The sequence below is a fragment of the Monomorium pharaonis genome, chromosome 4 (genome assembly GCF_013373865.1).
Source record: "Monomorium pharaonis isolate MP-MQ-018 chromosome 4, ASM1337386v2, whole genome shotgun sequence".
Taxonomy (NCBI): domain Eukaryota; kingdom Metazoa; phylum Arthropoda; class Insecta; order Hymenoptera; family Formicidae; genus Monomorium; species Monomorium pharaonis.
The window spans coordinates 15669110-15741198 of NC_050470.1; the positions used below are offsets into that span (position 1 = coordinate 15669110).

A 72089-nucleotide genomic window follows, 5' to 3' on the forward strand; every position below is an offset into this window, starting at 1 on the left:
CTTCTCGTAGCAAAATATTGTAAAATAAATTGAGCGTCAAAAGTTTTTGCATTATGTGTGATACGGATAGTGCGATTGAAAGAATGTAACGGTTTTGTTGCTAAGTCAACGAGTTGCTTTACAGAGTCTTGGTTGAATATATATTTGCGCAGGCCGCAATATTGACATATTTTTTACATATCATTATCATTTAAACAGTAACTACATGATTGTTGAACGCATAAACTAGGTATATGTACAAAAATTTTATTATCCCCTTTAACATGTATGTTTTAATGTGTTTCAAAGTCATAAAACAAAAATACGATTTTTGGTCAATTATCTTTAGTTTGTTTTATAGGCTGGATGTAACAAAAATGACTAAGAGGTAAAAAATCTTTACACGTTTTGCAATACAATTATTATATTGCAATTGTTCCCGTTTTTTATCTACTGAAATAAATCTTTAATGGGCTTTAAATGCTGTTGAAAACAATTATTAATTGTAAAAAGTCAAAAATATGTCAAAAATATATCTTTTACAAGATTCGTATCGAATACGAGGCTTTACAATCATCATGCATAGTAGTTACCCCATACATTAATTGTATTTTTATAAACATTTATGATCACTAATTTTAGTATATTACAAGATATACAAAAGCCGCGGCTACCTACGGCAGCGCGTAAAGGACACTGCACAATTTATATGAAAAAAAAAGTTCGGTCAATTTCCTTGACTTTTTTATATATTTTAGTACCTAATAAAAAATTACAATTTGTGCGATCTTTCTATGTCTCGAAGATAAAAATTTTTGAAAATTGTTATTTTAAAGTTTACTGCGTGCGTTTGCACTTGTCAACTTGTTCGCATATGTATATATACACATATATCTGCATGTATAAATGTTTGTGACACTCTGTGTGTGTGTGTGTGTGTGTGTGTGTGTGTGTGTGTGTGTGTGTGTGTGTGTGTGTGTGTGTGTGTGTGTGTGTGTTACAGCAGAAATTAGAATCCCACGGTTTGTCACTTTCGTAGCATTTTTTTACTCCAAACCCTCTCTGCTGTGTGTGTGTGTGTGTGTGTGTGTGTGTGTGTGTGTTACAGCAAAGATAAGCAAAATCCAACACAGCCCCACACACACACACACACACACACACACACAAACTTTTCGAGTGTCACGAACTTTTATACATGTAGATATATGTGTATATATACATATGCGAGCAAGTTGACAAGTGCAAACGCACGCAGTAAATCTTGCGACGATATTTCTTTTGACTCGTCTGCAACTTCCTCGCGATTTCACTTACATTACTCTAATTTTCTTAATTGTTGGGCGCCAGGCGCTAAAAATCGCGCCGCACAAAATTCACAAAACATTAATCATCTAATTACCCGGTAGCTCGCTCCCACACGAAATGGTAGAGGGGCGGAGTTCATATAATAAGTTGTTTTTTCTCGGAGAGTGGGAGACGAGGTTCACAATCACTGACGACTCAGTTAATAATAATATAATAAATCATATATTAATAAACTGTGTATAACAAGTAAAGGGTATAATTATAATTAGCAGCTCGAAGATTCTAATAATGTATCGGTGACCCGATTACGGCTCAACGTATTCTCAACAATTGTATCCGACTTTACAACACGATTGATGATCTACACGGTAACAATACGATTACGGTCATAGAATTAGAATAAATACAAACAACAAAATATCTCGGTATTACGCGAGCGATTAACGTGATTCTCGTCAATGCTCGGGACACGCACGCATCCTGCTCGTGATTCTACGTGCGACTTCACATGCTGCAAGAGCTCGAATGTCTACGCCGAGATATAGCCTTGCCCGAATATTCGCGAGACGGTCACTACACCTCGGTACAACGGCATCGTCCCGGGTACTCGGTATCTTGGTCCGGGAGGCGGATTTTTCGAAATCTCGTCTCGCCAATATGCCCGCCATTCGGGGCTCTTGGTAAGCTTAATCTCGGAACACGGATCTCAGAAGTTTCTTTCCATCGCGTCGTCCCGGCGTCCCACAGATTACAATTAATGGATTTATAATACGACTGTCGGTTCGGCGGCTCTCGAAAGAAGTATTACAGAAAATAGGCACTTAACTCTAAGATGGAATTCGACACGTGCCCCGGGTATGCTCGGTATCGTTGAATCGCCGCGGTATTTTCTTACGGCGCTTGACAAGTCCTTACTATCTCGCGAACCGCGGGGTGACCGTGTCGTCCCCAGCGAGAAATGATAATGAATTCGACATCAATTCGACGTCGAATCGACATCGAAATGATGATATCGATGTCGAATCGATGTCGATTCGATGTACTATTTCTCACTGGGTCTCCGTTCTTACCGCGTGATCGAAGTGGTGGCTTTACAATTATCGAGGACGTCGCTGGTGACCGTTGGTCCGCACCTTGGTCGACTCGCCGAACAGTGACGAACCGTGAGCGGTCGGGGGCGCCGCGGACACCGGTAGCGGCTTCAATCGCGCTTCGATCCGCGCACACGGATCGCTAGTCGATGGGGGGGGGGGGAGTCTGCTCGTCCTGCAAGATCTCAGCGTCCGAGGGCGCCGCGCAATTTGAAGGATGCGGATTGCATGCCTCGATGGCCTTGCTCGCCGTTCTGTCTTTTGCTGGACGGCTTGGAGGTGATCAGGCCCCGTCCGGCTTATTCCTCGAGGCCGTGACGACCGTTCCTGCTGGGGTTTCCTCCAAACTGGCCGACGGGCGTAAGGGCACACGCTATTTCCCTGGCGTCGTCTCTGGCTGCACCTGGTTGCTGCTCCTTTTCTACAACAAGACATAGCGGCAGTGCCCGCCCCATGACTTTTCTTACGTATCTCGGTATTAACCTAGATACCTAACCTGATTTGCTGTCCTTCGGCTGTCCAGGGGCCGGCCGCTCGGTTGTCTAGGCTTCCCATCGACAATCCCTCGACGACTGCTCCATAAATTACAAAATAAGTCATCTTGGCACACCACTCCACCCGCTCGCTGTTAGTATCTAAACTCTAAAGTAAATTAGTCAGAAAAGGAAGAGGCCGCCGCCCCCCTCGAGGTAAGGCGCGGCCTTAAATGACCTTTTGCGGCCGGACCATTCCGACCTTTGTGACGGACGAAAAACGTCACGTCACAATTTTAAAATAGCAATTTTCTTCTCAGAGATAAAAAAAAATTTTTATCTGTGAGACATAGAAAGATCGCACAAATTGTAATTTTTCATTAGGGCTATAATTAGTATAATATATAAAAAATTCAAGGAAATTGACCGAATTTTTTTTTAATATAAATTGTGCGAGATCCTTTAAAATAGGTTCAAAATGCTGTTTTCTACGATAATATAGAAAACGTTGTGTGTGTGTGTGTGTGTGTTATTATTAAATAAATTCATTACATATGTGGAGTGCTAGATAATTAGCTTACATAAGAGAGGTTCCTCCGCGGTGGAGTAATTTAGTCGCTCTGAAAAAGATGGTTTCTCCGTTGAGAAGAGAAAGGTAGCGTCTCTCCGAATAGCTTTTGGTAGCACCTCTTGACATTCGGATGGGTATTCCGGGATTTCCTCTTAGGTACCCTTGGTGTTAGTGGTTTCTTGAGCGGACTGCTAAGCCAGGAAGCGTCGGAGCTCGTTGGAGATCTCATCTGAGTACTGGCGTCTGTCTTCGGCCTGGTAAGTAGGTGTAATCTGTGTTCCCACGATGCACTGCAGGAGGCGTGGTGTTCTATTTCGTTGCAGCAAAGGAAGATCCCAAGGAAGGAGTTTCCACCGTCGGAAGGTTATTCGCTGGTCGAGATGTGCCCTCATTGTGACCGACCCGTTTCGGGCCTGCGGCCGCTCGGATGGTGGAGCTGACCGGTGAGACTTCCTCATCTTTAGCAGTGTCTTGCCGGCAGAGTTCCGACGAGCACACTGCGGTTGGGAGGCTCGTCGTCGAGTACGCTCTGTAGTAGAAGCCCGTATGATAAAAAGAGTACGCTCGGAAAGATCCTAGAGTTTCCCCTAAGATACCCTCGTTACAAAAAAGAATCTGATTTTAGATTGATTTTCTGCGCTGCGTGTGGTCCTTATATAGCGCGACCGTTGCACCTTACTTCGAAGTGCCCCGGCCAACACGGTCGGTGGCACCGCGCACTACTCGGTTGGCAAGCGCGCAGCGGCCTAGTCGATGAGTGCGCAGCAGCGTAGACGCGCTGGCTGGTGTGGCAGAAGACCGCCACACATAATTCGTACCGTCATATAAAGTTTCTCCAACGTAACCCAATGTTTCAATCATCTTCATATACGACGATAGCTATATCAAATCCCGCTAAATATTTTTGAAAATGTTCTAATTTTATCATTATTCCATATATTCATTGGCCTGTATATGTACTTTTGCATTTCTCACAAGTTCGAGAGCCTTCTCTTTTTGTAGTCTATCACGAGCTAAGTATATAGACATCCAATGCCCGTGTAATTCACCCGAGCGAATTTCACCGCGTTCCGCATACGCTCATGTGGCTAATGAACGTGGTAAGCAAAGATTATCAGAATTTGTTATTGTTAATATCGATCGTTTCGTCGCATTATTCTCAATTTTCTACGGGAACCACCATTTACGCGTATTATACATGTTGTTAATGTACAGCTGTCGTTAATATGAAAATCTGCGGGGCACTTTAAGTAACTCGACTTATTAATTACCACAAATCTATATCTTTCAAATCGCGTACATAGCGGTAAGACATCCATACAGGACCATGGGCCAGAGTATCAGCAGTAAATGTTACACCTATACAATCGTCAGGATAGCTCGAATTTGTAAGATATGTATATACTTCTGCAAATACTTTATCCAAATATCTTAGAGGATTCAAGCCTTCTGGCAGTAGTCATACAACGAATGTTATTTCATGTCCATGAATGTCCAATCGTTGAAATTAGCATCGATTCTCTCGTAAAATATTAAACGATGTCGGGTCACCCACTTTATCATCTTAATCGTGTTGCATTGCTTCTCCTTTTTTTTAATTCGTTCTATTTCTCCCACTCTTTTTTCCTCTTCTGTAGGTGTATCATATATCGAACAGCCGCCTCCCTTTCGTATTGTTAATATATCTGTAATAAAATAATAAATTATTAATTTTTTCCTTTTTAACTTTTTTAAAATTTTATTTATTTATTATTACTACTAACTTAATCCTCAAGGAATTTAAATGAATTTATGATCTCGTCCGATACATGTTTCACATGTTGTAGAGATTCTGCATTATATACATACATATATACCAATTTATATATAAAATATATGATAATAATAAAATATTAATATTTTATCATCATAATCATTATTATCGTTATTTATTGCTAATGGATCAATTATGTCCGACATTATTTACCAGTAGAGACCTTGTATTATATATATGGGGCATTCTTCGTCAAGCGGATCATTCGCCGTTCTAAAATTGTACTCAACATAGAAGAACTACCTTTCACACAAATTTAGTTACAGGCAAGAGCCTATCGAAAGCTATGTGTTGTTTTGAAAAATTCAAACTGGCGGAGCCAATATGCAATATAAGAATGCAATATGTAAATAGTTTATAGATTTACTTCAATTTTGTTTTCTAAGAGTCTTCGAGGATGCTAATTACGAAATTGCTGTCAAATTTTGGAAATTAAAATGGCGGATTTAACATGGGATCTAACAGCGGGTCCACCGGACCAATCACTTTTTTTTGTGTGTCTGTGTTATTAATAAGACTGAAAGAAAAACTTTTAAGTCAATCAGAGAGTTTTTCGATTTTTTTCACTTTGCACTTTTGTGTCCGCCATGTTAGATCCGCCATTTTAATTTCCAAAATTTGACAGCAATTTCGTAATTAGCATCCTCGAAGACTCTTAGAAATTTTTGTGTGCCTGTGTTATTAATAGGACTAGACTAGTCAATCCTTATGTATTTTGACCCGTTGAATCCGAATCCAAGGTCAGAATTGCAAAATTAGCTCGCATTTCTTAACCTCAAAAAAATTTTTTTTAATGTTGGTCCGGCGAACCAGACAAGTCTATTCTTATGTATTTTGACCCACTGAATCTAAATCCAAGGTCAGAATTGCTGAATTGGCTTATTTTTTCTTAACCTAAAAAAAAAAAAATTTTTTATAATGTTGGTCCGGCGAAACAGAATAGTCTATTCTTATGTATTTTGACCCGCTGAATCCAAATCCAAGATCGGAATTGCTGAAATGGCTCATTTTTTTCTAACCTCAAAAAACATCTTGTAAAAGCAGTTTGGATTACAAATGTATAATCCGGAACGTGCAGGCTTGCGTAACCACATTACCCGGGGAAAATTTTCTAGGAAACCACAAAAGTGAAGATTACAGAGAAAAAGTAGCGGAAATGATGGAAAACTATAGAAAACTAAGTTGCCTAATGAATCTTAAGTTGCATTTCTTAGATTCTCATATCGACTACTTCTCAGAAAATCTAGGTGATTATAGTGAAGAACATGGAGAAAGATTTCATCAGGACATCAAAGAGATGTAGTATCGATATCAAGGCAAATGGGATGTGAATATGATGGATGATTTTTGCTGGACGATTAAACGTGATGTCTCTGTGAAAAGAAAGAAACGTAAGAGAAAGCTATTGCACAGAATCTTCGAAAATAAAAGAGATATAATAGAAAAAGGGAGTTAATTTTCTACGCTATTTATAGAAGCTCAAACTTGTCATACGTATTGAATTTTCCCCGAATAATGTGGTTACGCAAGCCTGCACGTTCCGGATTATACGTTTGTGATCCAAACTACTTTTACAAGGTGTTTTTTGAGGTTAGGAAAAAATGAGCCATTTCAGCAATTCCGACCTTGCAATTGGATTCAGCGGGTCAAAATACATAAAAATAGACTAGTCTGGTTCGCCGAACCAAGATTTAAAAAAAATGTTTTTTTGAGGTTAGGAAAAAATGAGCCCATGCAACAATTTTGACATTGAATTTGGATTCAACGGATCAAAATACATAAGGATAGACTTGTCTGGTCCGCCGGACCAACATTAAAAAAAAATTTTTTTGAGGTTAGAAAATGCGAACTAACTTTGCAATTCTGACCTTGGATTCGGATTCAGCGGGTCAAAATACATAAAGATAGACTATTCTGTTTTGCCGAACCAACATTATGAAAAAATTTTTTTTTGAGGTTAGGAAAAAATGACCCAATTCAGCAATTCTGACCTTGGATTTGGATTCAGCGGGTCAAAATACATAAGGATAGACTTGTCTGGTCCGCCGGACCAACATTTCAAAAAAAATTTTCTTGTGGTTAGGAAATGCAAGCTAACTTTGCAATTCTGACCTTGGATTCGGATTCAGCGGGTCAAAATACATAAGGATTGACTAGTCTGGTCCGCCGGACCAACATTTTAAAAACAATTTTTTTTGAGGTTAGTAAATGCGAGTTAACTTTGCAATTCTGATTTTGGATTCGGATTCAGCGGGTCGAAATACATAAGGATTGATTAGTCTAGTCCGCCGGACCAACTACTTTTTTTTGTGTGTGCCTGTGTAATTCTTTTAATTGTTCTTTTCTTGATATATACACAGATTTATCTGATGCAGAGCTTGAATCAGATGAATCTGTACATACATCACGAAAAGAAGTATTGTTGTCGTCATTATTTTTCGTAGATTTCTCTCTACAAACAGCACATATCTTTGCATTGTCTGGAACGTTAGGAAATTGAATTCATAAGTTTGCGGAAAGAAGACGTAAATTTTTTCCTACGCGTCTTTTTTTACCAGGTTTTCTATAAGGATTAAAACATCTATGATTCATGATGCTTAAATTAGATATTTTAAAATATTGCAAAATAACAGTGTAAGGTATAATTCAAATGTCGCGTCTAGAATATGTCAGAAGTGAGATCGCCTAATTACGCGCGAAAAGACGATCGTAGGCAAACAGTAGCGTCACTTCTAAACAAATGAACATCTCGCGCGTCTCGTTCACGGATATAAGAATGTAGGGATACAGCTTATCTCGCGGGGTAGAAGCCATGAGGGGCAAGGCGGAGTATCCTAGAACCCTCACTAGTTGCGCACTCTTTCGGTGAAGAGAAAAATATTACCAACCGTATTCATACAAGTGTTGTTACGTGTTAATTTTACGAACATATTGTTACTTTATTCATAAAATTTTATGTTTTTGCGAATAGTTATTCTCTACATTACACTATCCCTACATTCCCATATCCGTGGTCTATCATTTTATTAGCGCTAGTCTTACCATCAGTCACGTGACATTAGACTTATGCCTTTGTTCGAGAATTAGTGAAGTTATCACTAGTTCTCGCCGCATCAGGTGGCAGCATCCATCGATCACCGAGCGCATGAATCGCGAAGCACCGACAGCGCTCGGTAGAGCTGGCGGTCACTTTCAGTTACTACTTTCTAGTGCTCATGGCCCCGGCCTAGTGTACACGTAGCTCAGAGAGGATAGTAAATCGAGTGAAACTAGTAATTGTGAGAACTCATCGAGGATTCTAGTGCTCATTTCGTTCAGCTCATCTCAGCGACGTTCGCCGAAGGAGGAAACGTAGCAGATAACTCTGGTGCATCAACAAGGGCCTTCTCATCGCTCAGCACGCGCAGCGCGCGCCGGCGCTACGTGCTCAACACGGCTCACGGGCATCATCACATTACGGTGATAGATTAATATAATTGACTCACGCAAGTGCTCATCGGACAGTAAGTTAGTATACAGGACTCAAAGTGTATTCTAGTGTGATTAAAATGACATTCTGTGATATCGCATGACGACCGCGACAGACATCTCCGCGTTTCGCTCTGTAATTTATTAGTAAAATAAATTGTATTAACACCTGACTCCACGACGCCCTTTCTCACCCTCGTGAACATCCACAGGACATAACCGCGAACTTACGCGAGTATTTCGCGAACAGCCTTACACTACACTGTTTCTCAAGTAAACAAGATTTAAGTAATAAACTATTCTACATTTTCCACTTTTAGGTTGTGACCGAATGAGACTAAATATTTAATGTAAATCCCGGTACCTTAGAGAAATAGAATTGTTAGAAAATTCACGGTCGCCAGGTCAGTTTGCCTCCAATTGCCAAAAATAGTAAGAATGGATGATGTTCTTCCCGTGGACGATGTTTCAGGTGCTGTACCCTTGGGAAAAGCAGATTCTTTCGGAAGGAAGTGTCCAGATTGTGTTGGTCAACCAGAATGCAGTGGTCGTCAGGTCGTCAATCACAGATAAGTAGGTAGGTAAGTATTGAAATAATTTTGTTGCCCCTTTTCTTTTTCTTTCAGATTCACACAGGTTTATTGTTTCCGTTACAACGGATCGAACTACGCATATTCACACCTTTGCCGCTTTCGATGCGCGCGGTCACTCGCGTGCATTATAACACGTAATCGCGTTAATATTCTAATTTTGTATCTCGTCATCACGCTGTTTTACTATACACGAACTTACTTTATTTAACGCGTCGTGACAAATAACGCGGAAGCCGTATCTTTCGAGAACTTACGAAGTCGCGTTGAATAATGGACTCGCTCGATTCTCGAAATCTCTTTGTTCGAAAATAATGATATGCACGTTTGATCTCTATGACGGCCGGATACGGACTCCTTGAATGTTGCGATCGCCCTGCCACGCTGGCGTCGCTCCCCACTCTCGGCAATCTCTGATTGGCTCCCTTAAAATCGTATCATGCCCTCGGCCTATCAGAAAATGTCGAGGTGTTGTCTTTCTCACACTCGTACATTCGCACATGCGCGTAACGACGTAATGCCCGCGTCGCGTTCACACACCTTCTTGTGCGCATTACATTAAGGCTGTTTTCCTTTTAGGGAACACAATCGACACAATTATCGTTCTATCTTTATTACTCATTGAACATAAAAAAAGATAGAACAATGCTTGTGTCGATTGTGTTCCCTAAAAAGAAAGCAGCTTAAATATACGACGCGTGTTGGTCGCTGCACATATAATTCATACGTAGATGTATGGATTTCACGTTAATTCACAACATGAAATAGTTTTCAAGCTGTTACGGAGATTACAGGATTTCTAGTAACGCGATTGGTTGATATGATTAAGGCCATTCAGCCAATCGTGTTTCACAATGTCGAAATCGCTTGCAAAAACTTTTGACAAGCGAGGTTAGGATACTCATGTGAACTCATATATTTCACAATCTACTGCTAGGAATTGATCTTGTTTTCGCGCTATGCTTAATGTTATTAGAATAAATATTGCATTGTTATAAGTACCCACACAGCACACTTTATCCCTGGGATGTCATTTTGGGATATTCAATATCGTTGGATATCCGTCTCAGATATCCAAGGGATGCACAAATGTCCACCGATTTGACATCCTGTAGATATCTCAAATGATATCCAGAGGATGTCCAAGCGATTTTCCGAGATATCATAATATACCCTAGTGGAAGAATTTGTTAGAATTTTTTAGATTTTTTTCAGGATTTCTGGTAAATATTCCGATTTTTTATAAGAATTGAAACGTTTCTCGAAAAAATTTAAAAAATAAAAAATTCTGATTAATTAAAAAAATTTTTGAATATTTCTAAGTATTTTTAGGAATTTCTAAGAATTGAAAAAAAACATGAACAAAAAATAAAAAATTCTAATTATTTCTACGGTAATTTTGTAAGAGAAGGAAGACTATACAACATGTTTCAGCCAAGCCACAGCCGTACCTGTTAAAGCATTTAATCTTTATATCTGAAAAAACGATCACCCATCCAAGGGTCAACCATCGCCGACGTTGCTTGACTTCGAAGATCGTACGCATCCTAACGCTTCGTGGTGATCCATGAACACTTTTTATTTATGCATTCATATTTGTTATAGAGCATTACAATAGATGTCAGAAGGATAAAACATGTATAGTTAATTTATATTTTTATAAATAAATATAAAGTTTTACAGTTTTTTTATTCATTTTTACATATTGCGCGCAAAATAGCATGTGGAATTACTTATTAAAAAGTCTGTTTTTGCTCTGTTCGTATAAAATCAAAAAATTTTTTTTATGTCATTTTTTATAATTTCTATAAAAATACGAGGAGTTGACGGATATAATTCTTATATATGAGGAGTGTCGTAAGAATCAAAGGCAGGCAGCTATCCTTTACGCTGAAAGATTTCCAAATAGACGACATTGCGACCACGGTTATTTTCATCGCCTTTGCGAAAGGTTAAAAAACAATGGACAATTTAATGCACCCGGGAAGCGCATCAATGTTCCACAGAGAAAACGGGAGGACATTGAGGCTGTTCAAGAAGCTCTTACGGAAAATCTACACACAAGCACAAGAGCAGTTGGCAAGGATTTAAATATTACGGTACATAAAATTATTAAACATTCTCTGGGTTGGCACCCATATAAGCAATATACAGCACAAAAACTGACACCAAATGATATGCTACGACGTTTAAATTTTTGGATTATTGAACATGTAAGTTTATTTAAACATTTATTTTCTGTTATTTTGTTGCAACGTTTTCAACATTGTTGTCCTTCATTGATATGTGTCAATTTCAAACTAAATTATACAATTCCTGCAGATGGATTTCAATGATGCTGAAAACAATTGATTTTTGAAAAATATTTTGTGGACCGATGAAGCAATTTTGGAAGTGATGGATGTATAAATAGACACAACGAACATCACTATGCAGAGCATAATCCACATTGCATAGAAGAAATAAATATACAAGGCAGGTAGACTATAAGTGTATGGTTAGGGATTATAAGAGATTACGTCATCGATCCTGAATTTATTGAAGGCAATATGAATGCACAGTATTATGCAAATTTTCTGACAAATAGGCTCGATGAGTTACTAGAAGATGTACCACTGGCGAATAGATTACAAATTATGTTTCAACAATATGGATATCCCGACTTCTTTTTTGGCGAGAACTATTTTAAATAGAAAGTTTCGCCGAAGGTGGATCGGACTTCATGGTCTTCAAGAGTGGCCACCACACTCTCCAGACTTCACGCCTCTGGATTTTTTTGTATAGGGCTACTTAAAAAAAGAAGTATATAATACCTTGTCGGAAAATGAAAGACCTTAAAAATCGAATTCGCAACGCATGTGCAAAAATCACTCCTGACGTGCTGATACAAGTGAGAAACAATTTTATGCGCAGAATTGCGCTATGTCTCGATGAAAATGGTGGTTATGTCGAACATTTACTCTAAACATGTATTATTATATTATAAAATATATAACATTACTTATTTCAATTTTTTCATTAAATATTATTTACATTATTAATCTATTAAGAATTCTTTTTCTTATTCAAATTAGTTCATTTGTACAAAAATGGTAAAAGCCGTTCTTCTTTTCTTAACGTCCCGCCGGATCTGTATTTTTAGCTTATCCCGCAAGTCTGATTAAACATGCCCCTGTCGGTAAGCAGATAGGCAACCCTACTTACTGATGTGTATGTTGCGGAAGCACCTTGTACATTATCGGTAATAATATTGTTGCACTTGAACGCTTCCGCGACACTCTCACTTTCACACGCGAGCGCGGCGGAATAAGTACACGCTTTTGGCAAACAAGGAACTTTATTAGAAACACCGAACACGTTTACAAATATTTAGAGCACGTCCGCACGAGACGACGTCTCCAGAACAACCCATTTCATTTGTTTTCAACTTTCTGGCGAAGCTGTAAATGCTGAACACAGCTGACCGAGGCGATCAATACTATTAATTTTTCTAGAGCGCAGACTAAAGCTCGCGCTCACAACGTGCGCAAGACTACGCTCGCAACACCATTCCCCTCCTTTAAAAGTTGTCGTCCCGACAACTAACGGCCAAGCTTCCTTGAGGAAAACTCGTCGGTCCTGGCTTCTCCGCGCCTCCTGCTCTACCCCGAGCTGCTGCTGCGAGTTACCGAGCGTCTTTGGTTCCTCCTTCCCGCCAGCCGTATTCCACCCTCTTCACGGAAGTGGCTAGCTCCCTGAGCGATGGACAGTACCTCGGCTTCTTGCGGTGAAGTTTTCCAACGCCCGTCTTCTTTCTCCTCTTTCTCTCAGCGCTGCACTCTCCTTTTTGAGTCTTGCGCCCTTCTTCCTTGTTCTTCGAACAAGAGGAAAGTAATTTTCCGTGGACTCCTTTGTGCCCTTAAAGGCAACCTTGTTCCCGTTTCGGCATTTGCCCTTTGTTTTACGGAAAACCACGGTCGAAAACTGTGAACGAGACAGTCTTCAATTTCTTTTTATTTCCATTCTTCCTGCTCAACAAACAAGATATGATCGCTTTCTCAGCCTTTTCCAGCTTGCGTAACGTTACAAAGTTCCCTGAAACCAAAACAAAACAAGCAACTTTTTTTTTAACAATAAAATTAAATCTCACTTTTTGCTGGGCTTCGATCATCAAGTTATTATTTTTTTTCTAATTCTGTTCTTTAAAATAAAAATATATATTTAAAATATATTATATTAATTTGAAATATATTACATATTATATTAATTTTCAGTTTTTTAATGTGCCTTTATAAACACCATGATTAAATTCTTGTTTTTCGCCTTGGAATAATTTAGATTTCAACGAAATAAAAGTAATAGAAGCATAAAGAAGGAAGATGGAAAAAAATAAATGGAGAATAGACAAATATATCAGATAACTAGCTTATACCTTTATAAAATAAAAGATTGTGTATCCAATGTGCTTTTGTAATCGTAGAGGGACTAGCTGATTCTTTTCTTGAATTAATTTTTTGTTTCAGCTTTTCAATCAATCATTTGCTTGAAGAATGTTGACAGCCGGAGAACAATCCCCTGTCGAGCCAAATTCTGTGCCTACGTTCTCGAATATACCAAAATTGCAAGCAAAACGGTTGAAATTACATTGTTACAGGATTAAGTAGATTTATCATCAACAGTGGAGCAACAGATTGATACAACAAACTGAGAAGCTTGTCGAAATTGTACCACAAAGCATATGTGCTGTCTGTACCAGCAATGTACTGACATTGTTTACACTAGAGACACTGTTGCGTTTATCGTCAATACGTCATCAATGCTTTCAACAGACCTGCTCATTGTTTATTGTCACTTTGTTATATAGTCTGCTGATCGGTGTATATCTTTTATCTTTCAGTAAAGAAAAAATGTGTATCCACATTGGTCTTTGCAAGAATGGGAGTAGCAATGGTATGCTTGTCGAGTATTAGTGTAAATTTCGTAAGTAAATTTACACTATTTAAAGTAAAATAAATTATCATAAAATGGAAAACCCATTAAGACCATGATAAATAAAAAAGTTACAAGTCTAGGAACAATAATTAAAAAAATAATAGTGTCGCGTGCTTGAGAGGGTAGAACTCGGCTCCGATTGGAGCCTCGTTTATTATGCAATATAACAGATATTCAATGCAAGGCACGATTTTTAAAAATTGTAAAGGGTGTATATGTTTTAAGTGGGAAACACACGAGGCCCATGAAAAACCCTTTCAATTAAATGACATTATAAAAGAGATTAAAGCGTCACAATCGTTTGAGATAACAAGAGAAATAAAAAATTGAATTATCTCAAAGTGAGTTAGAAACGATAAAATACAAAATAAATTATTGTGATAAAAATCTGCTTATATTATGCGTACTTATAATTTATAATTTATACTTATTAATTTATACTTATAATTTATACTTATGTCTAGATACCATCATTTATTAGATATTACATACATAACAAACGTGGAAAAATCAATAGAACGCCATAGAAAAAAAATATTGGACAGATTTTACAAATTATAAATGAATTACGTAATTGCTTAGAAAACGAAAATTGGAAGCAATTTCTAAAATAGATAAAGATTCATTTATTTTAGAATTAGTTGTTCAAGATAATACGATGAAAGCAATTCTTTTATTGACAAAAGTTTGTCAGATAAAATTATAAATGAGCAAAATGATAAAATAATTAACAATTTTTGTACATGGAACATTCGCTACTGTTCCCCAACTAAAAAATATTAATTGCCAATTGTGGACAATTGTCATTAGACACAATAATAGAGTAAGCAAAATTTAGTTCATTCTTGAAACAATTAGTTTCTTTAATCACAATTAATAGGCACTCTATATTCTATGTAAATATATTATTAAATATAAATGCTTTAAAATTTTTCAGACATTTCCAATAGTCTACGCCATAATGGAAGGTCGCACCGCAAAAAACTATATTGTTGTACTGAAAAAAATTTACAAATATTTTAAAAATAAAACCTGATACAGTAATATCTGATTTTGAAAAAGCTGAACGGAAAGCTTTAAACAGTTTTTCCTAACGCAACAATTATGGGCTGTTTATTTCATTACAGTCAGAAAAAATAACATTACACTTAATTAGTATACAATGCATGTCAATTTTTATCGTGTTTATTTCTTATTACAGGCGTTAGTACGTAATGCTGAAAACTATGGCATACTAAAAGATGATAGAAATGAAATGGGATGCTACAAAACTATTAATATCTTTGGCTTATTTACCACATACATTGATAGAAGAAGGCTTTAAATTAATATCTACAGTTATATTCCATAATTGCACGTTTTTGGAATCCTTTCTTCATTATTATCAAGAAACGTGGCTGAATAACTTTAAGCCCGATTCTTTCTGCGTATTTCAAGAAGTACACAGGACTAATAATATTTCTGAGAGACACAACCGAGAACTTCGATTAAATTTGAAAAAATACGACAACCGCTTTTAGGTATATTGAACGCCTCATTTTACAAACATTTTTTTCATACCATATTAATTATTTTTTTAATGCAATATTATTTACAGTTTACCTTTATGAACACCAAAAGCGCATTCGAAACTTCATGAGACATCCACAATTTTGGACACGAATAAAACGAAATAGTCTAAAAGGAAAAAAAAAATAGAAATCTGGAATGAAATTGAAAATAACGAAGATTTGGATCTCTTATTAATCTTATATAAATTACCTGAATTAATAGGGAAATAACAATTTATGAGTAAATAAACATTTTAATACAACGACTATTCTTTCTTTAATTATATTATTGTTCTTAGACTTGTAACTTCTTTATTTATCATGGTCCTAATGGGTTTTCCATTTTACGATAATTTATTTTACTACAAATAGTGTAAATTTACTTACGAAATAATACTCGACAAGTATTCCATTGCTACTCCCAAACCCCCATTCATGCAAAGAGACCAATGTGAATAACACATTTTCTCTTTACTGGAAGATAAAAGGTATACACTGATCAGCAGACTATATAACAAAGTGACAATAAACAATGAGCAGGTCTGTCGAAAGCATTGATGACGTATTGACGATAAACGCAACAGTGTCTCTAGTGTAAACAATGTCAGTACATTGCTGGTACAGACAGCACATATGCTTTGTGGTACAATTTCGACAAGCTTCTCAGTTTGTTGTATCAATCTGTTGCTCCACTGTTGATGATAAATCTACTTAATCTTGTAACAATGTAATTTCAATCGTTTTGCTTGCAATTTTGGTATACTCGAGAACGTAGTAGGCATAGAATTTGGCTCGGCAGGGAATTGTTCTCCGGCTGTCAACATTTTTCAAGCAAATGATTGATTGGGAAACAAAAAATTAATTCAAGAAAGGAATCAGCTAGTCCCTCTACGATTACAAAAAGCACATAGGATACACAATCTCTTATTCTATAAAGACATTAGCTACTTATGTGATATATTTGTCTAGTCTCCATTTATTTCTTTCCATCTTTCTTCTTTATGTTTCAATTAATTTTATTTCGTTGAAATCTAAATGATTCCAAGGCGAAGAACGAGAATTTAATCATGGTGTTTATAAAAGCACATTAAAGAAACTGAAAATTAATATAATATGTGGCGGCACGCCACAGTGCGACGCACGCGCGCGCGCACAGCGTCCGCGGCCGGGTCAGCGGCCCCGGCGACCGCGAGTAGTGCGCGCGGCCGTCACTAGGTGAAAGCGCGGCGCCGCAACTCGTGAGTCAAGTGATAGCGTTTGGCTTACATAAGAAGACCACCCACGACGAGAGATCAAGCTAAGCATCCACTTCCAAGCTTCATACGCTGCGTATAGCGAGCTCATTACCGGGCCTATACAAAGCAACTTTTTTGGTGAAGCTCCACAAAGGCTTTGGAATCTGATATTTGGTCCAAGCGAGCTCGTGGTCTTCCTGAGTCTCCTCCGGGAAACAACCACTATACGGCATCCTGCCGCGCTGCAAGAGGCCGGACTTTCGTGGTCCTCAAGCGCATCCGGTACACCCGGATGACAAGAACAAACCGCCCGCTGCAGAGAAGGGCTGTATCCCGTAGCGACTTTATCGGCTCGAGACCTTGCCGCAGAAGATCAAGCATCCGAGACTCCAACTACGGGATCTTCGCCGCTTCCCTCCGGTCACCAGGGCGACGCAAACGGCCGAACGTGGGAGCATCACCCGCTCGACGCAGACCGCAACCACTGGTCCTGGGATAACGGTTTCCCCGCCTACGCAAACTGCAATTACAGGGCCTCGCATCGTATCGGATATAACCTCTAGAGGCACTCAGACAACCTTAGAGGCCTCGGCAGGTTCTCCCGTCGATCCATCGACGCCACCGTCGCTACCCCGCACACCTTTCTCTCTGAGATGACAGGGAAACACCTTTCCCGTCTCATCTCAGAAAGAAAAAAAAAGGCTCTCGGACTTATTTGGAAGCGACAGCGACTCCTACTAAGGCAGACCAAACGCCCTCAGGCACCTCAGGATGCCGCCTAATCTTTCCACCACCAGAACGAGCAATCGTCGAGAAAGACAGGCCTGCGGCAGACGACGATCAAACAGACGACGGAACTACTTCGAGATTATATTAAATAAACACTTACACATTAACAATTGTATACCAAAGAGAATAAATATACGAGCACGTATTATTATGGGTGGTACTTACTTGGACACGGTGCTTTTGGACACGATATCTTGCGCACGGTTCGAATGACCACGCTGCATTTGCACACTGTGCATTTGGACACAAAAGAAATTTTATTAAAAATGTACACCAGTTTTATGCACACGTAAAATTCGACCACCGGATATTTGCACACAAAAAATGCCCACCGTTCACTTAGACACGTAAAAGTTGCACACCATTCATTTGCACACCGCTCACTTGCACACCATTCACTTGCACACCGTTCACTTGCCCACTACTCGTTTGCATACCAAGAAATGCGCACCGATCATTTGCACACGGAAAGATGCGCACTGATCATTTGCACACTGTTCATTTGGACACGGTGCTTTTGGACACCGTTTATTTGCACATCGTTCAGTTGCATACCGTTCAATTGCACACCATTTAAGTCGCAAACCCATGTGGTGCAGTGAATGCTTTACACACACACACACACACACACACACACACACACACACACACACACACACACACACACACACACACCTGTTCCGCGTATTTTATTTTACTCTAATTTATTTGCGGAACAAACAATTAACTTTTATTTTGTTGGTCGAATTCAATTATTTTATTTTTCTTTCGTGACCGATGTGACTACGCGCATGAGGCGATATGATGGGTGAGGGCGCGCGTATCGGGCGGTCGATGAGAGCAGTCAATATCGACTCGAGATATCGATGCTACGCGAGGGTCGACGATTTAGCCGAGATTTGGAAGCGCGGCGAGAGGGGATAAGAGAGGGGATAAATAGAAGATCAAGGGCCCGTTGCTCTTCACTTCTTCCGTGTACGCGACCGCGACCGCGAGTATATCTCTATCCGCGAGTGAAATCTGTGAAAACGAGAATATTCGGTCAAGAGCGCGAATTACCTCACAGGGGTTTAGAATCTTCTCACACGTGTTTTTTGTTTTCTACTTCTTTGGTCAAGTGAGCAAGGTGTTCTTATACGGGGTTTCGGCCCATTTCAGGGAATATTTCCCGACTTGTCTTCACCCGAAAATGGAAGACTACATTCGATTTATATACGAATAATTTCATATACGAACATATACGATTCGGGGCCCCGATAATCATAGTGGTACCACGATATGCAGTCTTCATGACCTATGCGATTATACGACAATACGATATGCAGTCTTCATGACCTATGCGATTACCCGATTATACGTTTCACTTAATACAACTTCCACAATTTTGTCTATTTTGGGGTTTTTATGCCGCAAGGCTTTTCCCCACGGGCCAAATAAATCTTTTAAGATATTGGCTCAAACATTCGTATTTTTATTTAACATCCATTCCTATCCGAAATCACGAGATCTCTCCACAAGGAGCGGTTTCGACCCTACAAATTGGTGCCTCCTGTGAGGTATTAGTGTGAATTCGCTACGACCACGATACGATACGTTAACGCCTATTCGAGTCAGTGAAACTACGATAATCCGTGAGGACGTTCGACGCCTGAATCATCCGGAAGGACCACACGACGGCCATTCGAGACCGAAGGCTTCCAGAAGGACGTTTCATTATCACGGCAGCCATTTTGAGATCGAAGGCTTCTAGAAGGACGTTCCATCACGTACCGACTATTCGAGACAAGCTAAGTGCCATTAACCTGCACATTGCCTCATTGCTATAAAGATTTTAGCTAATTATATAATTTTCAAGCCTATTAATCTCATTGCCAAACCACACGTTTCATAATTGTATTAATGTGCATGATCCCATAATTTCGTAATTACGTAAAATCAAAGAATTGACTCTATCTAAGGCAATAAGTATATTGTTTGATTTCAAAGATTCGAAGGGATATAGCATACTCTTAGATTCGATACATTATCATATACAAGACCGGCAACGGTCAGTGCAACGTGCGTTTCTAGAACTTGCTAGCGCGTGTCGAGACTTGTTACTCAATAAACGACGATCGTGAGTCTTCTCCCCTTTCCTTTGTCTTCTCTCTCTTTGCATCGTTCGTCGGTCCGCTTGGTGACACGAGGGAGAGAAAGGGGGGAGATCCGAGCCCTTTGTTGCTGGAACCACGCGCCGTTTGCCGAGTCGACTTGTTGACTTAGAGGGAGAAGGGGGGGCACGAGCCGAGCTCTTGTCGCCGGCACTACGCGCCGTTCACCAGGGGGGCCACCCCGATCGTTTCCGCAAGCGGTATTTTCCTTTTCTCTCTTTCTTTTCAGCACCGGTTTATTGATTTATTAGACAAGTCAAAATGAATCGTTTAAAGTTCATTAACCAGAAGCGCACGACGCTGAAGGCTCAACTGACTAACTTTGAGAAATTGATCGCAGAAGATCGGTACGACGACGCGAATATAAGACTGAGATTAAAACGTATTACCGAACTCTTTCATGCGTACGAAGAATTTCACGACGAACTCGCAATATTAGAGCCATCGGAAGATCATTCAGATGAATTCGACGAAATACAGAACCGATATTACGTAATCGCGAGTAGATTCGAGAAACCCGCGCAACCGTCGACGTCGCGTGAAGTCAATTTAAATACAACGTCCATAGCGATCGACAATAATACGCGCCGCATTAAATTACCAGTAACGGAACTACCAAAATTCGATGGTAGTTTAGATAAATGGTTATCGTTTAAAAATACGTTCGTGACGATGATCGATTCCTTACAAGACATCACGGATCTGCAAAAATTCTTATATTTGAAAGATTCGCTACGGGGCGCAGCATTAAATAAAATTTCTATGTACGACGTAAGCGAAGAAAATTATAAGAACGCGTGGAAGTTGCTTAACAAATCTTACGAAAGGAAACGGATTTTAATCGCGAGACACCTTGACGCAATTCTTGAATTGCCTACGCAAAATAAACCGGATCCACAAAATTTGACGAAACTTATTGACGACATGCAACAACATGTAAACATGCTCGCTTCATTAGGCGTACAACCGGATCAACATTTATTGATTCGAATAATCGAACGCGCACTGCCAACGGAAATCTGCGCTAAATGGGAGGAGACTCTTAGTCTTGACGTGTCACCAACGTTGGAGCAATTATACGAATTCATATCGGAAACCGCGTTTCGTATTTGTGATCCCAAACGAGATGCGCCGCGTTTTAAAAATGGGGGGAACGGGAAACGACCCCACTCACAGAAGGAGACGTCCGCGGCCAAGACACGCAAGGATGACTTCGGCGCGCGCGCTCTAGTTACCAATACCACCTCTAACTGTTCATTATGTAAAGGGGAAAAACACGCGTTGTACAAATGCCCGGAATTCATGAAACTATCGGTGTCAGGTAGATGGGACTTCATTAAGAAAACTAAATTTTGTAGAAATTGTCTCCGTACTCATATAGGCAACTGCCGATGGTCGCGTTGTAGAATTTGCAATAAACCCCACAACTCGCTTTTACACAATCCATCGTTCAAATCAACGGCCGGAACTCCCAAGATTGAAAATAATAATTCTACAGGCCAGACGTCAACCGGAACATCTAAGTCGGATTGACTAAATTCATTCGCCTTCAACGCAATGTCGCGTAGCCCGCAATCACAATTGATGATGAGCGCGATGGTTCGCGTTAAAACGCCTAACGGAAATTTCGTACGAGGCCGCGCTTTATTAGATACTTGTGCAACGGCACACTTTGTAACGAAGGATTTCACCCGAGCGTTGAAGGCGCCTATAAAACCGTGTTCTATTTCAGTCGGGGCGATTAACGATTTAAACACCATTTCAAACGGAACGGTCGAACTTGACATTTACTCGATCCATAACGACTTCAAGAAAAAACTTACGTTCTTGTTAATACCGAAAATTGCCGAACGAATTCCGAACGAAGTATTCCCACGCGAATCGATTAACATTCCCGCAAATGTAAAATTAGCTGATCCACAATTTCATATGCCACAATCAATCGACATGATTATCGGATCCGGAGCTACATTATCCTTACTATCGATCGGACAAATTAATCTTTCGCGAGATAATTGTGACTTATTTTTACAAAAAACCCAACTCGGCTGGGTCGTCGTCAGGGGGGTGGCCTCCACCAGCGGAAGGAAAATCGTTTCATGTAAATTAACGGAGTTGACAGAGCAGATCGCGAAATTCTGGTTATTAGAAGACACGACCGCGAATCGAGTTAAAATACCAGAAAATTTAGAATGCGAAACGCACTACACACAAAACACGACACGCGATAATTCCGGACGCTACACGGTGCGATTACCATTCCGTTTAACCGAAAGAGATTTCGGGAATTCACGCGCGATCGCACTACGTCGATTTTACGGATTACAGAAAAAACTCGGTACTAATCCTGCACTCAGACGCGAATACGAGAACGTGATGCGCGAATACATTGAGTTAAATCATATGACGTTAATAATAGACGATACTGAAGATGGTTATTATCTCCCTCATCATGCGGTTATAAAACCTACAAGTACCACAACCAAGGTACGAGTCGTATTCGATGCATCGGCAAAGACCAATAAAGGAATATCATTAAACGATGCCTTAATGGTCGGCCCCACGATTCAAGCCAAATTATTCGAACATCTCATTCGCCTCCGTGCGCACAAATACGTACTCATTGCCGACATCGAAAAGATGTACCGGCAAATTCAAATTCATCCTGATGACCGTCGATATCAAAAAATATTTTGGTATCACGAGAATCACATTCGCACTTTCCAATTAAATACTGTGACTTTCGGTGTATCAGCAGCTCCATTTCTCGCCATTCGAACGGTACAACAACTTGCAGAGGACGAAGCCGCGAATTTCCCAGTAGGCGCCGAAATTCTAAAACGCGATTTCTATGTCGATGATCTTTTAACCGGAGCCGATACGTTAGAACAGCTTTTACAAATTCGCGACGAGGTTATCGAGATTCTAAGACGCGGCGGTTTCAGTATGAGACAGTGGGCGTCGATTCACCCACAAGCTCTCGAGGGTTTAGACAAAAAAATTATAGATGTAGAATTTCTAACTAACGAGAATCTCATTTTAAAAACTCTAGGAATCGAATGGAATGCACACCGCGACGAATTAATTTATACGGTTAAACCTATCAAATCCGTTTCAAAGATTTCTAAACGTTACATTCTATCCGAAATAGCCAAGATTTTTGACCCGCTCGGGTTGCTCGGTCCGATCACTCTCGCGTGCAAGGTATTGATACAAGAATGCTGGAAGGCGAAAATTTCCTGGGATGAATCGGTACCCCACGCATTACATTCATCGTTAACGGAACAACTCGAACTCCTTGATCATCTCACTATTAACCGTCGACTTATTCTCGATGATCCTACCGAAATTCAATTACACGGTTTCTGCGACGCAAGCAAGATCGGTTACGGAGCTTGCGTGTACATAAGATCCCGTAACGAACAAGACGACGTACGTGTACAACTTTGTTGCGCCAAGGTACGCGTCGCCCCCCTCAAGGACGTAACAATGCCTCGACTCGAGTTATGCGGCGCGCTCACTCTCGCACGTTTATATCACGAAATCCACACCGCCCTCACATTCAAACCCGACAAGATCATTTTCTGGTCCGATTCTATGATAATCCTACACTGGTTAAAGAGATCACCCGACGCGCTCAAGGTATTTGAATCAAATCGTGTTAGGGAAATTCAAGAAATCTGTAGAGACGCCGAATGGCGACATGTTAGATCGGAAAACAACCCGGCCGATGCCCTATCACGTAGCCAACTTCCGCGAGAATTTTTGAGAAATGAATCTTGGTTTAACGGACCATCATGGCTCAGACGATCCGAAAACAGCTGGCCAACATCCCTCGAAGTTCCAATCAAAGAATTACCTGGTTTAAAGAAAGGCATATGTTTAATTTCGCAAACTTACTCAGATGACATTTTTCTAAGATTTTCATCCTACACGCGAATGATTCGAACTATCGCGTATTGCTTACGAATGTCACCATCGAAACGGGCCAAAGGCGCGCTATCAATACGGGAAATAATAGAAGCCGAAAACCGAATATTACAGATCATCCAAGGAACGCGATTCGCGGACGAAATCAAACGCATATCGAATTCGAAGGAAATAAAGGGCACAAGATTAGCGTCGTTAAATCCGATGATCGACAATGACAAATTACTTCGCGTCGGCGGCAGGCTGCAGAATGCAAACATTCCTCTTGCACAAAAACATCCGATATTGTTACCTTCACATCATCATGTAACAGATTTAATTATTCGCGAGACCCACGAGAAAAATCATCACCCGGGCATTCAATCCACCCTATATACAATTCGCCATCGGTTTTGGCTTCTCGACGGAAAAAATCAAGTGCGCAAAATCGTTCGACGTTGCGTACGCTGCATTCGATTTCGCGCAACACCCGTAGAATATAAAATGGCAAACTTACCGAAAGCCAGAGTCGAAGATAACGTCACCCCATTTCATCATACGGGCGTTGATTTTTTCGGTCCCATGTTTATCAAGGAAAAGAAATATCGAAATCGAAACCGCAGAAAAGTATACGGCTGCGTGTTTATTTGCATGTCGGTAAAAGCCGTGCACATCGAGATCGTCAGCGATCTTACAACAGAAGCGTTTCTCGCGGCGTTAAAACGATTCATAGGACGAAGAAGCATACCCGCTCACATTCATTCAGACAACGGGACTAATTTCGTAGGCGCGAACAACCAATTACGCGAATTATACGCATTATTCAAATCCGACGAGTTTAAAACACAAATTGACGAGTTTGCCACATCCAAGAAAATTTCTTGGCACTTCAATCCACCACTTTCACCTCATTTCGGAGGCATATGGGAAGCGGCAGTCAAATCGTTTAAACACCATCTAAAACGAGTAGTAGGCGATCGTTTATTTACATACGAAGAATTAAACACCTTGGCAATAGAGATTGAGGCTATATTAAATTCAAGACCTCTGTGTCCAATATCCACCGATCCAAATGATCCTATAGCATTAACACCCGCTCATCTGCTAGTAGGGCGACCCCTCACGATGCTGCCGGAGAATGATTATACGTCTGTTCCAGAAAATCGCCTAACATCCTGGCGATTAATAACCAAGGACCGCCAGGATTTTTGGAGCAGGTGGCATATTGAATACCTCAACGAGTTACAAAAACGGCAGAAATGGATTGGTTCCGACACCGGATTACAACAGGACGCGGTGGTTATCCTAATCGACAAGGACCAGCCGTGTATGCGATGGCCGCTGGGGCGTATTGTGGAAACTCACCCCGGAAATGACGGCATGATCAGAGTCGTTACCGTCAAGACGGCTCAAGGAACCTTCCAACGCAACGCTAAACTAATTTGTCCGCTGCCAAATGTCTCGTGATTCGACATTATATTCGATATTATTATATTCGATATTATTATATTCGATACTATATTACTCGATATTACTACATGCGATCACCTTGCTCACAAATTGGATATGCGCTTATTTTGATCGCTACACTCTCAAAAGGGGGAGGATGTTCCGCGTATTTTATTTTACTCTAATTTATTTGCGGAACAAACAATTAACTTTTATTTTGTTGGTCGAATTCTATTATTTTATTTTTCTTTCGTGACCGATGTGACTACGCGCATGAGGCGATATGATGGGTGAGGGCGCGCGTATCGGGCGGTCGATGAGAGCAGTCAATATCGACTCGAGATATCGATGCTACGCGAGGGTCGACGATTTAGCCGAGATTTGGAAGCGCGGCGAGAGGGGATAAGAGAGGGGATAAATAGAAGATCAAGGGCCCGTTGCTCTTCACTTCTTCCGTGTACGCGACCGCGACCGCGAGTATATCTCTATCCGCGAGTGAAATCTGTGAAAACGAGAATATTCGGTCAAGAGCGCGAATTACCTCACAGGGGTTTAGAATCTTCTCACACGTGTTTTTTGTTTTCTACTTCTTTGGTCAAGTGAGCAAGGTGTTCTTATACGGGGCTTCGGCCCATTTCAGGGAATATTTCCCGACTTGTCTTCACCCGAAAATGGAAGACCACATTCGATTTATATACGAATAATTTCATATACGAACATATACGATTCGGGGCCCCGATAATCATAGTGGTACCACGATATGCAGTCTTCATGACCTATGCGATTATACGACAATACGATATGCAGTCTTCATGACCTATGCGATTATACGACAATACGATATATGCAGTCTTCATGACCTATGCGATTACCCGATTATACGTTTCACTTAATACAACTTCCACAATTTTGTCTATTTTGGGGTTTTTATGCCGCAAGGCTTTTCCCCACGAGCCAAATAAATCTTTTAAGATATTGGCTCAAACATTCGTATTTTTATTTAACATCCATTCCTATCCGAAATCACGAGATCTCTCCACAAGGAGCGGTTTCGACCCTACACACACCCACACACACACACACACACACACACGGGAGGTGCAAGGGGGGTCTTAGGCCTCCCTCCCGCACCCACCTCGTCCAAGTCGTTAACCCATGTACCCATTGCAAACAGCCACAATGTATGAATATTTAATATGCGTTTGATTGAACGGTGTGCAACTGAACGGTGTGCAAATAAACGGTGTGCATCTTTCCGTGTACAAATGATCAGTGCGCATCTTTTCGTGCGCAAATAATCAGTGTGCATCTTTCCGTGTGCAAATGATCGGTGCGCATCTTTTCGTATGCAAATGATCAGTGCGCATTTTCCGTGTGCAAATGATCAGTGCGCATCTTTCCGTGTGCAAGTGATCGGTGCACATCTTTCCGTATGCAAATGATCGGTGCGCAATTTCTTGTTGTGCAAATGAGTGATGGGCAAGTGAATGGTGTGCATGTGAGCGGTGTGCAAATGAATGGTGTGCAACTTTTACGTGTCCAAGTGAACGGTTTTTTTTTTCGCGTGCAAATATCGGTGGTCAAATTTTACGTGTGCATATAACTGGTGTACATTTTCAATAAAATTTCTTTTGTGTCCAAATGCACAGTGTGCAAATGCATCGTGTGCAAATGCACCGTGGTCATTTGAACCGTGCGCAAGATATCGTGTCCAAAAGCACCGTGTCAAATATCCATTTGAACCGTGTACAAGTGCACCGCTCCCGTTATTATTTGAGAGGGACCTTTTGATCACTCCGACGACAAATCTAACCCCTCCACATAATATAATATAATATAAATATAATATAATACAATATAATACATTAATATATTATAAATATAATAATTAGTTCTCTCACGTATAAATATATAAAACATTTGTTCACCTCGTTCATCTCTATGCACTATATTTTTAGTTATTTGTGTAATTTTTATTCATTCATTAAATCAAATGTCATAATTCACTTATACAATATTTATTGTTTGACACATACGCGCGCTTAAAACCGACTCTGCAAGCCTTGGATTTACTCATAGACTTACTAGAATAGATTGCTTATAAAGATAGTGAGGGTATCCGTCATTGAGAAAAGGATAACTGTTGTTAAGATGAGGTTCTATCTTTTTTTAATGCAGAATAGTGGGGAAGCATAGTGACCAATAACGGTGTCAGAACGTGAGCGTGTTGTTATGGTATGCGTGTTGTCGATGGGAGGTTTATGTGAGATCGAATGATCAAAACGGATATTTTGGGGTTAGTGAGTCTAACGTGTAAATAATTTTATTTAAACAATTGTAATAATGACGTTGAGTTGCTGCGTATGCGTAGTAGAATATAAAAAGGACCTTCCTCGCTGCTATGAAGTTACACCCACTAGAAAAAAATAGCAACCTATAATAATGACAGTTATCCTTTTTCTCGGTGACGGATACCCCTACCACCGTTTTTCCACCTCATAAGCAGTCTATCCTTTTGACTATAGAAGTCTGGACTGCCAGTTGCCTATCCCAGCAAAGGTTTTTGTGTAACCGAGATAAAACGCGCCCCCAAAAGTAAAGTGGCAGAAATTGGAAATAAGCAAGATTCCGGTGGTAAAAGATGAGGAAAGAGAGAGATAGAATGAGTCATTTGCTTTTTTTATCAATTTCTAGCAAATTATCGAATATGCATTTAAAAATTTAACGCAAATAAAGGCTGAATTAGTTTCATAGATATATATTTATGCAAGTAATCCTGCTAATACATTCCTATTATAAAATTAAAAGTAATTAATTAAAAAAAATAAAATTAATACAGAATGTTAAATAATATATATACTTTATCCAATCAACTACATAAAATATATAAACTAAAAGAAATATAAAATATAAAATTAATATAAAATAAAAAAGAAGAAGCAAATGTAGTTGTAACATAGAAAACTAATAATATTATTGCCCGCTGAAATGACGTAAAATCCCGTCTTATTAACTTTTTTTGTTCGTTAATAGTAATTATAATTGTTTAACATTAATTTTTTTTTAAATTAATTACTTTTAATTTTATAATGGAAATCTGTTAGCAGGATTATTTGCACAAATATATATGTTTACGAAACTAATTCAGCCTTTATTTGCGTTAAATTTTTTATGCATATTCGGTAATTTGCTAGAAATTGATAAAAAATTGACGAATAACACATTCTATTTCCCCCTTTCCTCATCTTTTACCATCCTGATCTTGCTTAATGTGTCCAATTTCTGCCACTTTATCTTTGGTGGCGCGTTTCATATTGGTTACACAAAAACTTTTGCTGGGATAAGCAACTGGCAGTCTAGACTTCTATAATCAAAGGTCTATTCCAGTAAGTCTATGGATTTACTACTTCAACAGTGTTACTAACCTGCAGAAATTGAAACGGTATTGCCTAGGGGATTTTGTTAATACCAACATTTTTCCATCTAGTTTTCGGAAAATTGTCGTGTAACCATTAAACAATTTTCTAAATTAATCCAAATTTTTTATTTTTAAATTTTTCTGAGAAACGTTTCAATTTTTACAAAAAATTGATACATTTATCAAAAATCCTTAAAAAAATCTAAGAAATCTGACAAAAAGTGGTCATTGTTTGTTACTCCTGAGGTGAGTGGCCTTCACTTGGACACAATACAATTGAACACAGTGCAAATGAACACAAAATGATGTATACGTTTCAAATGGACACGGTTCATTTCGACACAGGAATTTTAGACACAGTAATTTTGTACACAGGAAAAATAAATCCTGGACAAATTACAATTTGGACACAATAAAAATGTACACCGTACAATTGAACACGTAAAATTTGTACACCGCTAAGTTGTACACTGCCAAGTTATACACCGTAAAGTTGTACACCGCAAAGTTGTACACAACAAACTTGTAAACATTTTGAATTTTTCAAAACCGCATATGGCTTTCGATAGCTCTTGCCTGTAACTAAATTTGCGTGAAAGGTGGTTCTTCTACGTCGAGTACAATTTTGGAACGGCGGGTGGCCCGCTTAACAAAGAATGCCCCATTATATGTATATATGTGGGACATTCCACGTGAACTGAGACAGAGTTATGCCCAAAATTTAACACAACAGAAAAAAACGTTTGAGGGCTCAAATTAATCGTATACTCATGTACTTTTGAATGCAATGTGTACTATATTTTCTTCAACTATCGGTTCATTAGTAGTAGCAGTATCAATTCCATTATTTTCAATTTTTGAACACATTCCAATAAAATAGCAGAATAGTATCTAGCATCATCTTTATCTATTAATAATTCTTGTATGGTTAATTTAAAAAATTATAGAAAATTACATATAAATCATTTATAAGTTAGATATTATATTTCTATCAGTTTTTGTTTTTATTTACCACAACGTTCATTGTATCTGGATACAATATTTTGAACATATTTAGTATTTTGTAACTTTGTTGCACAATTTCATTGTAAACAATATTAAGAATATATAATAATTACTAGCAAATAATCCTCTGTTAAAACACTTTATAATGATACGTAAACCGGAGTGACTTATTAAAAATTTAAATTTTTTCAGTAAAATTTTTCTTGAAAAATTTAGCAAACGGGCTCACCACGTATTATTACAAGCACGCCTCAGATACGGTAAATGGGATATCAAAACATGCCTTACTTTAAATATGATTTCGTAGAGATTCTTTTTTAACTCCTTCTAAAGCTCACCCTATACTAAATGTTATTAAGTGTACAACTTTGCTTCCGCCGTTTTCCAATAGATAACTGTAGCGGTAAGTGGTGGTTGAAATAAATAGATCGTGGACATCGTACAATAAGCTTAGGCATTTGTAAACATAACGCTATCGAAATATTAGTCGATTTGTGTCTGCATCATAAGGTTATTCTCGATTGAAAATGTCAGTTTACGAGCCAAATTCTTGTCATTTGCGGGAGGTTTTAATTTTTTACTTCAATATGAAGAAATCTGCGTCTGAGGCTCATCGAATGCTCTCAAATACGTATAGTGAAGCCACTATTAGTGAAAGAACGTACCGAGAGTGGTTTCAACGCTTTAAGAACAATGATTTTGACGTCGAAGACTGGCATAGCAGTGGAAGAAAGAAGGTTTTCGAAGATGCAGAATTGGAGGCATTACTTTATTAAGACTCGTGTCAAATGCAAAAAGAATTGGCAGGATTATTGGGAGTGACTCAACGAGCCATTTTAAAACGCCGTGATTCAGAAGTAAGAAAATTAAGTGCCGTACGAGTTGAAGCCGAGGGATGTTGAACGGCGTTTGTTTGCTTGTGAATAACTGCTTGCAAGGCAAAGACGGAAGAGATTTCTGCATAATATTGTGACTGGGGACAAAAAATGGGTTCATTACAATAACCCCAAGCGCAGAAAATCATGAGGACTTTCCGGCCATACTTCCACGTCGACGGCCAAACCGAATATTCACGGCTTCAAGATCATGCTCTGTATTTGGTGGAACTAGCTCGGCGTCTTGTGTATTATGAGCTATTAAAACCGACTGAAACAATCACAAGCGATCGATATTGAAAGCAATTGATGCGTTTGAGCCGAGCACTGAAAGACAAACGGCCGTAATACAACGATAAAGTGATTTTGCAGCATGACGATGCTTGACCCCTTGTCGCAAAGCCAGTCAAAACTTGAAAACGTTGAAATAGGAAGTCCTACCCCACCCGCCGTATTCTCCGGACATTGCTCCTTCTGACTATCGCTTGTTTCGATCAATGACACACGACCTGGCTGACCAGGAATGGCATCCGTTTGCCCACGTCAATATTGGCCACGGTCCCGATTGGTCACCTCAATATTGGCCACGTCAATATTGGCACCGCGTTAATATTGGATACGTCAATATTGCCCACGTCAATAATGGCCACGCGTCAATATTGGCCACGTCAATATTGACCACGCGTCATTATTGACCACGTCATTATTGGCCACGTGTCATTATTGGACACGTCAATATTGGCCACGCGTCATTATTGCCCACGCGTCACTATTGTCCAAGCGTCACTATTGGCCACGCGTCATTATTGCCCACGCGTCATTATTGCCCACGTGTCAATATTGCCAAAGTCAATATTAATCAATTTTTTTTGTTTAGCGTGGAAAGTCGCAAACCCATGTGGTGCAGAGAAATGCACACACACACGGGGGGGGCGGGGTGCAAGGGGGCTTTCGGCCCCCCGCACCTATCCCGTCCAAGTCGCAAACCCATATGCAGTAATGACGTGGCTAATATTTATCACTTTGTTTTGAAATAACCGTTTATTTTTACAAAAAATTCTTTAAAATTAAGTTTAATATTTATGGTTTATTGCACCCTTTGTTCTGTTAAATCGGAACGTAGTAGTTCATCTCATACATTTTCAGGAAGCTTTGCTGTTCGTTTTGTAATGAGCGACTGATGTGTACAATGTGTCGAAGCTTATCTAAATACACTAAGTGAGTCCCAGATGCGCACAGTGTAAAATGGACACCTCCAATCAAATTCTATAAATTTATCCTAACTTTCACTAAAACAGTAATCTGATTGATGGTGTCCGTTTTACATTGTGTGCATCTGAGACTCCCAATATACTCATTCCTACCTTTCGTAGCTAATACGATGACATCATCAGTATAAAAAAAAAGTTTATAGTTTCTAATACTAAAATATAATATCTTTTTTTAAAAGAAACCAATATATCGTAACATGTCTCAGCGCATTTCTCATTGGTTGAAAAATATATTAAATTTCCTAATAATTTGCCGACGGGACGATAAAGTTCCGAAGGCCCCTCTTGCACCCTCCCGTGTGTGTGTGTGTGTGTGTGTGTGTGTGTGTGTGTGTGTGTTTGTGTCTGTGCGTGCAAAGCATTCACTGCATTACATGGATTTGCGACTTCCCGTGTGTACATTTGGTCCGTGCGCATGTGCAGTGTGCGCATTTGGTCTGTCCGTTTCGCTCTGTACGCATTTGGTCTGTGTCCGTTTGTTACTGTGTCCGTTTCGCACTGTGTCCGTTTGTTACTGTGTCTGTTTCGCACTGTGTCCGTTTATTACTGTGTCCGTTTGTTACTGTGTCCGTTTCACTCAGCTTGCTGGGTTCGTTTATTATTGTGCGCATCTGGGACTCACTCGAATGTTTTTTTATAAATTTCTTTATAAATTAAGCTCGTTCTCCACGAATACGACGTGCCAGTTGAATATCCTTAGGCATGATAGTGACTCGCTTGGCATGAATAGCGCAGAGATTAGTATCTTCAAATAGACCAACAAGATATGCTTCGCTAGCCTCCTGCAATGCCATAACAGCAGAGCTTTGGAAACGAAGGTCAGTCTTAAAGTCTTGAGCAATTTCACGAACAAGACGTTGGAACGGCAGTACAATTTAGATTGGCTGGTTTCTTGGGTACAAATACCATCAAAAAACCTAGATTCGAATTCGCGACTCTTGAGCGCCCGTGTGTATGTATACACATTCAAATCGTTCTAGGGCGATTCAAGTCGTCCGACATAAATAGAAATGTATTCATTCATATTTGACCGCCATATTAAATCAGCCATTTTGAAATCTGTGTTTTAAATAAGACTATTGCTCTGTAAATAGTAACTTAAAAATTTACAGAATACACGATTTGGTCCAATTGCAAATAATTCTAAAATTTTAATTCACAATATATTATAGTGATATGTGATTTTTGCTATATTGAATGGTCATATTGGCGCTGCTATAGTGAATTTGAAATTCTGTCACACTGCTTCAAAAAGTACTTTTATAGACGAATAATTTGAGACTTCGAACGTCTATTTCTGTCAATTTTTGGCTACGCAGGTGATCCGATTGACATGAAATATGTATATATATCTCATATATACATGAGTGTGTCTAAATACCTGTTCAACTAAATATCGTAAACTCCGTGGTGACAGACCGAGAAAAGATTATGAATGTGTACAAGAGTATCCAAATTGACTATCTTTTTGCTACAAAAAGGTAAGTGTTAAAAAATGCTTGTTGTGCTTATGCTACATGTCATTTCCAAGGGTTCGATTATATAAAAAAGAAAAAGAGGGTATGCACTCTTCATGCACATAAAGGCAGTTTTCAAAAATCATTAATGTAAACTATTTGTCAGTAAGAGAAGGTGGGTGTATGGATGAGCACTAGATTTGGATAGATAATAAGTTTGGATAAGGGGGTGGGAGAGTGAATGGATGGATGAATAAATTCGTAAATGATTCGCTCCCATTGACCACGTTCCAATTGACAACAACTTTTCTAGATTTGGATAGATAATAAGTTTGGATAAGGGGGTGGGAGAGTGAATGGATGGATGAATAAATTCGTAAATGATTCGCTTCCATTGACCACGTTCCAATTGACAACAACTTTTCTAATTGACGATTCAGCAGAAAAACTCTAAACATTTATTGCTGTAAATGAATGTGGTCAATTGCAACGTGGTCAATCGGGGCGCTCTCGTTTCTGGATACTGCAGCCTTATCATTTTTCTATACCATATACATATTGTAACACTTCCCGCGACGCGTACTCCCTAGCACACGGCCACGCGCGAAATAAGACCAAGCGTTTCTCTTTAAGAACAAAATTTATTTAGAACACATGACTATACGTACTAGCAGCTTAACAGCTCGTGAACCAAAACGAACAATAACAAGAACCATTTCATTTCTTAGCGACGACCACAACCGTCCACTGACATCGGCGATCGATATATTGATTTTTTCTAACAAAACTCGCGTTTACAACGGAGTTCACACGCAATAATATATACATTCTCGTGAAAGGTGCACACTCCCCTCCTTTTTTATATAATCAAACCCTCGTAAATAACGTGTAGCATAAGTATAACAATAAATTTTTTTATATAACTCATGTTTTTATATAAAAGAATTAAAAGGAATGTGAAACGGGAAATCATTAAGATATAAGTTGTGTGTAATTAACACATAATATTTATTTTTACATGTTTGTAATTTCTCAATTTTTAAATCCAATGCAAGTATTTTATAATCTAATGCTTGGTCATACTGAAATCCTCCTCATATGATTTATAAATATGAACCAAAGTTGCATTCATATTTATCCGAAAAAGAGTCCAAAATATTTTTATGCATACATGGCAATCTAAAAAAGTAAAATTTTATATATGAAAATATATACAACATATTATTTTATTAAAAATGTTTAATTTAATTCCTAGAAAAAGTTTGTGCAGTTTTACATCAATTATAACGAATGTAATTTATAATACATTATCAAATTTATTTAATATATACATATATACACATAAACAGGGTGATTTAAAATAATTACTCGTCCTTTAATATATTTGTAATTGAGTTCCGACATAATTTTTTCTTTGGCAACTTGGTTTTTAAGTTATAAGTAGAAACAGCATATTATGGGTAGGATTCAGAAGGTAGGCAGAAGCAAAACAATTGACTATTACACCTTGGTGTTTGTTGTGCTTAGCTGACATACAGCACACACACTTTCTCTCTCTCTCTCCTCCTCCTCCTCCTTCTCATCTCTCGCTACGAAAATATTTGTATATCAATTTAAAAAAGTTATAACATCTTTTAAATAAGCTACTCCGAGACCGGAGGTCAGTGAGCGCCTCAAATTCAGGCGCTATCTTACGGTGGCGGGATGATGTAACAAACTCTGTAACGCGGCGAACAGCGACCGCGACCGACTCGACCAACCAACTACCGGGACGCCACACGGCATAACCCCGTCATAAATTTTCACATTCGGCCAGAACTACAACCGTTTTGGCCGCACCCGCGTTTATCCCCGACCGACATCTCGATTGTCGGGATGCTGAGCGCGGAGGGGAGCCGAGGATCACCGAAGGTCCCCGATCCGCCGTCGAGAGCGGTATAAAAGGCCTTTACTTTTCTTCAAAAAATAGCGTCACTTTTCTCGCGCTCCGGTACCCAATTGTCCCGATTCGTTGGATATCTGTGAGGAAATTCTCTCGAATGAAAACTAAAGTGGAGAATTCTCCGTCTTATTGTTAGCCGAGCGTTCTTGGCTTCACTCGACTCAGTTTCTTTTTTTAAGCCGGCGAGCAGAAGAGATAGAGCGTTCTCTATCACTTCTAAGTGTTCTCGAGATCCAATCTAACGATATTGGATCGTTCCCGAAAACCCTGCTCACCTGCGAAAACACGCAGAGATTCCGCAAACGCTGTTACCCCACGTGCACTCACCGCGGAAACATCGGGCCTAGCATGACTACCGCGCGCTTGCGCCGCGCACCCCGCGACGACCTATCGCGATTCGTAAACAGTGGAATCGAAACAAAACCACTTGTATATGCGGGTCAACCACTGTAAATATTTTAAATATAGAATGTATAAATAGCTAAACTGTCAAATATAAAAACTGCAATTAAGAGAAAAAAATCCATGTCTGCTGTCTCAGACCTGCTTGTCCTGGATTTCGACGAGTTAGATCGTGCGAGAAAACAGGTCGTTGCAATATACATACATTGGCGCAAAAAAAAAACGGAACAAAAATTTTAACCGAATTTTTAGGCAATTTTCAAAGTGACGTAACTTTACGAAAAATTATCCAAATTACATGACCTTTTCTTAATTGAAGAGCAAAGAATCTACTTTAAAAATCTCTAGGCGAAAGTTTGACTTGTTAAATGTGACTTTTTTATATCTCACGAAAATCAAACATATTTTCTTTTATTAAAAAAGTAAAAGTTTGTTATCATTTTTCACAAATTTCTCGTTAAAATCTTACTAATATTCGATACGATGTTTTTTGTTAATTATATATGAGTTTGATGTTTAATGTGCACTACGTCAAGGTTGATGGTCGGATTTTGCACATCACGTGGCACTGAAATTTATCGGTGGAAATTTACATTTACTGATCTGAATATAGCGGATAGGTGACGCGCCAATTTCAGTGAAGTCAACAAAAGATTCGCCATTTTAGCAACCTGCTCAGATCAGTGTTTGCACTGCATTTTATGTAAATGTTTATCGGTTTATATGTATGTGTGAATGTACATGTATGTGTACTTTTGTTCAAATCTTATTTGTTGTTATACTGTGATGACTGTCATCAGTCCCGGGGTCGACTACCCGCCTCACTACACGAAACTTGGCGTTTTCAGATGCCTTTCCCGAGAGCCTAATATTCCCCACGGAAAACCATTGTTCCCATCACTGGGAACATATGGGGATTGTTGTAAGCCAAGTTACAACCGATAGATTAGTATTGCGAAACGCATTATTTTTCGAAAAGACGTTGCGAGAAGCAACTTTCGTAAGCTTACAACATCGCGATATGGAACCGCTCGGAAGCAGTTCCGTATCGCCCTAGCAATAAGTAACGCTGCACAATTAAACTGCGAGGCTTATCGCGTTCCAGTCGAAAGTCTCGCGGAAGCAACCGACACACGGTCATTGGCCTCTAAAAGTCGCACTAAGCCAGCAAGTCATCTAGCTATATATGTCAATACGCGCAGTGACCGGGTGGAGAGTAACTAACAACGTCCGAGCTACGTCGGTTTACTACACGCTTATCGCGAGTGTCACCTAACACCATACGTGCAGCACAGCTGATTGTAAATTAGAGACAAGAATAAAGACCGAAAGCCGAACAAGCAAGAAGCCATCTTTTCAATCAACCTACGAATCCTCTGCCCTTCGGATCCTAACTTCTAAGGCAGGTGAACCCCAGATCTATCTCGGGAAGAACTCCCGTTCAGATCAAAACGCTCACAACAAGATTGTCGCGACAGGTATATAAGCCGGACGCAATCAAGATGAGACATCCAGTCTTGTCCCAGATCCTTTTCTGATTTCGCTGACAGAGAAGGTCCTAGTCCCTCTGTAGCCTGGTGCTAGCCAGTCTTCGGCATCCTCATATCTCGGCCAATGAAAGAGTCCTCGCTCTCACGCCGCTGGTTCTAGCCGGCATTCGGTCATCTTTGACTCTCGCAGACGGAGTAGATCCTGGCCTCTCCGCGACCTGGTGCTAGTCAGTCATCGACCTCCTGACCACCTCCGCGCTTCGCGACGCGAACCGCGATACAAGCTGCTGCGCACTCACGCGCTCCCACCCGACCGACGCAACTAGCATAATTTATAAATATTGTAAATATCGCCATAGGTTAAGTATTGCGCCTAGGTTGAGATTACAAATAGGATAAGACTTGTATGTGAAAGGACTCCAATAAAGAGTTGTTTAACTGATTTCGGTGTGCGCAAGTTGGTTTCCCCCCTTCTCCTGAATTCTGGCACCCGTCGAGCCTGTCCGAGGCGTTCGGAAAAGGCGAACCGTCACAATACAAAAAAAAAGAAAATTGCTGTTTTTTAGAAACCGAATTACTTAAGTCAAATAATTTTCAAGTCAAGGCAAATAATACGGAAAATTGTTGATAAATTTTTTATGTCTAGAAAATCACTTACTAATATTCAGGTAGCCAGTAAATAAATTTTTAAAACTTACTGTGTAGGAGTAAACTGTTTGTTTACAGTAAATTGATACGTTTTCGTATATTCGAAATACAGATTTCAAAATAATCACGTGCTAAAAAGCAGCAAGTGAATTTTAGTTCTTGAATAACAAACCGCAAAAGTTATGCTTTGTTTTGAAGAAAATTATTTCGTTTATACAGGATGTTACCGTTTTATTCGGCAGCAAATAAAATTAATGCCAATCTCCTTTGCTCGATTAACTTCGCGTATTTCCGTCAATGAAGGGAGAAAATAATTAAGTAATATTCGACAAAGACAGACTTTAATCACACAACGAATAATACAAGTATACGAGAATACAATATTTTTACGGTGAATACTGTCAAGAACTATGTGTGTTTCAGTCACGGTTCTAAAGCGGACTGATTACACAAACATCTTCCCTCGTTCGCGAAATAAGAGAGATGTTAAGGGGATTCTAAAGTCATCTGTTTTACCGACAATTTTTATCAATGCCAATCTTTTTATTGCATTTACAGAATTAAAAATTCTTTTCTACAATTAAAGTATAGACGATGTATAGTGTACGGACGTAACAATTTTATACGAAAAACCAAAAAATATTTTATAATTGTCGACGTCTGGCGTGGACTCGTAACAAAATGTGCTTGATATAAAAGTTGTGCACCTTGTACGTATAAATCAAGTCAGGTCCGTACACAAGTGAACATGAAAGAACAATACTATGCTTTTAGATTGAGCGTAGGCGTCTTAATAAAAAAGATACGCATTGGTAAACATTTCGTGTCTTAAAAGAGCAATATGAAAAGTTTTTTTTAATTTTTGGTATGAAATTTAATTCATAAGCTGATATTAATACATAAACATTAATTCTGGAAAAGGGTTTCTAAATCTATAAAATGACTCTACATTATCGACCTCGATCAAGTTTGACAAGCAGTTTAGCATCCTCTTAACGGGTGACATAGTAACAGTCAATTAACGTCGAACGCGAGGATTTGCGTTCACAACAACCGGCATAAGAAATTAGGCAAATAGTGGTGCCCATTGTCATACCGACGGTGTAAAATCCTCTTAATAATCCTCAATAACTCTTTCAATAATAATTTTTGATAGTATTCTCATTTTCAAACGGCCGAAACACAGAATTAACTTTACCAAAAATCAGATCGAACTTTTGTCTAGGAATTCTTAAAGTAGAGTCTTTGCCCTTTAATTAAAAAAAATTTAATTTAGATAATTTTTCGCTATGTTACGTCACTTTGAAGATTGCTTAAAAATTTGGTCGGAATCTTTGTCCCGTTTTTTGCGCCAGTGTATATACATATATATGTATTGTGACGTGACAGCCGCAGGCTGCTGTCCGTCACAAGGGCCTTCATGGCCCTTACGCGTTAACATCACGCGAGTCCTGCGTCCTCCCGCTCGAGAACGGACGCGAAAGTGTGTTATCTCGTATTTTTGTGTGTGTGACGTCCTGTGTCTTGTCCGTTCATTAATCGTTAATTAATCGTTCATTAATCGTTCATTAATCGATTTTTGCAAGCGCTGCATCGCGAGTGCGACGGGAATCGGTGGCCACAGCAATCTATCTTGTAATTTTCGGACGTCTCGTCTCGACGGAGAACCTTCACGGAGGTCGCAGAGTGAGCGGACATCGAGGGAATAACGGAGACCCTTTTTGAGCGGGGGTCCGTAAGTAATACCGCCCTTATCTTGCCTACAATTTCCATCTTGTGAGAATTCCGATACTGCCGCCGAATCACGCTTTCAGGATCCAGCGAAGGCACGCGAGACCGGTGTCCCGACGAGGCGACTTCAGACCCGATCCCGCATAAGTTCCGGCGGAGATCGCGACAGCTTATAATCAGTAAACGCCCTCGTCGAGGAGGAGATAATGTCCCGATGGCGGAGGATGCGCCCGGCAAGAAGAGAAGAATCTGCCGCAGAGGAAAGCGCCAAAAATTTTCGTGCACGGGGCCCAACAGTATCGACCACCGCGCTTGGATCAATCAGCAAGCGACGGCGTGCACGCTACGCGTTGCGCGAAAATCGATTTTGGAAAACCGCGGCCAATAAGAATCCGGCTTATCGGAGGCAAGGTGGGGCGCGTCGCCGAGGGAGCGTCCCAGATGCGCACAGTAATAAACGGACACAGCAGGCTGAGTGAAACGGACACAGACCAAATGCGCACAGACCAAATACGCACGGACCAGATGCACACGGACCAAATGCGCACGGACCAAATGCACAGAGACCAAACGGACACAGTAACCAACAAACTTACCACATGGGTTGCGACTTTTCGGGTACCTCTACTGAGGGGGGGAGGGGGGCGAAACCCCCCTTACACCCCTCCGTGTGTGTGTGTGTGTGTGTGTGTGTGTGTGTGTGTGTGTGTGTGTGCGTGTGCGCGCGCGCAAAGCATTCTCTGCACCACATAGGTTTGCGACTATGCGCATTTGGTCCGTGCGCATTTGATCCGTGTGTATCTGGTCCGTGCGCATTTGGTTTGTGCGCATTTGGTCTGTGTCCGTTTCATTCAGCCTGCTGTGTCCGTTTATTACTGTGCGTATCTGGGACTCACTCGTCGCCGAGCGGCCCCCGCAGGATCCAGGATCCCTCAGTCGAGCTGCGGACGTTATCTTGTCGGTGTGTGCGATCCGAGGTCCCGAGCTGTGAATCTTGTGAGGACGCAGAAGCCGGAGTACATCCCGATCCGGACAAGGCCGAGACGAAGAAACCGGCTTGGTGAGACGAGCGTCGTATTAGAATTGTAAAGCCACCGATTTCGCGATTGGGCGACTCGCGAAAGAGTCACGAGAGTATTACGATCTTGTAGTCATTTGATTAGAGTCACGAATTTATTGAATTATCGTTGCTTCGCCCGATCGCGCCCGCCCGCATGGATTCGCTCCGTGCTGTTCGTTTCGTATTACGATTACGTTGCGTATGCGTCCCGATCCGCAGCCGAGTCAATTGTAATTTCGTCTTGTAGTCGTGTCGCAAGTTATTAACCGCGCTGTGAATTGTCGCATTTATAATTTATTGTTAGTAAAATTTGATTTAATCTGTCGCATCGGCATCGCGAATTTCTGTTAATTGCGCTCTTGTCCGATTTCATCTCATTGTTTTGTACCGTCTCGTTGGCGAGCTCATAAGATCTATCGCGCATGTCATTCGCGAGATCTTGTAACGTGTGGAAGAGCACGAGTCCGTCGCGTGTCGCGCGAGCTCGGAGTTGCTGTTCGTCCCGATCGCCCTTGGCGACACTGTTATCCAAATACTGTTATCGGGATCCACCAACGTTTGGCGTCCACCAACGACGCAGGATAAAACGTAGACAAGTCGGAGAATTCCCGCATACGCAAAATAATTCGTTTCAAATCTGCCCCGCGTTTGTCAAACTTAATTCCGAGCGGTCCTCCGATTGTATCACGCGCGAATTACCATTGCCACTCAACGAAGTCTTGTAATTTTATATCACTTGTTTTCAAATATATTTGTTAATTTTTTTGTTAAACTTGTGTTGTCTCGATAGTTCTCTTGTCTTCCCGACTCCATCCACCCGCGCCGAACCTCCCCCTCTGCCATTTTAGGGCTGAGTAGCTGGATATCGGAGCCGCCGACGCCTGATCGCCTATGAGGCTTATTCTTTTCGTGACTTTGTCCATTTAAGCGCAATCTCCCGTGGATTGAGAGAAGAGTGGTACGCTCAACGTACCTGGCGCCCAATCGAATATCTTGTGGGAAAATTTACAAGAAAACGGTCGCCCCGACATCCGGACCGCGACCAGGGACGAGTTGACCGTCGCTCGCGAGCGCGGTTATGGTATATAAATATAACTATATATACGTATTAACTTGTAAGTATTTTGTACATGTGTACAAAAAAGAAAAGAAAATATAGTATTATTGCCTATTATATCGGTTTTGTCCATTAGGTATCCATTTTTGTTTTACAAAAAACTTGGTTATTGCAAAATTCATAACAAAAACCGTTACATTATACAATAGAAAATACTTCCTAGTTTGTATTTATGTTTCTAAAGTTTTTTTTTAGTTTTTCCCTGACGGAAAAACTTTTACAAAATTCTAAAAAAACTACAAAAATTTACAAAAGTGTTCCAATTCTAATATTTTTATTAGAAAAATTTTATTAGAAAAAGACATTTTTAGAATTTTGTAGAAATTTTTCCGCCAGGGTTGTTTGCAAAATTATTATAATCTGTTAATATATATCTATATACTTTGTCCAACAAAAAAACTATTTAGGAGGAGACGAGTTTTCGTAGGTTTTTTTATAGACCAATTCATGTAGGAGTAACACCCATCACACTGTCTTACGATTCATGCTGCACCAGTCTCAGCCATGGTAACGCGAGGTCTCGAAATGTTTTCTATTAGCACAACAGTAACTATTAAAATGCCCATCGAATGACTCGATTTCATATTACGAATGCCTTTTTATTCTACTTAAGTTTTATTTAATTTACTCAAAACGATAGCAAAAGATAGTAGAATATTGCCAGATGTTCAGCAGCGCATTATTATCATCTTTAAAGAAGAAGAAACAAGGCCAGGTAGAAAATAAAAAATAAATATTGTTTGCTTTTCTTTTAGGAGATATAAATTGATACATGTTACTTCACTTGAGCATAAAATGTGATGAGGGGATATAATTGGTCAATTTTTTTTGTCACGTTCAACATGGCCACGTTCGGAATGGCCACGGGATATATTGCACGAATTTCGATTTGCTCACATTTGAAACGGCCACGTCCGAAATGGTAACGTTTCAAATGGCCACGTTCGAAACGACCACGTTCGAAACGGCCACGTTCAAAATGGTCATGTATGTTTTACTTGACATGCACAGCGGTCATATCCTCATGCTTCTTGGTCACAAGCGCATGCTCTGTTTAGCACAAACCATGCAAAAATGCGTGATTATCAAATATATACATACGTATTTTAACGACTATCTTGTTTTGTGTAGAAAATCGCAAACTCATGTAGTGCAGAGAATGCTTCGCGCACGTGCACACACACACACGCACACACGCGCGTGGGGCGTGCAAGGGGCGTGTAAGAGACGTGCAAGTCTCTTGTCTACCCTGTCCAAGTCGCTAACCCATGTACATTGTATTGAAAACCTGCAAACACATGTGAACTTTACACTGTTTGCAATGTACATGGGTTAGCGTGCATTTTTTCATGGCTTGTACTAGGCAGAGCATGCGCTTGTGGCCAAGAAGCATAAGGATATGACCGCTGCGCATGCTCAAGTAAAACATACGTGGCCATTTCAAACGTGGCCGTTCCGAACGTGGCCGTTTCGAATGTGGTCGTTTCAAACGTGGGCAAATCGAACTTCGTGCAATATATCCCGTGGCCATTCCGAACGTGCCCATTTCGGACGTGGGCAAATTGAACTCCGTGCAATATTTCTCGTGACCATTCCAAACGTGGCCATTTCAAACGTGGTCAAATTTACGCGTGGCCATTTCGGACGCCAAATGTGATATACCCCGATGGTCCAACTTGACAAGAGTTGGACAACACGGACAAATAAAAAATGTATTCCAGACAAATTTTTGATTGAATAGAGATAATTAAACAAATTTTATACATCTAAACGTCCAAATATAATCCGAAATTAATATAAAATGTCTAGTACTTCGTGTAAGTTTTGTTAGAAACTGTTGCAAAAATACTGAAATTATGATCAGGTCTAGATTATTCAATATATTTGGATAAAATCCCTCTAAATTTAGTCCAATATTTAAGAAATTGGTCTCTTTTATAAAAAAATTTGTAAAATTAGTCAAACTTTAATATTAAAAATTGTAAGGTAATAATTTGTCTAGATTATAACTGTTTGTCTAAAAAACAAACGCTTACATTTGTTGAGAATGATCCATGCTCCACGTGCACGCGTTTGTAAGCATAGTTTGTAAACAGTAACAAATATAGTAATATTGTGTACTCTATGGCACGTACATGGGTTTTTATTATTGCTTAGATATCTGTGTTGATCGATGGTTAATCTTATACTCGGCGCGGTGAGTCTTGTTCCGGTCGTGCTCGCTCACACATGATACAATAAAGCTACAATGTTAATTGAGTCCGTCTCGTCTCTCTTTTCCGAGCAATTTCCAAATGTCTATCCCACTTTCCTTAACAGGTTATGGACTCAGGTGTTATGAGAGCATAAAGGAAATTGCGTGACCTGGGTGACATGATAAGATTTTTAGAATTACGCTTGCAGCACGTGCACGGTGATTTTTCGCCGCATAGCACCGGAGCTATTGCGTGAAACGAATCACCTTTGTGCCTAATCACCTGTGCCACTGCAAAGGAGAAGGACAAATTGCGATAAATTAACGCACATAAGCGTCAAATATGCTTCTCCTCATGTAGAAATTCTATGAATATAAAATTAATTCAACCGATTCTGTGGTCCCGCACGTGGAGAAAATTCAGAACATGGCCAAGCAATTGAAGAACGTTAACGAAACAGTATCCGATGTCGCCATAATAACGAAGATTCTTGGCAATCTACCATTAAAATACAATGCTTTTATCACCGCGTAGATAGTGTGAATCCTGAGATGCAAATCATTTATGTTTTGCAGGAGCGGCTAATCAAGAAAGAAATGCGACTTGCAGCTGAGAATGACACGAGTGCATTTGACAACGATTAGCAACAGGAAGGAGAAGAAGCCCGAGAATTCTGGAAAAAAACTAAAAGAACACAGAATACTTTTATTGTAAACGAAGAAACCATTACGCGCAAAATTGTCGTAAGAAAAAAACGTGATGAAAAGGATAGTTCAGACACGGACAATTGTGCTTTGTAGTTGAGAACTCCGATCGTGGAAGAAAACCAGTTTCCACACACGACAAACGACAACGGCACGCTTCTGAGTGTAGAATAGCCGACCAAAGTAGTACAGAGGTAGGTCGCTTGGCGATGGAGAATCGAGTCTTAGCGGCCGATATAAGGCTTGTGGAATTCAAGCATAACTCACACGAGATAATTTCTTTAAGAGACAACACCACTTGTGAGGTCCGCGACACGGGGACTGTGCTTATTGAAAAAAAAATGTAGACAACGTGTGGTAAGAAAGCAGGATTGAAAATGTTTTCTACGTACCGAACATCCAAAAACATCACTTCTCGGCGGAGCATGCACAACAAGGAACTATGAAGTTCACTTCAAGGATCACAAAGATACAGTTCTGGTGGACGGGCGTGCAGTTGCACATGGCGTCAAACAAAGAAATAATTTTCCAGATGCTCTTCAAAGTCAGACAGGCCAAGGAAACTAACGTGACATGTAGTGATCTCAAAGAGTGGCCTTCACTTGGACACAGTACAATTGGACACAGTGCAAATGGACACGGTGCAAATAAACACAAAATAACGTACACGTTTCAAATAACGTACACGTTTTATTTCGACACAGAAATTTTGGACACAATAATTTCATTTTTGGACAGTGTAATTTCACAGTAATTTTATTCAGCAATATTCACCTGGTATCTTGCCAATATTTGATAGAATTGCAATTTCACAAGTAATATTGTTGCTGAGTAATCCGAAGTTGAGATTGCTCTTGGTTTGATGATTCGTCGATCTTTTTGTTGATGTCTTCTTGACGGAGAGAATTCCCAGCAACCACTGTTACCGATTCTAGCTTGGAAGAGCCAGCTTGGAAGACTTATGACCAGATGTTTTAAGGTTGAAAAAGAAGAAATAAGAGGAATCAGCAGATCAATCGGTAACAGTGGTTGCTGGGAATTCTCTCCGTCAAGAGGACATCAACAAAAAGATCGACGAATCATCAAACCAAGAGCAACCTCAATTTCGGATTACTCAGCAACAATATTACTTGTGAAATCGCAATTCTATCAAATCACTGGCAAGATACCAGGTGAATATGGCTGAATGGGAAACACCATCTTCCTTCGAGGCGGTTAATTCAAAATACAATGCTGAAGAATGGCGTAAAGCAATCAAAAGGGAGTTGGAGTCTTATCGAACAGAATGAGATGTTGTCGCTTGTGCCTGCAGAAAAAAATAGAACACCTATTGATTCCAAGTGAATGTTCAAAATGCAACGCACGGCTTCCGGAGACATTAGTCGCTTCAAGGCACGACTATACGCAAGAGGGTTCCTTCAGAAACCTGGTCTCGATTATAACGAGATGTTTCTTCTGGTCGTGCGATACGACTTTCTTCGCACGTTCCTGGCACTGATCGCACATGAAGACCTCGAAATGGTACAGTTCGACGTCAAGACAGCGTTTCTTTACGGGGAACTCAAGGAGAACATCTTTATGAAGATTCCAGAGAGTCCAACGTCCCAATTGAATTGAGAGGATGTGTGTGCAAACTATGGAAATTACTCTATGGCCTTAACGTTCTGCCTACACATGGGGTTACGGTAACCCCAGTCGATTTTGAAATGCCCGCTACTTAAAAGTATTTAGCAAGGGGATGCTGGGACAAGGGGGGGGGGGTAGTTTGAACTGTACTCTACTTATTTCTCTTTAGGCGTTGTCAATGTTTTGAAAACAACAAAAGTAGGAGCATCGAAAGTGTATGTTGGAGTTACAGTTACCCCGTGTGTAGGGAACGTAACAAAAAATGGAAAAGTTCCAAATTTAAAGGATAAGTAAAAATTATTTTTTTGTTCATTACGTATCATTTACGCATACAGTACTTATATATATTATCAATGTCGCGATCACTTTGCGAAAATATGCTGCAATTGTAGCATTACAGATTAAAAAATTTTTCTAACAAAAAAAATCTTTTGTAATAAATAATTTTTGTATTAATAATTATGTGTTTGTGTATTAATAATTATATTTTTCAAATAAATATTACTATTTTCTTTTACTATTGTGTGTAAACTGCATTCATTTTTTACTAAATTTACATTATGAAATAAATATATTTTTTGAACAGAATAAAAAAACTGACAATAGATTCTTAAAGTACAACTCTTCCCCTTTCCATTGATCACCATTTTAATTACTTTATCTATTTTTTTTTAAATAAATACGGGCGTTTGAAAAAAAGGCAAATTTTTACAAAAATTTTTCGTTTTTTTCTCATTTTTTTCAAAAAATTTGTTTTCTTTTAATATCTTCAACTTTTCAGCCAAAACCATCATAATTCTGAAATTTTTTCCTTTCAATTAAAAAAAAAAAGTTAAAATTGATTAAATACATTTGGAGATATAAGTCAATGAAATTTTGGGGTTAGCGTAACCCCTGTGTGTAGGAATCGGGAGAAAAATAAGGTAGGCAGAGGGTTAAACAAGCAAAGTTCTCATTTTTTTAAACGTTTTAATTTTTGTAAAAATGAAGCAGAGAAGTGCATGTTTCGTAGCAAAATTAAAAATTGCAACGTACATCTTGCGTTGTTTGACGATGGCATCATGCCAAGTCGACAGATAACTTAGACTGCATTATTCAAGCTCTGCAAAGAGCCTACGATATTACATTAGAAGATTAAAGTGTGTTTGCGAATATGTACATAAAAAGGAATCGCGAAGGGAAATCGATATTTCCGCATCAGTGAGTGTATGTAGAAAGTGTCATAAATAAATTTGGCATGATCAATGCTGGAGCCATAAGCATCTCTGCGGATTCTCACTCTTATTTGCGACCAGCCAAAGAAAAAGGCTGTTAACTTAAAACACCGTTTAGAAAAGCCGTCAGATTGCTACGTCTGCACACTGCCAGTGGACCGATAACATGATCCTCTCATAAACAGAAACTTGTAACTCAGCACAACGAAAGCTGAGTACGTTGTTGCTGCTTCTGTGGCAAAGGAACCAATATGGCTCAAGCAGTTGCTTAATGATACCGGATATCAATGCTCTGAAACTACCGTGCTATTCATAGATAATCAAAATGCAATACGTCTCGCAAAAAATCTGAAGTTTTATAAGCGGTTAAAGCATATTGACATCCGCTATCATTTTATTAGAAAAAAAGTAGAAAGGTCGCGGGGCGAAAAATAGCACCGTTGCTAAGTGAATAGTGGAGTCCGCGCTCTGATTTTGTATAAAGAGAAGAAGAAGAAAAGGTCAGGAGACGTGAGAAAACGGAGTGCGGGTAAAAAGGAGGTGAGAAATAGACGGGCAATTAGAAGGAAGAAACAGGATAGCTGGGAAACATTCTGACGGAAGAAGGAGAAGTGGAATAGGAAGAATGGGAAAAAGAGTAGTTGACGTGGAAGAGGCTGGATGAGGATGGTAGACGTAGAAAGCGCAGAGAGGCTCAAAAAGGGCGCCGTGAGCAGGAGAGAGGATGAGAGACGGCGGAAGATATCGGTGGAAGTGCTTGGTAGAAAGCAATCGACATATTGAAGCATCGATCAAAGTTGATTCGAGGAGGAGAGAGGGAGGACAGAAGTGTAGGCGGAAGATTGGAATCGAGCCGTAAAGATTAAGGAGGAAAGTTGAGCACGAGGAAGAGAGGTCAAGAGACAGGAAAAAAAGATAGATGAGAGTTCAATCGTAGGAGTTTTGATACAATAGATAGAGAAGGAGAGATAAAGTGAAAGAGGAATAGGGAAGCATGGAGAAGATGATAGGAGAATTGAGGGAGATAAGAATATATCTGGAGGAGTTGGTGATGGCACTGAGAGAAAGGTGTATGAAAAGAGGAGGAGATAGAGATGGTGGAAAAAGAACAGAAGTGAGCTTGGAGAGGGGAAAAAAAGAGAAAGGAGGTACAAAGGAAAGTGGAGGAAGTGGCAGGAGAAGAGAAGAAGGAAAGGCGTGGCACGGAGGTGAGCAAGAGGAGGTCAGGGGTAGAAAAGAGAAAGAGGCAGGCGACAAGGAAAAGGAACAGAGAAAGAACCAGGAGGAGAAAGAGAGGAGGAACGAGGAAGGAAGAGAGGAAAAAGAAAGAAGAAGGAAGAGAAGAAAAGTGGAAAGTGAAATGCAGGGGCGGAAGTAAAAAAAAAGGAGGCAAAGGAGGAAGGGAGAAGGAAAGGAAGGGACAAGGAGAAAAAATAAGGAACTGGGCGGAAGAGGAAACGGATAAGAGGAAGGAGGAACGGAGGAGGAAGAACGGGAAGGAGCTGGAGGACAGGCGAGACGGAAGCCCACGTCCCGTTTGCCCAATATTAGCTACGGTCCCGATTGGCCACGTCAATATTGGCCACGTAAATGTTGACCACGGAGTGGATTGGCCACGTCAATATTGGCCACGTCAATAACGGCTACGCGTCAATATTGACCACGTCAATTATGGCCACGTCAATAATGGCCACGTCAATATTGGCCACGCGTCAACATTTCCCACGCGTTAATATTGCCCATGTCAATATTGCCCACGCATCATTATTGGCCACGTCACTACTGTACATGGGTTTGCGACTTGGACGGGGTGGATGCGGGAGGGGGACCAAAGGCCCTCCTTGCAACCCCCCCCCCCATGTGTGTGTGTGTGTGTGTGTGTGTGATGTGTGTGCTCGAAGCATTTTTCTGCACCACATGGGTTTGCGACTTTCCCCGCTAAACAAAAAAAATTGATTAATATTGACGTGGGCAATGTTGACGCGTGGCCAATATTGACGCGTGGGCAATATTGACGCGTGGCCAATATTGTCGCGTGGTCAATATTGACGCGTGGGCAATATTGACGCATGGCCAATATTAATTCGTGGCATAATAATAACGTGGGCAATATTGACATGGCCAATATTGACGCATGGCCAATCCACCCTGTGGTCAATCGGGATCGTGGCCAATATTGCCGTCGCCAATCGGGACCGTGGCCAATATTGATGTGGGCAAACGGATACCACTCGGCGAGACACGGAGGAGCAGAAGAGCGGGAAAACATTAGAGAAGGTAATGGAGAAAGAGACAGGCTGCAAGAATGGAAAGCAGGAAAGGGAGCAGGGGGAGAAGGAGGAGGTTGAAGAAGGAAGAGACGAGGAAGAGAAAAGAAGTAAGAAGAGAGGGAAAAGAGATTGGAATGCACAGGGGGAGAAACTGGAGAATTCAAAAAAGGAGCTAAAGGAGGAGAGGAAGCGCAAGGAGGAAAAAGACGAGGAGGCAAGAAGAGTAGGAGAAGAGTGGTGGAACATGGTAGAAGAGAATGAGGGTAAATGGGAGCAAGAGTGAAGAGGAGAAGTAGAAGAAAATTCAGAAGAAGTGTATAGGAAAGGATGAAGAGGATAAGAAGAGAGAAGATGAGAGGAGAGATCGAAAGGAGAAGAAGTTGGAAGGGGAAAGAAAAAGGGAGGGGAATCTGGTCTGGAGGAAATCGGGTCTAATTGTTAGAAGATTTAATGGACAAACAAGAAAAGAGAACGTTGTCTAATGAAGAATTATGGGTTGAGTACAGATGGTAAAGCTGGGACGAAAAGGAAAAGAAGTGGAAGGAGGAAGAGAAGGGTAAGGAGAAAAGGGAATAATGAGACATGGAGGAAAAAGGAAGGGTGATGGTGCGTTTTACTCGTTAAAAATTATACTTCCATGTACACTTGAAAGCTAAGTGAAATTTTTATATTAAATTGTTTAATAAAAGACTTTAAGCAAAAAGGTTTATGTTTTCTTATAAATAAATGAAACGGCTGCTTGTATTTTTATTATATTGAAAAACCAAATAAATAATTCAATTACTGCTATTTTCTGCATTAAAAAAATTAATTCTATATTTATTCGGAGCGGAGATAATGCTTCTTTTTTTTAAATTACTGTGACGTTTGTTAATAATATTAAAAGCTGAAATTTGAAAAACTGAGTTGTAAGGGAAGGCTAAAACTTCAATATGTTTTATTTACGGGAGCAACTGATGACAAAGTCGTTGAAACCAAATCTGAAGCCCATCTAACCCCATAATATTTTTATTTATTTGAGAAAAAACCAAAATTGGGGATAAAAGTAATTTGAATAGTAATTTGAATAGGTTAATAGGTTTATGGGTTCAGAGTTTGTAGGTTTATGGTTTATGAGTTCAGGGCTCATGTATGGGTTTATGGGTTTATGAATTCATCAGTAAACAAACAGTGTTTCAGGTTATTACGACCTGTTACTTGGTGTTTTATCCCTGATTTTGGTGTTTTTTTCTAGGATAAATAAAAAATCTGACATAATAAAGTTAAACAGGCTTCGTATTCAGTTCAACAACTTAAAATTTATAAGAAATACCTGGTTTGGTCCAAATAAACTTTTTAAAAAATTTTGTGGTTTCGTGTTATTTTTACATCATCGCAGAAATTTGAAAAAATCGACAAACCTTAAGGTCGTTATCTTCCCACTTTCCCTTATTTATAAGCATCAAGTCATAAATTATCACAAAGTGTCAGTTCGCATTTGATATTTGCGGTTAAGCAACATTGCCAGTGACTGATAAAAACACTGTTTTTCCGATTCCAGAAGTTAAATGTTATTATGGCTCGGATGACTGCACTTGCAAAATCATTTAAGAAAGTAAACAACACTTGATTTGTAAGTTTAGATGTATGAAAATAGTACAAATTTTTAAAATTTTTTTATTAGATTTGCTATCCTAAATAGAATAAATTAGACAAGTTTTAAACTGACTAAACAGCGTTTTTCGACAGTGTAGATAATATTTAAACAACAGACATTTGATTAAAAAGGGTATAAAAATGAGATTAGTGGACATGTTCTGATGTGCAAAACGCATCTATAAAACAAGTCTAATATAAGTCTAATTTTCGTCTATATTTAGTCAAATTGATCCACTCACATTGAGGGTAGTGTGTGTACGATACTTAATTTAACTTTACAAATTATTTTTAGTGTGCACAGATTGGACAACAACATAACATTTACGAAAAATTGGTATTCTTAATAAAAGAATAGCAACTTAAAATTACATAATTAAAATTTTTTTCATTTGTTCAATTTTTAATGAGCTGACATTGAGATAATAACCAAGGGCCTGGACGCACCATATATATGCCAATAAGGCGTTACGCTTTCCCCACTCTGCTCTACTTATGCGTGCTCTGAAATAGTTCTTTTGTTGGACAGTATATATATTAATATCTATCTTACCGTTGGATCATAATCATGGAAACATTTGTAATAGTCGTATGCTAACGCACATCCTTCCATTGATTTACTTACTGTAAAAATAAAAGATAAATAACAATTATATAATTATTATAATTTAATAGATAACAATTTAATAGATAAAAATTAATATGTACGAATATGTATTAATATAAAAAAGAATGCCCAAAATGGGATGTTTTTGGCCTTTAAACAGAACTGCACAAAGAAAAGAAAGACCATAAAAATAGCCCATTTGTCCATCCTTGAATTTAGACCTGGTACTAAATGATTGTTTATGATTGTTTATGAAAGCATTAATCCTCAAAAAGTTTCAAATTGAGCCAGTTTTTTATTCCCGAGATATGGAGGGTTAAAGTTGTTAATTTTACCAACTTGCGTATTCACTGTTTTAAGACATTGGAATAAAAAATTACATATGACCTTTTCGACCAGGTAAAACCGGGCTGGGTTAACCCATCAGGTTCTTTTTTTTCTAGAATTGGCCAATCACAGTTATTCCATTCTTCAGAAGACTGGCTGTGAGTGGCCTTATGATGTCATTAATCGCTCCCGAAGCGATTAATCTAAGACCGGTCGAAAACGCTGATAATAGTAGGTTTAGTAAACGTATTCATTTGGTGATGATATATATGATTTCTTCTAGATAAATATATATAATTATAGGATTTTATTTTTTAGGACGTTTTTTATTATCTTTTTCAGGATATTTTTTTCAATCAGCCTTTTTAAAGATTACAATATATGTGCGATTTCCCACGCGTGAAATCTGTTTCATCGGTCACTCGAAATGTTTTTAACTGCCTGGGCAGCAGAAGCGTTTAGCGCCATTAGCGCAGAAAAAATTGCGATCTCCAAGAACGCGGCAGAAGAAAACAATTCTCACTACAGTGCACACCGAGAAGTCTGTATCACATTTGTTTCAATAAACCAAATGTAGAATTTAGTTTAATCCATGCACGGCCATCTTTATTTTCAGGCTGTGGCACCCAATGTGGCAGCATTACATCATCTGTTAGTATCGAATGCGGCCGGCTATTTACATAGTCGATAATTACCATCTATTTGACATATTTATTGTTAAATAAATCCAATTAGGGGAGAGTGGGGTAAATACGGACGCCGGGTAAAACCGGACACCATTTTTGTATTTGTCCGCCATCTTCTTTTTCCAGTAATAGTGTACCGTGTACAAACTTGATACGCTCGATTATAAACAAATATTCACGATGATAGACTGTAAACACGTTTCAAGCTAAGTTATGACAAAGATTTATTACATATTCCTTCTAACTCTTTCTTATTATTTGACATTTAAATATCAAAAAATAAAATAAAGTCACTATTCCAATTTTCATAAATAATATTTTTAGTAAAAAAACACGTAATCACTTAAACGCCTTGAAGATACTACACGATTGTTTAGCAATTTTATATATTTTCAAGCATAAAAACTGTCTTAAAATAAGGGGTGCGTTCCGAATAAGCTTTCGCTAACTATTTTTTTAATTATAAAGTTGGTAACCTTTTAACTTTGTTTTGTTCCGTTACGAATCAGCTGATTCAGTTAAATTCATCGTATTTATTAATAAGCAAACATGAATATTGCTGTATTAAACGAAGCCTTATCAAAGTAGTTTACCTATATGAATCTGATATGCCCTTAATATATATAGAGCTATGTACAACTGCTTTCCTGCAGAAATAGGCATTCTGCCACAACTTTTTTCACCCTTTAAATCATCTCTTAATAACAATAATGGGTAATTAAAAGTCGAACGTCTCATTTTAATAATAAAAATTTTTATTATTTATTAATTTTCAATTTTTTAATAAAAATATTTTACATTCTATTACATATAATTATATACCTAAAAGATTCTCGAAATTCTTCATTGTTATACATATAAACAACAGTTTCAATAAAATTTGCAACTCTTGGTTTTTTATATATGGGTAATTAAAAGTCGAACGTCTTATTTTAATAATAAAAATTTTTATTATTTATTAATTTTCAATTTTTTAATAAAAATATTTTACATTCTATTACATATAATTATATACCTAAAAGATTCTCGAAATTCTTCATTGTTATACATATAAACAACAGTTTCAATAAAATTTTTATGTATGCAACGGTTTTTATTTTCAACCATATTAATAAAATTCATTAATTCTTTATCACTTTCATCACTTGAACTTGAACTTGAAAAGGCTTCGTTTAATACAGCAATATTCATTTTTGCTTATTAATAAATACGATAAATTAAACTAAATCAGTTGATTCATAACGGAACAAAACAAAGTTAGTTAAAGTGTTACCAACTTTGTAACTAAAAAAATAGTTAGCGAAAGCTTATTCGGAACGTACCCAAGATTTTTTACTATTCAATTCTTATCGCAATTAAAGAACTAGAAACATTTTGTAACAAAAGACTGTTTTGACATTGATCAATTTCTATTTTGTTTAAACGCAATAATTTTTTCAGTGACTATGTAGTATTAGATTAGATTTCATTTTTATAATATTACATAAAGTTAATACCATTTTGCTATCTGGTAAATCCTGTAAAAGAAATTGTTATCGTCAACGTTGTTTTTACACAAATACAATTTAGAAAGTAAAAACTTGAATAGCAATAAAATTTTATATATTTTTAATATAAACTTTAAATATCAAATAAATAAAAGTATAACAATGGAGAATAAACATGACTTTTGTATCTCTTCATTTTTTTCACAAAAATTTGCCAAATTTAATCTCATTTTGACTCATTTAAATGTGATATAAAAATGAAATAATTAATTTTTAAAAGACGGATGTTACAGTGTCATTATTTTAAATTGAAACTGTTTGATTAAAAATTTATTAAAATTAACAGCGAATACTATTCGAGAATATAAAGGTCGCTAATCACAAATCTGCAATTTGAATTTTAAAACTCAAAATGGCAGATTCAATGTGGCAGATAAAAATATAATATCAAATTAAAAAACTACATTTTTCAACGCGTTTTTTAAATCATTTTGTAACAAGAAACCGTTCACAGCTTAAACCAAGAATCCCAACGATGACAACACCCGACTCCATTTGTTTTCTCTTTTTTATTTTAAATTTTAAAATAATAATTATAAATTTAAATTATGTATAAAAGATCGTTATTAATAAAGTTTCGAAACTGAAGTACATCAAAATTTATCATTTTTATGTGCTTTTTGAATTTATCATTTTAAATTTTAGAAAGTTTGATAGTAAATTCTGATAATAGATTTGTAATCAGCGATTTCAAAGATCAAAATTTTATGGAATTTTATTTAAAAAAACATCCTCGTCCTTTATTAGTTAATAAATTATTAGTTTTGCTTACCAGTTGGATGACAATGTTTTATCGCTTCCATGACAGATGGTAAATATTCCTCCAATAACATAAGTTGAGCCATATTTATAAGAGCTTTTTCAATTATCTTGTCATTCTTCATCTAATGACAAAAAATATATATTCATCAAGGTCATATATGTTATTAAATTTTTCTTTATTGAAAACATAGTTGCTAATAATGCATAAGTTTCATGTGCAATCCCTTTAGTATTTAGTTAGTAGTTATTCGTTTATGGAGTCTAAAATTTGAAACTTAAATCCACTCAATTAAAACACGTACACACACATAGGCAATTTTATTGCTTTATTGGAAATATTTAATTAATCATATAATTATAAATAATTTTTTTGTAACTTGTTTTAATTTTCTTATACGTATAATTAAAGGAATCTAAAAAATTGTGTGTGTGTGCGCGCGCGTACGTGTGTGTGAGGAGGTATGACAAATCTTTATTTAATTCTTATGTGCACACTCGGGTACCTGAATGCCCATTTTGTCATATTTTTGCTTATAACTTGAATAAAAATTGAAATCTCAACATAAGCTCCGAATCCCTATTATTTAACTCTTTTAGAAACTAAAAACACACTGGTAATTCTTTTTAAATTTTTTGTACCTAAACTAAATGATGTTAAAGTACATGTGCTTAGCGGACACACCCGGGTATCCGGGTACCCACTAGATGAAAAATGACCTTTTGACTCAAGAATTAATTAATAACATTGATAGATATTTTATTGAGGTAACAGGGATTAATAAATAAACGATTACAATAATTTTTAAGATAAACCGGATAATATTTAAGTTATTTAGCGCAATCAATACATTTAATTATCGATATACAGTGTTCATCGCAGATAAGCTTTTTGCAAACTGTACAAAATCTTCACGTTTTTCTGCGTCCTTTGATCGTTTCTTTATAGCAAACATGGCAAGAACCTGTAATTGTTTTCCTACCAGTACTGTCTCGAAGTAGATTTTGTTCTTTTGAAACAACGGAAGGAGTAAACTGTAGTCCGATCACGCTCTCAATCGAAATTTTTGTAGTGTAGTTGCGCATTATTTGGCTATTCATAGAACAATCTTCAATAAAAAGTTTTGCCAGTTCCTCACTCAGTTGACGCATGAAAATACGTCGCTGATTAGTTTCCTTTTCAATTATTTTATTATTCTCATAATAAATTATGTATGAAGCAAGAGCGCCTACGTCTAAAATATTGAAAAACATAACAAAAGGCCATTTCTGAGTGCGCCTGTGTATGGTATATCGGGTTACCATTTGATCCATTGTATCTACACCAATTTTGTATTTATTATAATAAGTGATCATGTGAGGCTTTTTCTTTTCATCGTAGAGTATTCTTCTCTAGATTATGAGGAACCATTTGTTTTGGAATGTAAGACTTATTTTTTCTCAAAGTACCAACAATAGTTAATTTCCATGACAATAAATGTTTAGTAAGAGGTAAAGTAATAAAATAATTATTCATAATAATATTTCTTCCACTTCCTTCGAATTTTACTGCAAGTTCTTTTACAACTCTCTTTTCTTGATTTTTTTCATGAACATTTCCAGTTTTTTCTGTGTAAATAATCCCATACAAAGGGTACACATTCTCGGCATCACAAATTCACCAAATTTTGATTCCGTACTTAGCTGGCTTGGAAGGTATGTATTGCATAAAGTTTGTGTGGCCTCGGAAAGAATAAAGCTGCTCGTCAGTTGTCAAATTTGCTGTCAGCTTGTACATATTACACAAATTTGAATTAAACATTGTCCAAATATCACGTATAGAAGCAGCTTTATCCTGTTCTGTTCGTGTCTGACGTGTATCGACGTCGTCGAATCGAACAAATCGCGTGAAACAAAATCTGTTGATGCTCATTGACGCGCAATAAAGAGGGTACGAAGTACATTTCCACATTTCACTTATATGATCAACGTTTGAATCATTAACCCCAGAAGTAATTAAAATCCTAATAAACGCATACATCTCTTGTATAGTTATTGGCTTCCACGATTGCTGCGAATCCGGATTCTTCGCGTTATAATTATCACACATTTTCTTGGCTTTTTTTGTTAATATACCGAACAATAAGATCTACCATTTCGAGTATAATAATTTTTTTGAAAGTATCTCTTATTGATAAAGTTTCTGTAGATCTATGTGGGCCACTTCTTTGACGTAAAATATTGTGAGAAGGAGTTTGATGTACTTGAAACGGCGTCTTACTCCAAACGGTTTTGTCTTTCGTTACGCATTTGCATTTTCCTTCGTCTGTTGCCGATGCATTCCTCGCCACTGACGCACCTGCCGTTTGATCCTCACTCTCGCTCTCGTCAAACTCAGCATCACTCTCTCCCTTCCCTTCAGACGTCTCGCCTGCAATTCCCATATCTGATGGCGGCTGTTCGGCTAGATGTCATCCGGCAGCCAGTCCTCGTTTTCACTGTCGTCATTGAAGTCTGATTCTTCATCGTAGCTTCCTAGTAGACGTTCTAAATACTCACCTCTTTGGGCTCGATTTAATCTGGATTCAATAAAAATGAATTTTCCAATTGAAAAATATGATAAAAGTAAGAAAAAGCCAAGAAAATGTTAGGGAATAATATTTACCTTACGAATTTAGATCTTGATAGTTCTTCCTCCACGATGCGAAAATTATTTTCTGGACCAATAAACAATTATATATGCTTGCACGGTTACAGAAATGTTTAAAATCAAATGTTTGTTACACAGCGATGAATTATGAAAAGAAAAGAGGCGACGCTCTACCGACACGCTGCTGTACGCTCAACACGTGATTCCGGTTTTCTCCGCAGTACAAATCTATCTATTTTAACAAGATGATTCTGACTAACGCATAGCTGCACAGCCTCTTGCCTTGCTAAATTTTAAACAAATGCCGGCTACCGAAGATAAAACTGCGCATATAAGATAAAACGGCAGCGTTCGAAGACTCTACTTCTATTGTTTTTTATGGAAGCTGTAACGGGCTGGAGGACTTGGAAAGGGTTTAAATAGTTTCTATTGATGTTTATTTAATAAAGTAAATTGATTCCAAACGATTACGTTCACATACAAACTAAGGAATTAAGGAAAACTAGTGGTGGGCACCCGGGTACCCTGGATGTGTAACGACAAGGTAAACGCTGAGTGTGCACATAAGGATGAAAAATTACAGAAGTCTTACTTACCAAACAATTAAATAAAAAGGCAAATAAGCCACTACAGGGTTTAGTTGTTGTAATTATATTGTATCGAAATAGATAACAAATAAACCTGAGCTTATGAGCAGGTTATTATTAATATTAATTTATGACATAAAATGTAGATAGATTAATACACAATTTAAGTTTGAATTGGATTTAACATGTTATTTGGTTCTTTCGATAATCGTTAGGTAAAATGTAATCAACGGCGATTTATAAACAAAAGCGGAGTATAACGGATGTCAATATTTAAATTCGTTAATGTCGATGACGTAAGAATGAATTAAAATAGATGTACATAAGATCGAAGTTTATACCTTCTTGATAGTGATCCATTTAAAACGAAAACTTCTCATATGGAAACGATATTAAAGTTTATAGCCTATAAATGTCAAAAGCAGTAAAATTCGTCCGTTACGTATTTCATCTCTTACAATGTGAGAATGTACTGTAAATATGATCTGTTGTTACATATTACGTATTTAAGATGTTAAATTATATTATTAATAACCAAATTAGTAAATTATAAATTAGTACCTGCTTGACAGTAGTATAGTGAAGTGGTATATTTTTTAGATGAAAATCGAGAATCAAGGTTTAAGAGCGCTGTTTTTTGATATTGAAAACTCAAAGTAATGGACAATGCCACCAGATTCAGGGATTTGGCACCGAATCGCGGTTGTGAAGGGAGTAGCTTATAGTAGAAAAGGCTTAGAGTCGACACAGCTCGGTTTTAAATGTCCTTAAGCGTCTTCATGACACTAACGGCATGGATAATGCATATGTATATAGTATTGATTGCGTTCCGTGCTAGCCATATATACGAAATATTTGTGCGGTAACGTAAAATTATGCAAAATTATCTTATGATTCGATGATCGAATCGGATTTTGCACGCTATTATTCTCATCTCGCGCGCTTTAATTATCTTGCTCGCTAACAACTGTGTTATAAGACCGATACATTTATAACTCGGAAATTGTATATTTTGGAATACTTTTGTTATTTAGTGCAAATAAAAAGTATAGCTTATTTCTAAGTCTTACTCTGTGAACATTGACTACGTAGTACATGTTTATGCCGTTAATGTCATGAGGGTGCTTGAAGACATTTAAAATCGGGCTGTGTCGACTCTCAGCCTTTTGTCATTCTTATGTTTTTTTATTCTAGTAATAAATCTTCTCTTTGTTTGACCTACATAGGATGTTTTACATTCATAGCAAGATATTTTGTAAACTACATCACAATTTGAGATGACATCCAAACTGTTTTTGCCATTTTTAATTAGTTGTTTTAATTTGGAAAACACTACTTTACAATTTAGACTTTTGGCAATGGATATAAAGTCTTGAGCAATTATTTTAATAAATAAAATGATGAAGTAAGAAACTTTATCTTTGGATTCTTGTGAGTCGTTTTTACAATTATTATCCAATATGTACTTTTTGTTGCAAAGGTTTTTAAGTCTGTTATGTATTGTTTGAAAAATGAGTCTGAGAATGGATATCCATTCTCAATCAGTATATTAATAATTAGTTCAATTTTTTTTTCATAAAATATGGGATATGATAAATAAAAAGTTCTATCTACCAAGCCAATAATAATATCGTCTACATATTTGAAACAAAATGGTAATCTAAATAGAAGGTTATTAATTGCTTTAGTTTCTATATTCTGAAGAACCATTTCCGAGATGATAGGGAATAGGGAAAGCACATCGAAATGCTAAAAATTTGCTTATAATATTTATTGTTAAATGTGAAAAAACTGGAATTTAACACTAGTTGTATTCCAGTTAAGAATTCATCCATTAGGATATCCGTTTTTGAAACTATCCATTTCCATCTTTTTATAATACTCTCATTAACTAAGTTCAAAGGTATATTGGTAAACATGGAAACCACATCAACAGACATTAATTGCCAGTCATCCTCAAGAATCAGACTTTATATCCATTGCCAAAAGTCTAAATTGTAAAATAGTGTTAAAAAAAATATGTTTAAATTTCTTTAAACATATTATTTTAAGAAAAAAAATATGTTTAAGGAAATATTTATAAGAAACATAATAATACATTTAATCAAGAAATATTTATACTCAACGCTATTTTAAGTATAAAATATTCTTGAATAAAGGTACTTTTGCATTTTGTTAAGAATACATTTTTTTATATGTAATGATCCACAAAACATCCGTTAGACGTCCATTGAGATTCCATGAAGCCCCCATCAACGATCCACAAAACTTCTAATGGAAATCTTATGGACGTACGCAATGCGGAACTGTGGATTTCCAATGGCTCTGTATTGGATGTCCATGGACGTCCAGTGGAAGTTCCAAACTTCCAGGACAGACATCCAATGGACGTCCATTGAAAATTTTTTCTATGTAGGGTCCTACCAAAAAAGACTTATATCTGAGATGTTATACATCAAACGACAAAAACTCAGCTTAAATAAACAAAACGACACAAAATTTTTACCAGAATCTTACTCACAGATATCATATTTATTATTAAGTGTACAAATAAGTTTCCGCCGTTTGACAAAAGTTGGCGTCACCAGTAAGTTATGGTTATAATTGTCAGATGTAAAATTATTGTAAGGTTGGACATCTGTCAACAACATAACCTTGAAATATTAGTGAATTTTTATCAGTATAATCTATAATATATTCTTTTGTGTGCGAAAATGTCGAGTTTTGAGCCGAATAAGCATCATTTGCGGGAACTTTTGATTTACTTCTTCAATTTGAAGAAATTTGCAGCTGAGGCGCATCGATTGCTTGTAGAAGCCCAAATAGCACACGGACGTCCTTAGGACGTCCTCAGGACGTCCAGGACGGACTTCGTGGATATCCTGAGGACATCCTGATTTTATCCTGGAACGTCCTTAGGACATCCTGAGAAATAGCAAACGAGCGCCACTTTTTAGTCCTCAGGACATCCTGAGGACAGTCCATCGGACATCCTGAAGACAGTCCATCGGATGTTCTGAGGATACCATAGGATTTCCTCAGGACATCCTCAGGAATAGCAAACAATGACCATTTTTTGTCAGATTTTTTAGATTTTTTTTTTAGGATTTTTGATAAATGTATCGATTTTTTATAAGAATTGAAACGTTTCTCAGAAAAATTTAAAAAATAAAAAATTCCGATTAATTTAGAAAATTTTTTAAATATTTTTAAGTATTTTTAACAGTTTTTGAGAATTGAAAAAAAACTTTAACAAAAAATTAAAAGTTCAAATTATCTCTACGATAATTTTGTAAGAGGAAGAAGAGACTATACATGTTTCAGCGACAGTTGTACCTGTTAAAGCATGTTTAATCTCTGTACCCGAAAAAACGGTCACCCATCCAAGTATCAACCATCGCCGACGATGCTTGACTTCGAAGACCATACGCTTCCTAACGCTTCGTGATGATCCATGAGTATTTCTTGTTTATGCATACATATTTGTTATAGATCATTACAGTAGATGTTGTCAGAAGGATGAAACATATATAGTTAACTTATATTTTTATAAATAAATATAAAGTTTTACAGTTTTTTAAAATCATTTTTACATATGCGCGCGAAATAGCATGTGGAATAACTTATTAAAAAAACTGTTTTTGCGCCGTTTGTATAAAATAAAATAAAAAAATTATTTAATGTCATCTTTTATAATTTTTTAGTATTGCTAATATGCCATATTGTTTCAATAAATGTAGACATTCAATCTGACTTTGAAGTCATTTTTACACATTTGATTTTGCAATACATTCTAGAAATACGTACGATATTCAAAGATTTCTCACTTGCTATATTAATTTACCCGTCTTTTTCAAAAATTACTATACGTCCAGGCTGTCCCTGAATACTATTTTAGGATGTCCTAAGGACTTTCGTAGGATGTCCTGAGGACTCTCTTAGGACGTCGTAAGGACTTTCAGAATATCATATTCTTAGAACATTCTGGGCAATCTAAAATGTTTGGTATTTATACAGTCATTATATTTAGTTTATTTTCAGACATTTTGTAGCTAATCAAACTCTTTATACAATATTTTAAGAATAACGTTTTTAGCTAGAATACATATATCTTCAGGACATCCCAAGGATGTCCTCAAGACATGAGTAAAATTTCAATTTATATTAATACTATTACAGAATTTAACATTCTAAACTTACTTTAAAAGTCAAATTTATACATAAAATATTTACAATAATACAACTATTATATCCTGACAAGATCCCAGGACATCCCGGGACATATTCAGGATGATCCTGAGGACGTCCTGTGCTATCTGGGAGCATATGGTGAAGCTGCCTTAAGTGAGAAAAGTTGTCGTGAGTGATTTCAAAAGTTTAAGAACGGTGAATTTGACATCGAAGACAAATAATGTAGCGGAAGGCCGAAAGTGTACGAAGTCGCGGAATTGGAAGCATTATTGGATCAAGATTCGTGCCAAACGCAAGAAAAACTTGCACTTATATTAGGGATAACTCAACAAGCAATTTCATATCGGTTGAAACTATAAATGCAATTTTTGATAAAAAACGGCGGAAACTTATTTGTACACCTAATACCAAAAATATAGCTTTAATATTATATTGTTGCACTAGTTTCATTATCCGGTACTCTCTAGCCCCTCTTCTCATTTTCCCTCTTCCCTTCCTAATCTCCTTACTCTCAACTATGTTCCCATCACCAGCTCACTTGAGTTTTCGATACCAAAGAACAGCGCTGCTAAATCTTGATTCTCGATCGTTTTCACCTCAAAAATATACCACTTCACTACACTACTCTCAAGCAGATACTAATTTATAATTTACTAATTTGTTATTTAAAAATTTAAGAGCTTAAATATGTGATATGTAACAATAAATCATATTTACAGTACATTCACACATTGTTGTTATTTTTATCAGTGTAACTTCTCACTAACCTGCCACATTTGCATTAAACTTCTACATCTTTTACATGTTTTATAGTATTACTTTTTTTATGAATAAATGACATACTTTAATCAGACACAAGGGATACTTTCTAATAATGTTTGATGACATTTATAACATTTGAACTGACTTACAATCATCTTCAAGCTTATGATTTACTTGCATAATTCTTGACGAACGAGATGGTTGCAAAAAGTTTCTACGTATTAGAAAATTTAATATTACATTAAAGATTACACTTGAGAAGGACTCAAAACAAGAGTCGAAGCGTTGTGTTAACATATTGATTTAATAAAATGACCAGTCATGTCGTTCAAAATAATCAATATTGGAAATATAATGTGCGAATTTTACCGCCTTTGACATTTATAGACTCTAAACTTTGATATCGTTTCCATATGAGGAATTTTCGTTTTAAGTAGATCACTATCAAGAAGGTATAAACTCCGATTTTATGTATATTTATTTTAATTCATTCTTACGATTACAAATACTAGTACATGTTATCTATTAGTCAGTTATATTACAGTCCGTTTCTACACTGCTAGAAATGAAATACATAACGAACGAAATTTACCGTCATCGACACTAGCAAATTTAAATATTGACATCCGATATACAACTCTCGAAAGAACCAAGACACGTTAAATCCAAAATTTAAATTATGTATTAATTTAAATTATATATAATCCAAATCCGAATTTAAATTATGTATTAATCTACCTACGTTTTATGTCAAATTAATATTAATAATGACCTGCGCACAGGCTTATTTGTTATCTATTTTGATACAATATAATTACTACAGCTAAATTCTATAGTGGCTTATTTGTCTTTTTATTTGTTTGATTTTTCATTAGAGCCTTAGACAAATATATCTAATTATTTTACTTACCACTTTTGTATTCAGCATTATACATTTGTAGTAACATTGCGTTTTCCAGTCCGGTACTAAATTACCATTATTTACTTCATCAAGCACCTCTATGCATAAATCAATATTATAATCTTATTGTATTCTTTATTTCTATTACATTATTATTACTTTGTTTATCTTTTTATATCTTTTATATAAATCGCAATTTTTAAGTTGGACATCCAAATAGGAACTCAATACTAACAAATTGACTTACAAGGGAACCTCGCGAACCCGAAAATTCTGATTTTAATGAAACTTGGCATAAATGTAGAGGGGGTAAATACATGAATTTAGAAATGATAAGTTGGTGCTTATAAACGGTTTAATGGGTTGAAACCACCCTTCAGAAATTTAGAGTTTTTGCCTTTTCTCGATATATCTCGTAAACTAAACAAAGTATTAAAAAATGTTTCATACAAAAGTTTTACAGTATAAATATCTCTATTTAACTATGCTATTTATTTTTTCAAAAAAAAAAAAAAAAATTTTTTTTTAACAAATTTTTTTTCGTTGAAAAAAATATTTTTTTAGAAAAAATAAATAGCATAGTTAAATAGAGGTATTTATGCCGTAAAACTTATGTATGAAACATTTTTTAATATTTTGTTTAGTTTACGAGATATATCGAGAAAATGCAAAATGTCTCAACTTTGAAGTGTGGTTTCACCCTTTCAAACCGTTTTTGAACCAAAATAAAACATTTCTAAATTAATGTATTTACCCCCTCTACATTTGTGCCAAGTTTCATTAAAATCAGAAAATTTTCCGTTTGGGTTTATAAACGATTTGAAGGAGTGAAATTACCGTTCAAAGATTGAGATATTTTTACCTTTTCTCGCTGTATCTTGTAAACTAAACAAAATATAAGAAAATGTTTTATACAAAAGTTTTACAGCATAAATATTTTCATTTAACTACGTTGTTCATTTTTCAACAAAATTTTTTTTTATTAAAATAAATTTTTAATAAAATTGACTTTTATGTATACAGCATTTATAAAGTAATTATACTATCTTATACTGTGTTCTATTTATATCATCTATGTGTATATTATGTATGTCATATATTATCTGTTATAATACTATACATTTATATTATCTGCATCCCTGTATGTATTAGTTTTCATCTAACAGTTGCGCAATATTAAAGTACTCACGTTGCTTTCACACAGTGTTCATTCTGTCTACGTCACATATTTCACATTTAAGTTTTATATTTGTCATGTCACGTATCATATATGAAATGAAAATCACGTATTAATAAGTTTGGTACCTTTATTAATAATGTTATGCGTTATTTTCACATCAGTATCACATCTAACGTGTGCTTGATTTTTCTGTTACATTGTTTTTAATTAAGCGAAGCCTAATGTTACACATAAATGTTGCGAATGTTCTTAATATGTAAATTATTTTATTTCAAATTATACATATTCCACAAATAAATGAAAGCCTATAAGTGAAAGATGGGGATGCAGATAATATAAATGTATAGTATTACAACATAGATAATATATATCGTACATAATACACACATAGATACATAGATAATATAAATAAAACGTAATATATAAGAGTAGTATTATTACTTTATAAATGCTATATACAATACATAAAAGTCAATTTTATTAAAAATTTATTTTAATTAAAAAAAATTTTTTTTTTCGGAAAATAAACAGCGTAGTTAAATGGAGGTATTTATGCTATAAAACTCGTATGAAACATTTTTTTATATTTTGTTTAGTTTACGAGATATATCGAGAAAAGGTAAAAATGTCTCAACCTTGGAAGGGTGGTTTCACTCCTTCAAACCGTTTATAAGACCAAACGGAAAATTTTCTTTTAATGAAACTTAGCATAAATGTAGAGGGGGTAAATACATTAATTTAGAAATGTTTTATTTTGGTTCAAAAACGGCTTGAAGGGGTGAAAACACGCTTCAAAGTTGAAACATTTTTGCGTTTTCTCGATATATCTCGTAAACTAAACAAAATAAAAAAAAATGTTTTATACAAAAGTTTTACGGTATAAATACCTCTATTTAACTATGTTATTTATGTTTTCCAAAAAAAAATTTGTTTTTGAAAAAAAATTTAAAAAAAAAATAAATAACAGTTAAATAGAGGTATTTATACTGTAAAACTTTTGTATGAAACATTTTTTAATACTTTGTTTAGTTTACGAGATATATTGAGAAAAGGCAAAAACTCTAAATTTTTTAAGGGTGGTTTCAACCCTTTAAACCGTTTATAAGCACCAACTTATAATTTCTAAATTCATGTATTTACCCCCTCTACATTTATGCCAAGTTTCATTAAAATCAGAATTTTCGGGTTCGCGAGGTTCCCTTGTTAGCACTTAGTATAAAATATCGACGTGTTTTGTACTAAATACCAATACTGATACAGTATTAATTAAAATTTTATATAATGTTCTTAAAAATATTTTAATATAATTTTATATTATAAAAAATATAATATTTCAACATAAAAAGATAAAATAATACATTATATTTAATTTATTGTAAATCTGAATAATAATAAAATATTCAATATACAACATGTGTTATTAAATTTTTGTAATTGTTTTATAAATTAAAAGAAATTATTATATAATTTATATATAATTTATATATCTTATATATTTCATAATTTATTATATGGAAATATAATAAGTATATATATTATATATATTTATATATATATAATAATTAATTATATGGAAATTTGAAAAGCTTGATGTTTAGGAACATTACAATAATATATGTATTGATATGTTCCTAAACACCAAGCTACGTAACAATAATATATATGTTAAGACTGCAATTTTTTATGTGACGTACTTGAATCTGTGTGCACCTTTTCAAGACAATGTTTTTTTAATGGTTCTAGAGCCACTTTTATCTCATCGAAAGAATGCCTTTTCTGTAAAAATAAAAATAATTCCATCATAAATAAAAAATGTGATACATAAGTGTCTCTAAACAAATTGTTAAGGATATGGTCCTATGCATGTTAGTTCAGTAATTCTAATTTTGCGCTCCTGACTAGGATACTTGCACCACACGACAGGGCTTTCTGTTCCTTGTTTTGTCTGTGTACATGTGTACGTCACTGACAAGTAACACTATGAATGCTTGTTTAATTCTTGATGTATTTCAAAGATTCAGTCGCTCTGCTTACCGTTCTAGAAACTTCTCGAATGTTCTGCACACTACTCCTTGCCAAATATCGCGCACAATTGTATAACAATCGACAACTCCGGGTCGAAGAACCATGTACGGGCTAATTAATAGACTCGTTTCGAGACTTACAAGGGAAGTTAGCGAACCCGAAAATTTAAAAAATTCTAAAAAATTACGTGCAAGTAGAGCAGTTCGTTTCTAATAGGGAACTATTTTTATTTCTGCTAATTTCCATTTTGAGAGGTTAAAACACCCCTTCGAAAAAAATCAGTTTTTTCCTTTCCACGCAAATATCTTCAAAACTATAAAAGATAGAAAAAAATTTTTGAACAAAAGTCGAACGGTTTTAAGAGTACTTTAAAAATATGAAGAAAAACATTTTTATTTGCTTTTGTTTAACAAAATACCTTTCCCCTTTTTTCTATTTTTTTTAATTTTTAAATTTTTGTTTACATTTAAATTAAAGGTTTTTTTCCGAATTCAACTATATATGATTGATTTATATTTCAATAAACTATTTTCAAAAAATAATTATAAACGTTTCCGCATATACGCTATCCATATATATCAAGAGGCACGGTAGTGCCTTGCGCCAAGTGTACGCGCAGCGAGGCACCACCGTGCTTCTTTTACGCAAAACGTCGTTTGCGAGAAGACCGTAATTATCGGATCTCAATAATAACTGAACCGATGGATTTCTCAATAGGGTTAACAGATAGTTCGTACCCAATTTATATAATAAAAGTTTTTTTAATTTTCCGCTACGTGACTTACGAGCGGAAATATCGCGATTAAAATTTTTTGCCCAAGAATAAATTTGATTAAGAAACGTCGTAGTCGTTATTATTATTGTCATCGTCGTCGCCTTGCTAAGTGGTGGGGATTTGTACTTTTACTTTTTTTGCCATCAGATGGTTGTATGATCAGATGTTTAAACCTTATACTATATATATCTCGAGAACGGTTAGAGATATGATCTTAAGATAAGCACTAGGATTATCAGAGATCTTCGAATTAATTAATTAATAATTAATTAATTAATTATTTAATTAAACCTTGTAACGTGTATATCTCGAGAACGGTTGGAGATACAAACTTGGGATAAGTACTAGTATTATCAAATGTCTTCGAATTAATTAATTAAATAAATAAATAATCAATTAATTAAACCATGTATTATGTATGTCTCGAGAACGGTTGGAGATACGAACTTGAGATAACCATTAGTATTATCAGATGTTTTCGGATTAATTACTTAATTAAAATTTAATTAATTATTAATTAATTAATTCAATTTTAAAACATGCAAATCTCGTGAACGGTTGAAGATGCGAACTTGGGATAAACAGTGGTATCATTGGAACACTTTAGAGACTTTATGCTTATCTATAATTAACTAATTAATTAATTAATTAAACCTTGTGGCATGTGTATCTCGAGAACGGTTAGAGATACGAACTTGGTATAAGCACTAGTATTATCGGATGTGTTCGTATTAATAAATTAATTAAATAATTAATTATATAATTAATTAATTAAATTTTATACCATGTATATTTTGAGAACGGTTGGAGATACGACCTTGGAATAAGCACTAGTATTATCAGATGTTTTCGGATTAATTACTTAATTAAAATTAAATTAATTATTAATTAATTAAATTAAAAAAATGCAAATTTCGAGAATGGTTGGAAATACCAACGTGGAATTAGCACTAATATTATTAAACGTCTTCGGATTAATTAATTAATAAAAATTTAATTAATTAATGTTTTGTTTAAATATGTCGTAGTAAGTTAATCATAGTTTTATGGATTTAAGTTGCCTAACACCACAAAATATATAATATCCGCACAGAATTACCTTTCTTTAAAAAAAGGTAAATAAAATACGCCAAATGTGCGTGCGTGCATGCATGTGTGTCTTTAAGGTTTTACTATGCTTATGTTTGGTTACATTAGACAGTACAACCAATATGTCTGGGCAATTTTTATGTGACAGAATATTAGACTTTAATTGCATCGCATTATTTGATGTCTAAAAGAAATGTTTATTAGGTTATTCATAATAATAAAAGAGTGAGAGAATATTAGGTCGTATATTCCGCGTGTCGCAACAAAAAAAAAACAATGATACGCATACATACAAGTAGACATTTTCAATATGGAAGAGAAAGATAATATACATAATTGTAGTGCACATTTGTAATGCCAAATAAAAATTATTTTGTACAAAAATAAATTTTTAAGGGCGTTTCATGCGCGCGTATACTTAGCGCTTTTTTATACCTTTTTTATACAGACTATTCGTATGCTATTCGTATAAGTACTCAATTCTTTACGAAAACGACGACGATACTACAATTTAAGAATAATTACTTTGTAAAAAATATAGACTTTGTTTTTGCGGAATAACTGCCAAAAAGATATCGAAAAAATTGTATCTAAAGTAATTTTTTTTAATTGTTAGCAGTTTTAATTATTAAAATGGTTTCATAAAGCAATATTTAAATTATTTATCGAGAGGCACGGTAGTGCCTCGCGCCAAGTGTACGCGTAGCGCGAGGCACCACTGTGCTTCTTTTACGCGAGACGTCGTTTGCGAAAATCCGTAGTTATCGGATTCTTAATAACGACTGAACCGATGGATTTCTCAATAGGCTTAATGGATAGTTCGCATTCGATTTATATCATAAAAGTGTTTTTATTTTTCCGCTACGTGATTTATGAACGAAGATATCGCGATTAAAATTTTTCGCTCAAAAATAAATTTGATTAAGAAATGTCGTATTCGTTATTATCGTCGTCACCCGGTCAAGTGGTTGGGATTTGTACTTTTACTTTTTGTGCCGTCAAATGGCTGTACGATCAGTACAGTTATTACTAGTATTATCAGATGGCTTCGAATTAATTATTTAATTAATTAATTAGTTAATTAACAAAAAGAAATAAGATATCTGATACTACAAAATGAATGAAATCCCAACAAAATTACCTTTTTTAAAAAAGGTACAGAAAAGTGCCAAGTATACGCGCGCATAAAACGCCCTCAAAAATCTATTTTTGTACAAAATAATTTTTATCTGGCATTACAAATGTGCACTACAGAGGAAATTTTAATAAAATTATCTTTTTTCAAAAAAAGAACAAAAAATGTATTTTCTTTACAAAAATTATGATATGAAGAAAATGCGCCAACTATGAAAATGGATGTTCACACGAACTAAAACATCCATTTTTACATATAATTATTTGTATAAATATTACAAATAAATATTTTAATACAAATACTACAAAAACTTGGCGCCGCTGAATCAAATAACTTGCTTTACAAGTTACAAAATCGCTTTCTTATACGTGATATGAATTTTATTGAATCCCCTTGGGGTTTACAATCTCAACATACTTATTCTATCTTAGACTAACTTATTTCTATCTTAAATCTAATTCCTGGTTGCTTTGGCAGCCGCTGCTGCCTCCACAACCTATCCTACGCACACACACACACCGCCTATCTGTGGACTTCCGTTTCCTCTGCCTTCCTTCCTTTAATTATCGATTTTTCCACTCTTCATACTATCTTCGCCTCTCTCTATCCTTTCCCTCTCTCTCATCAAATCCCTAAACCAACTCTCTCCCTCTCCATCTGCCCCTAAAATTCTTCCTACCACCTCCTGCCAACTGTCTCTGCCTAAACCCCAATCTCTACACTCCTCCCATACATGCTCCCATGTCTCTACGCCACCTCCACATAATCTGCATCTTTTCTTCTCCTCCTCCTCCCAATATTTATTGCCTCTCATCTCGTTACCCAATCTACACCTTATAATTCTCCTCCACCTACTCTCTCCCCACCCTTTTTTCAAGTATCCTGGTACGCCCTCCTCCTTTATCATTTTATACCACCTATTATAATCCGAACCTACAATTCTCTCCCATCTTTCCTCTCTCTGCATTTTTCTCTCCTTACCAAATATCGCTTCTACTCTATCCTCCTCTCTTTCCTCGCCTAACTCTTCCAAACTCCCTCCCCTGTCCTCCCAAAAACTTCTTCTTTCCCCTTCCCAGCCACTCCCTACTTTTTTGTCCTACACCTCTCCTTTATCTCTTCTAAACACATCCTTGCCAACTCGCTACCTCCGCCCTCTTCTAACCTCCTTTCATATTTCCACGCCCTCCTTCCCGCTTTCCCTCTCAATTTATCCCTTTGTATCTCCTCTCTTACCATATAACCCGGCGTGTGCCCATCCAAGCCTAACATCCATCTCAGATACCTCTCCTCTAGCTTCTCTAATCCGTCTCTCTCCTTCCAACCCCAAATTTCCACTCCGTATCCCATAACCGTCCATACCAACCTGTCAAATAGCCACACCCTCCTTCCCCAATCTCCCCCGTACCTTCTCTTCCCAATCCCCCAAACCTGACCCATCACTGCCGCCGCCCTTCTCACCCTATCTTTTATCTGCGCTTCTTGC

At 37.1% G+C, this 72089-nt stretch overlaps 4 protein-coding genes across 4 annotated transcripts; 2 read left to right on the top strand and 2 right to left on the bottom strand.

Annotated features, from left to right (window-relative positions):
- The first annotated feature begins 20246 nt into the window (after positions 1-20246).
- On the top strand, positions 20247-21518 carry LOC118645351. Its single transcript, XM_036286224.1, has one exon. The coding sequence runs from the start codon at positions 20247-20249 to the stop codon at positions 21516-21518; it is 1272 nt and encodes a 423-aa protein (XP_036142117.1).
- A 24-nt stretch (positions 21519-21542) lies between these two features.
- Positions 21543-25361, top strand: LOC118645352. Its single transcript, XM_036286225.1, has one exon. It carries the CDS (start codon positions 21543-21545, stop codon positions 25359-25361), a length of 3819 nt encoding a protein of 1272 aa, XP_036142118.1.
- Positions 25362-32553: 7192 nt separating this feature from the next.
- LOC118645353 (histone H3.3) lies at positions 32554-32784 on the bottom strand (the record flags this gene model as incomplete). Its single annotated transcript, XM_036286226.1, has 1 exon — positions 32554-32784. A coding segment is annotated over one exon (219 nt), but the record flags the coding sequence as incomplete, so codon positions are not given.
- Positions 32785-34338: 1554 nt separating this feature from the next.
- Positions 34339-57647, bottom strand: LOC105831060. Its single transcript, XM_036285758.1, has 4 exons — positions 57348-57647; positions 55343-55454; positions 51957-52027; positions 34339-34548 (listed from the first exon to the last, which is right to left on the bottom strand). The coding sequence occupies exons 2-4, from the start codon at positions 55452-55454 to the stop codon at positions 34531-34533; spliced, it is 201 nt and encodes a 66-aa protein (XP_036141651.1). The 5' UTR covers positions 57348-57647; the 3' UTR covers positions 34339-34530.
- Positions 57648-72089: the final 14442 nt, after the last annotated feature.

Coding starts and splice junctions, on each gene's coding strand:
- LOC118645351 (XM_036286224.1), top strand. CDS start 20,247: ATGAATCGTTTAAAGTTCATTAACCAGAAGCGCACGACGCTGAAGGCT.
- LOC118645352 (XM_036286225.1), top strand. CDS start 21,543: ATGTCGCGTAGCCCGCAATCACAATTGATGATGAGCGCGATGGTTCGC.
- LOC105831060 (XM_036285758.1), bottom strand. CDS start 55,454: ATGAAGAATGACAAGATAATTGAAAAAGCTCTTATAAATATGGCTCAA. Junction 52,028..55,342: donor AAAACATTGTCATCCAACTG/GTAAGCAAAACT, acceptor TTATTTTTACAG/TAAGTAAATCAATGGAAGGA.